General features: G+C 39.3%; 6 protein-coding genes across 11 annotated transcripts; 3 read left to right on the forward strand and 3 right to left on the reverse strand.

Moving 5' to 3' along the window:
• Nucleotides 1-10152: 10152 nt before the first annotated feature.
• LOC122055764 (prohibitin-1, mitochondrial-like) lies at nt 10153-15531 on the forward strand. The gene is made up of 6 exons (XM_042617369.1): nt 10153-10237; nt 10324-10522; nt 13352-13468; nt 14413-14583; nt 14673-14885; nt 15034-15531. The coding sequence occupies exons 2-6, from the start codon at nt 10346-10348 to the stop codon at nt 15232-15234; spliced, it is 879 nt and encodes a 292-aa protein (XP_042473303.1). The 5' UTR covers nt 10153-10237; nt 10324-10345; the 3' UTR covers nt 15235-15531.
• A 3665-nt stretch (nt 15532-19196) lies between these two features.
• On the forward strand, nt 19197-23491 carry LOC122055765 (receptor protein-tyrosine kinase CEPR2-like). 2 transcript variants are annotated; one of them, XM_042617371.1, is made up of 3 exons: nt 19197-19561; nt 20049-22643; nt 23142-23491. In XM_042617371.1, exons 2-3 carry the CDS (start codon nt 20099-20101, stop codon nt 23489-23491), a joined length of 2895 nt encoding a protein of 964 aa, XP_042473305.1. In that variant the 5' UTR covers nt 19197-19561; nt 20049-20098. The 2 variants fall into 2 exon arrangements, with proteins under 2 accessions (XP_042473305.1, XP_042473304.1); XM_042617370.1 differs by having other exon boundaries at nt 19199-19561; nt 20040-22643.
• LOC122055766 (4,5-DOPA dioxygenase extradiol-like) lies at nt 21772-27397 on the reverse strand. Of its 5 annotated transcripts, none has more exons than XM_042617373.1 (5): nt 27126-27397; nt 26642-27012; nt 26335-26508; nt 21961-22024; nt 21806-21868 (listed from the first exon to the last, which is right to left on the reverse strand). In XM_042617373.1, exons 1-4 carry the CDS (start codon nt 27351-27353, stop codon nt 22009-22011), a joined length of 789 nt encoding a protein of 262 aa, XP_042473307.1. In that variant the 5' UTR covers nt 27354-27397; the 3' UTR covers nt 21806-21868; nt 21961-22008. The 5 variants fall into 5 exon arrangements, with proteins under 5 accessions (XP_042473309.1, XP_042473307.1, XP_042473308.1 ...); XM_042617374.1 differs by having other exon boundaries at nt 21808-21852; XM_042617375.1 differs by lacking the exon at nt 21961-22024 and having other exon boundaries at nt 21772-21852.
• Nucleotides 27398-31793: 4396 nt separating this feature from the next.
• LOC121968054 (50S ribosomal protein L7/L12-like) lies at nt 31794-33291 on the reverse strand. Its single transcript, XM_042518574.1, has 2 exons — nt 33140-33291; nt 31794-32698 (listed from the first exon to the last, which is right to left on the reverse strand). The coding sequence occupies exon 2, from the start codon at nt 32676-32678 to the stop codon at nt 32100-32102; it is 579 nt and encodes a 192-aa protein (XP_042374508.1). The 5' UTR covers nt 32679-32698; nt 33140-33291; the 3' UTR covers nt 31794-32099.
• A 3310-nt stretch (nt 33292-36601) lies between these two features.
• Nucleotides 36602-40064, reverse strand: LOC121968055. The gene is made up of 4 exons (XM_042518575.1): nt 39887-40064; nt 37889-38061; nt 37277-37377; nt 36602-37194 (listed from the first exon to the last, which is right to left on the reverse strand). The coding sequence occupies exons 2-4, from the start codon at nt 37984-37986 to the stop codon at nt 36698-36700; spliced, it is 696 nt and encodes a 231-aa protein (XP_042374509.1). The 5' UTR covers nt 37987-38061; nt 39887-40064; the 3' UTR covers nt 36602-36697.
• Nucleotides 40065-40253: 189 nt separating this feature from the next.
• Nucleotides 40254-42936, forward strand: LOC122055767 (glycolipid transfer protein 3-like). Its single transcript, XM_042617378.1, has 6 exons — nt 40254-40754; nt 40894-40949; nt 41939-42069; nt 42169-42304; nt 42393-42536; nt 42638-42936. Exons 1-6 carry the CDS (start codon nt 40361-40363, stop codon nt 42671-42673), a joined length of 897 nt encoding a protein of 298 aa, XP_042473312.1. The 5' UTR covers nt 40254-40360; the 3' UTR covers nt 42674-42936.
• The last annotated feature ends 18012 nt before the right edge of the window (nt 42937-60948 follow it).

The following is a 60948-nucleotide window of genomic DNA, read 5'->3' on the forward strand; positions in this document are numbered from 1 at the left end:
TGGTTTAGTGCACATTAGATACAAGTGAGATGTTAGGATGATGAACAAGACTCAAGATGTTGATTTAGTGCATCTATTTGAGTTTTGATGTCATCAAAACGCATAGCTATGTGTACTCCAAGCATGGGGGAAACTAATATACAAGTCATGTGCATTGAGTCCAAAGAACATGGTTGGAAATTGATTTTGAAATTTATTTTAAATATACTTTGAAAAACCTTGGTGAAGGCTATCTTTTGATAGTAATTATCATTGAAAAGTTAGACACAAACTAGAAGAAACATTGAAGTTTCAAAAGTTTTCAAGTTTGTGTCAATCTTTGAAAATAGAAAATATTTTCTTAGAAAACTATTTTTCCATGATAGTATATGACCTAAATAATGTCTATAAAATTTTCATAATTTCTAAAATTTTGTAAAATTTTTAGAGCATTTCTAAATTTCAACTGAAATTTATTTTCAGGAAATCAGAGCTTCAATCAATTAACCGATCAATTGAAGCGTCTCAATCGATCAGCCGATCGATTGAGATGGGGTTTCTCGCGAATAGAAGCTCACGGAATTGATCAGTCAATCAATTCAAAGCTGCTGAATCGATCAGTCGATCGATTCAAGCAATTTCTCCATGAATAAATGCTCATGAAATCGATCAGTGGATTGATTGAAACGAATTCAATCGATTGAGTCTCAACCCCAATCAATTGAAAAGGCTGATTTCATCACTTTAAGTCATTTTTAGTCTCATTAACCATTCATAACCCCTTGGAATATATTTATATACATTTAAGGGTGATTTTCTTGTTGAAACAAGAATGGTTTGGTTAAAAGTAGACTAAGTTGAAGTTTAAGTTGAGGTTTACATTCAAATATTGATACTTGAACTTCAAAACTTCAAGTTTTGGGTTTCCTAAAAGTTTAGGGATTCTAAGTCATTGTTGGTGTAATGATAGAAATTTGGAGCATGTCTTTAGGGGGAGTCACTCTTTCAAGACATGAAAATTATTTTTCAAATAGCATGGAAGGTGGTTAAACTTCGTTAGAGTAAATGCTCAAGGTTGAGCATTGAAACTCAATGGAAGAGTGGATATCTTCATTGTTGAGTTATGAATGCTCTAGGATCAGCATTGTGAAGTGGATTAATGCTCAAGTGTAAGTATTGGATACAATGAAGGGTACGAGATCTTCATTGTTGGAATGATGAATGTTCTAGGATGAACATTATTAAGTGGTTAATGCTCAAGGGTGAGCACTGAAGATAATAAAGGGTATGAGACCTTCATTGTGGTGTTGTAAACAACATGAGATGTTGTGAACAACGTGTGAGTAACTCTTCAGGAGGAGAGTTTTTGATGTATGCCAAAGGGGGAGAATGCGGAGTTTAAGTTAGACCTTCATTACCTAAAGAGGGAGTTTGCCCTCTAGGAAAGGGAGAGAATGAAGGAAACCCTCATTCATGCTTTGGCATGAAGAAGAAGTTAAGGCTATGAGATTAGTCTAACTCAAAGGTATTGTCAAACATTAAAAAGGGAGAGATTGTCGGTGTAATATCCCTGGGTCAAGGTTGACCAAGTTGACTAAGCTTGATTCTTGATGTTTGGGTTTCGATGTTGACAATATATGGAGATTGCAGGTGTGATCGTCCGATTGGGGAGATTGTTGGAGCAATTTATTGGTGCGGGAAGCATCCGACAGTCGAATCTGTGTTTTGATTATGTCAAAGGGTCTAAAGTTAACTTGTTTTGTTATCTAACAAGTTTGATGAGATTGCAGGAAAGTCCTAAGTGTACTTAGGCAAAAGTCCTAACTGCGGTTAGGTAGGTGGAAAACCCTAGGGGTGGTAACCCTAGGTCTTAGGGGGTGGTAACCCTAGGTCTTAGGGGGTGGTAACCCTAGGAGGAAAGTTTTGACGGGTCGAGAGCTTCGGGCAAAATCCTAGGGGGTGGTAATCCTAGGTTGAATCCTGGTGTCGTGAACCGGGTGGAAGACTGGATGAGTCATGGAGCGGACGTCCAGCATGAAGATCAGAAGCTTCAGACGCTGAGCAAAAGTCTAGTTGGTTTGGAGGATCAACTGGCAACAGGTAAACTCTCTTGAGTGGAGTAGGTAAGGACGCGTTCCCTGGTGAGGGAACAGTATGCGTCGGTTCGACCTAGGGTTTCCGGTCGGAAATCCGAAGTCAGAATCGGACAGTCTTAACCTTATTGTATTATGTCTAACTCTGTCTTGCAGAATATATTTTGTATTTTGAACTAACACATCTTGCAGGGAACAAAAAAGATGTAAAGCCTCGGATGAACAGTACCCGAGGCGCCCTCCATGGAGCTTGGAGGCGCCTTGGGTACACTAACCGAACACCTCCGCGTAGCAGGGAAGAGGACGCCCTGGACGCAGGTGGAGGGCACCCTCTATGCGGTTGGAGGCGCCATCGGACGGATAAGCGGTGAAGAAGTCAGGGCTTATCCATGCTGCGGAAATGGTGGGGTTGAGGGTGCCCTCCATGGGCTTAGAGGCGCCCTCCACAGGCTTTATAAGCAGGTTCTGAGCAGCAGCTTAGAAACAACATAATTTGACAACCCTTCTTCCATTTGCTGCTCAAAGAACGATCCAGCGAAGCTGCAACAAGTCTCCGACAACAAGAAGCTTCAAGATTACTATTTTCATTGTCGGTATAATTTCATTACTGTTTAATATTGTAAATTTGAATTGTAACTTTCCGAGCTTATAATGATTGCCCAAAGTAAATGCTCAACGAGTGTGAGCCTTGGAGTAGGAGCCGCCACAGGCTCCGAATCAAGAAAAGAAACTTGTTAGCGATTGCGTTTGTTTCTTTTCTTTATTCCGCTGCATAATTTTGAGTTTTTCGAAATGAACGAAATAACTAGACCTGACCACGGTTCGAAACCGACGGTTCGACGGTTCCAGGCAGGTTGACCCTTAACCTTAACCGCCCAAGACGGTTACGGTTCATGGTTCGAAACCGCCGATTCACGGTTCGTCACGGTTTGCCACGATTCAAGATTATTATGTAAAAAAAAATAAAAAATAAAAAATAAAAAATATAAATTAAAATATTAAAAATTAAAAATTAAAATTTATTGGAAAAAGGGCTTGCACTTATTTAAGTTGCCTACGTATCCCTTTAGGGGAATCAAAGCCCACGTAGTTCTTTTACATTTTTATCCTTTTACATTTTTATCCTTTTATATTTTCACTCACTACCATTTCCTATTCCTGTCGTATTTGTTCCTTCAGTATCAAAATCTTCAACTTCGTCATCTGAAAGTTGCATTCCTTAGATTCTTTTCTCCGCACTGGTCCAATCGTCCAGTAATACTTGGGCTACCAATGAGTCGGGAGACAAAGTTGATCGTCGTTCATCTAATATGTTGCCACTGGCACTGAACGTCTGCTCCACAGCAACAGTTGACACTGGACAAGCTAAAATTTCTTTTGCGATCACGGAGAGAATGGGAAAGCTTTGAGCCTTCTGTGACCACCACTTTAAGATATCGAAGTTTTCGCTATCTGCTTCATTAAAATCAAAAGAAGTCGTAAAATAATTCTCAAGTTCCTGTGTGGAACTTGAGGATCCTCGTGGACGTTTTGTCTATTCTTTTAATAAGAGTTGTGCTTTTGTAAGTTTTAAATTACTACTAGTAGTTTGTTGTATTTTAGAAATATTAATTTGTGTTTCATATTTTGCATAATATTGATTATAAATATCATATAGATAAATTCTAACATTATATATAATATTAATTGGATCAGGGGAAGAAGAATCTTTAATTGGAATTAAAGCGTCATAATATAAAGTTAACATTTCTTGTAAAACTTCTAATTTAAATCTAGGATCTAAAGCAAATGTAATTAAATAAATTTCAGAAATTAAATAAAAATATTTTTCTCATTTAGTTTTCATAGTTAAGATGCAAGGAGATAAAGATTCATTATTAATATGTTCATTTAAAACTAATACTATATTAGAAAAATTTTCTAAAACTAATTGAGCAATGGAATAATAAACACTAGAAAGTTGTTCGGTTGCATCATTAAATACTTTTAAAATTTCACAAATACTACTACAAATATTCCATTATTGTGAAAATAAATATATATTAGTATTAGTGTTTTGTGTAAAAAATGAACATAATAATTCTTTATATTGAAATGAATCTTGTAATAATTGGTATGTTGAATTCCAACGTGTTGGTACATCACGTAGAAATTTTTTAGGTCTCATCCCATTAATTTTACAAAACCTAGCACATTGTTTCATTATAGATGGATGAGACCATAAATAAGAAATTGCAATTCTAATTGATTTAATATAACTTTCTAAAAATTTTAAAGCATCTTGAATACATAAATTTAAAACATGACATACACAACGAATATGAAAAAATCAACCTCCAATAATAGGTTGACAAACAAATTTTAGATCATCTATACAAGCGGTATTGGAACTAGCATTATCTAATGATATTGAAAATATTTTATGAGTTAAACCATATTCTTCTAAAAATAAACATAATAATTGTGTGATATTATGAACATTATGTGATTCATCAAAAACTCTATAAGCTAATAATCTTTTTTGGAGGTTACAAGAGTTATCGATCCAATGGCAAGTCACACCCATATACGAATGTGTTTGCCAATGATCACTCCAAATATCGGAACATAAAGAAACTTTATTATCTAATATACTAAATTCATCAATTAAATTCTTTTTTCCTTGTTTTACTAATTTTTTTAATTGTACGAGTAAATATAGTCCTAGGAACACGTTTAGCACATGGATTATGAGTTTCTTTACAAAAATCTTCAAATGTGCATTAAGATCCAAAACTAAAAGAAAGATGTTCTACGGAAACAAATTTAGCTAATGATTCTCTTAATTTATTATCCGAATATAAAAATAAATCGGAATCGGTACTACCGCTAGTTGAAGAAAATCTTGATAATTGTATTTGAGAACGGTCGAGTCCGTATTCCGTCGGGTGCTTCGTTTCTACATGTCGTTTCAACGACCCATAGTCGTCGCTGGCTTGGAATTTGTAGGAAGCATTGCAATGCTTAAATTTTGCACGCATTTCTCCCGACGGAAGAGTGACCTTCTCAAAATGTTTAGTGAAAATAGAACACTTTAGAGGAGGAAGTTCCCGAACCTTAGAAGTAATTGCATTGGTACTTCCTTGTGTTTCAGGTGTCAGATTCAGAAGATGCTCGATCTCATCATTGGTGGATTGAATGTTGGGGTCCTCCTCCCGCGGATTCATTATTTGCTTTCCCTTCTGAGCTCGAGATGATGCACCTCTGTGGCCTCCTTCCATTATAATTGAAAATTGGAAACGAAAGCATGTAGAATATAGAGATTAGAGAATACGAAAATGAGATTAAGAGTAGAGAAGATGTGTGTGAAAAATGATAAAATGAGCTCTCTATTTATAGAGTTTTGATAGTAATAGACACTAAATCATAGCCATTGATCAAAAAACGGTCAAATGATCCTAACCGTTGAAAAAAAATACCCAAAAAACTCTCCCAACGGCTACGAACCGCCGGTTAACCGGTGGTTCCAACGGCTATGAACCGCTGGTTAACCGGCGGTTCAAGCCGTTTAAGAAAAAAAATAATTATCGACTGAATCAACGGTTCAACCCGCCAGTTAACCGGCGGTTCACCGATTTTACAGTGAATGAACCGGAACCGGCCCGGCAAGGTTCAACCCGACGAACCGGGTCAACGGGCAACCAGCCCGTTGACCCGGTTACGGGCCCAGGCCGGATCCGAGCCAGACCCGGTGGGTCTAGAAATAGCCATGAGCGCTATTCACCCCCTCTAGCGCTTTCGATCCAATACAATTTCCCTCTGGTCAAGGTTTGACCAGTTTGATGTGAAGAAGCTAGGCAGTTGGAAATCCTGGTGAGTGAAGTCAGGTGAAAGACCCAGTGAGTGAAGCTAGATAGTTGAGAAATCCTAGTGAGTGAAGCCAAGTGAAAGACCTAGTGAGTAAAGCTAGGCAGGTGAAAGTCCTGGTGAGTGAAGATAGACAGTGGGAAAATCTTAGTGAGTGAAGCTAGGTAAAAATCCTGGTGAGTGAAGCCAGGTAGGTGAAAGTGTTGGTGAGCGAAGCCTGACCGGTGAAAGTTTTAGTGAGTGAAGCTAGGCAAATGGAAAGTCCTAGTGAGTGAAGCTACATAGACGGAAAGACTTGGTGAGTGAAGCTTCTAAGTAGGTCAAGGTTGACCGGACACCTAGTGTTGGGAAGTTCAAGTAGGTCAAAGGAGTGCCCGGATACTTGGCACAAGGAAATCAAGATGGGCCAAGGGTGACCGGACATCTAGTGGAAGGAAGTTCAAGTGGGTCATGGAGGACCAGACACTTGGCACGAGACGGTAAGTCCAAGTAACTTAAAGGAGTGACCGGATACTTGGCACAAGGAAATTCAGATGGGTCAAGAGTGACCAGATATCATGTGGAAGGAAGTCTAAGTGGGTCATGGAGCACTTGACACTTAGCACGAGATGGTAAGTCCAAGTGAGTCATGGAGGACCGGACACTTGGCGTGAGACGGCAAGTCCAAGTGGGTCAAGGTTAACCGGTCACTTGGCACGAGGAGTTCCAACAGGTCACAGTTGACCGGATGTTGGATTTGGGAACCCTTGGGCTTGAGTTAAGCAAGTCAAGGGTGGTCAATCAATCGATTGAATGGAAACCCAATCGATCAACCTATCGATTTGGATAGTACTGCGATAAATAGCAGCCTAATCGATCGGTCGATAGATTGGGAGTTTTTATCGCGAGCACAGAATGCAGCCCAATCGATCGGTCGATCAATTGGGCACCACCAATTAATCGGTCAATCAATTGGGGCTGAAATTCTCGCGCGATGCGAGGAAAGCCGAATCGATCGGGCGATCGATTCAAGACTTTTCCAGCGAGAGCACAGAGGCGCTCTAAATTGATCAATCGATCGATTCAAGCCTCCCTAATTGATTGACCAATCGATTGGGATATGACCGTTGTGCAGGATGCAGGTTTTGGACGGCTGAGATCGCTGAGATCTGGCGTGGCAATTGATTGGGAAGAGGATCAATCGATTGGGAGCCCTAGAAGCGCAGATATAGAGGCGACGACGAGTTCAAATGCCGCATCTTCTTCAACCAGCGCTCACATGATTTCCCTCTCTACTGTTCGCCGGACTTTGAGCGTGGAAGACAAGTGCTGTTGCACTTTCCAACTAGTCCAGAGGTATCTTGTTGTGTGAGTTTGTACGAGGTTTCTCCATCTTCGATAGTTACCGAGAATGAGTGTTTTTCATACTGGAGAGTTCGTCGTGTGTGGATTCTTGGATTAGTCACCTCTTCTTGAGGTGGATATTAAGTAAATCCTTGTGTTGGCATTGTAAGTGTTGCTTCGAAGTCCTATCCGTTGCATATCATCATAACGAAGCAAGCAAATGAAGCGCGACGAGCCATTCACGCCCCTTTAGCTACAAATCGACCCTAACACTTTTATCATAAGGCTCGAGCTGGGCTCGTTTTGAAATTACTAAGCTTGCAAATAGTTCAAGCTCGGCTCGTTATTAGCTCGATTATCATAGTTAATAAGCCTAACTCATTAAGCGAGCTCGATCTCGTTTTCGGACTCATTTTAGAGCTTATTTTTGGACTCGTTTTGTAGGCTTGTTAAATGACCTCGAAAACTCATTTGAATAAATATTCAACAAATCTAACAATTAAAATAATATAAACTCAACACATCATTGAACATTCCAAACTACTACATTAAACTTCCAAACTCAACACACCATTGAACATGTTCGCGAGTCCTTTAATCGAGCTGAGCTCGAGCTCGAGTTCACGAGCTTATAAACAAACATGTTCTCGAGCCCTTTAAATGAGTCGAGCTTGAGCCCGAGTTCACGAGCCTATAAACGAACATGTTCTCAAGCCCTTTAAATGAGCTGAGCTCGAGCCTGAGCTCAAGAACTTATAAACAAACATGTTCGTGAGCTCACAAGCCGAATATCTTTAAGCTCGAGCTTGGCTCGATAAAACTGTCGAACTCGAAATCGAGTTCGAGCTTGGCTCGATAAGCTAAACGAACAAACTCGAACGAGTTTTTTACTGAATCGAGCTCCAAATAGCTTGCGAACCGTTTGGTTCATTTACATCCCTAGTTAGATCCGTGGGACCTGACAACTGGCTGGAAGACCTGGTGGGTCAAAGACAAGTCAAGCGACCGCAGTTGGTAAGTAAAAGGTAAGCAATTGGAAAAGAGATCTAGTGAGGACATGTTCCAGGTTGAGGGAACAGTAGGCGTCGATTCAGCTTAGGTCCATTTAGGAAACCTAAGCTGAGAATAGATCCTGGTCTCGGGGAGAAAAGATCAAATTACTACTACTATCTTATTGTGCTAACTTTATTTTATAGGATAAGTATATTTTGGTTGTCTGGACTAACTCTTGTTTACAGGAAAGAGAAGACTAAAAAAGAGTGGTCCGGGCGCCCGGATTCCGAGCTCCTGGAGTTGGTCTAGGCGCTCGGACCAGTTTCGACCAAGAGGGTGCTTGGCCAGGCATCTGGGTGGTCCGGGCGCCCGAAGTTGGTCCAGTCGCCCTAACCAGAAATTTCTTTCAGAAGCTAAATTGGAACACGATGACTGGTCGAACCCATATCAACGATTCAGGCGCCTAGAGGGAGTCCGGGCGCCCGGACGTAGATAAACTTCGAGGATGAAGTTTTGATGAGAGCTCGCCATGTCAGCATAGTCCAGGGGCCCGGGAGGGGGTCCAGGTGCCCGGATGGGCCTATAAAAGCAGCCTTTGACCAGTAGCTTCGTAACAATATTTGTTACAAGTTTTGTTCTTGCGCATTGCTCTGAGAAGGCTCCGACGAACCTAAAAAGCTGCTATGACAATCAACGATTACAGAATTTTGTTCTTTCTTATTGTCAGTAATATTTTATTTCCCAATTCTTGTAATCAAATCTTTATAACTCATTTTTGAATTGATAGTGATTGTCCAACGAAAGCACTCAACAAGTGCGGACCTTGGAGTAGAAGTCATCAAAGAGTTCGAACTAAGTAAAAATTACTTATGTTAGCGTTTGTACTTTCGTGTTTCTTTTTTATTGTGTACTCTCGATTTTTGAAAAAGCGACGAATACTATTCACCTTCCTCTAATGTCTTTTTGATCCGACACTAACTACTAATCAATAATTACTAAATGTCTAAATATGTATTCAATATTAATATTTTTCTTAATGTAGATCCATATAAAGAAAAGAAATAGACTAGATACTAGAAGGTTGAACAATTTAATCTATATTCAATTCAATGTCAAGATCATACACAAAAAGAGAAGACAAGAAGAAAAATGAGTTGATATGTTACTTGTCAGTGAAGCAACTATGACATAAGGATGAATTATTGATGGTAGAGATGAAGATGATGAGATAAATATTGAAGATGTAAGAGAACTTTATGAAGAAGAATTTGTATCGGATGAAGAAAAGGAAGATGTTATAGATTTTGAGTTTGAATCCGATATACAGAAGTGTTATAGAAAGACATAGATGAATTAGATGAAGAATTAGAAATATAAAATTATATGAATTATTTTGTATTACTATTTTCATTTGTATGTTGAAATTAAAAAAATTAATATTTGAAAATTTAATTAATATTTTATTTCTGGTCAGTTTATTATAGCAAAAGGTGAATACGTTCACCCTAGCGCCCCCGCTAATTCATCTCAAGGTCAACACGGAGGAGGTAAATCATGGACGACTACCAGCCTTTGAAATAGTGACTAGCACATAAGGGAGGTATTTACCTCAGCTTTACTGAAATTCAAATCTCAGATCTTATTATATTAACACTTCATACGTTAACTACCAGACTCATCCGAAGAGATATTTCTAATCAATTTATGTATTTGAAGTTGGAGGTGAAAAAAAATTTCCATCTAGCCAGCCCCCTAGGCACAGCAGATGATCGCTTGCTTATCGCCTAGTACTTTTATTTTAGAACGGGATTAGAATGGCAAAATAAAGTCAAAAAATACAGAGATAAATAAATTTTCCTAAAAAATTAATAAAAAAATAAAATGAGTGGTTAAGTCAAAAATATGCAAAATGACTCGGGTCACTATATAAGTCGAGTACACACTACCCAAGCTCCAAACCCCAAACCTCTTCTTCATCGCCCAAATCGCCGCCACCGCTTCTGGTCCTCTCAAACTCGCCGTTTCCGGTCAGATCCTCATCTTTTGACTTGATCTGTAAGTTTTGATGTGTTTCTTTTGGTGGTTTCAGGATTCGGCAAGGAGAGGATACCATGAACTTTAGGAAAGTAAAGGTCCCTAACGTTCCCGGAGCAGGGGCATACGGGACTCTAGTGAAGATCGCTGTCATCGGCACTACCGTCGTCTATGCTGCTGTCAATAGCCTCTACAATGTCGAGGGCGGTCACCGGGCGATCGTCTTCAATCGCATCCAAGGCATCAAGGATAAGGTATTGTTAGATATCTCGAAGGATATCCATCTTCTGATCCGGTGACTTCCTTTATCTGATTTCGTTTACATTGTCTGGTATTCAGTTTGTTTCGTGGTTGGATCCTTGTGAGAGACTCACTAGTTAGTTTTTTTTTACTTTATTCGTTTTTGTTTCTCGTGCATTTCTTACAGGCAAACGTGCATTAGGGTTTCTGTATATACGCAATACTTTCAAAAAGTGTTCGTCTATCTTTCTACATCAATGAGCAACGTCAAAGTGGGTTTGATTTAAGATCTGCAGACACAACACAGAATGAAGATAGAAGCGCTAACAAAGCTATCCTTTTGAATATCCCATTTAGCAGCTAGTGTTTATTGAGAACATAAGTACAGAATAGTAGTGTACATGTATGTCCGTATGAGATGCAACTGCAACCGATTTCTTGATATTATTTTATGCAATCTGTATGACTGATATAATATTTTTAGTCTGTGACACTTCTTTGGCATCGATTTGCATCGACAACGTAAAAAAAACATGAAATATTAATAGTAGTATATTATTCTGCAGTGCTACTTTTGCATCAAATAATTAATATATCGGAATATTTTTGCATCAAGTTTGAAATATTAACCAATGCAACAGAGTTTTTTTTCCCATTTACTATCCCTTTTTTCTCAAAATTATACTATCTTCTTCCAATTCATTTAGCTATTCAACTATATGTTTGCTATTTTATTCCTTATTAATATACACGCTTGCTGTGGGCAAAATGTTGTTTTTAACAATCCTTTAATTTGTTTTTTTTTTTTTTGCTTCTTAGGTCAGAAAATATCTCACATGTTAAACTTGAAAGTTCATGTTTGTCATAAGTTTTGTGAAACTGTTTGTATAAATACTTAACAGGAATTTTGTCAAGATTAGACAATTCTTTAGAGAAAATAACTTATTTGTCATGTTTTGATTGTTCATAGAAATTAGCAAATTTGCATTTTGATGTTTATTGATTTGGTGGTCTATAATAGATACTATTGTTGGTCCCTTTGGCGACCGGCTAGAGGAGGGTGAATAGCCTGCACAATAAAAACAAAAAAAACCTTTCTCGAACTTTTATAGTTTTAATAAATCTAACACTTGCATAAAAAAATAAGAGACTAATTAAAAAAAAGAAGAGGCTATGATTTTTACTTGGTTACAACTGGGAAGGTTGTTAATCAAGACTTTGAAGCACTAATCAAATTCTCCTTTAGGCGTAGGCGGAGAAGCCTCTTACAACAGTTGAAGCACTCAATTACAAAGCTAAATCGAAAAAGAAATGATTACAAGTGTTCTCTTTTAGCTTTTAGGACCAGGGCTGCATTTATAAACTTGGTCGGAGCGTCTGGAAGGGTTCCAGGCACCTGAGAGGGATAAACTTTTATCTCCGTCGCAACGGAACGCGTCATATCGTGTTCCGGATAAAAACCTGCTCCGAGCGTCTGGAAGGGTTCTGGACGCCCGAACCAAAGTTAACCTTATGTTAACTTGTTTGGTCCGGGTTTCAACTCCGGTTCCGCTCGCTTGGGTCATGGTCTTCCGCTCCGGCTTTGGCTCCGCTTAGGTGATCTCGGCCATCCGGAATAGAGCTCACCCGAACCTAACTTCCGGCCTTCGAGCAGTCTTCCGCTCCGACTTCTCCTCCCTCGAAAACGCCGTGTGCCTCCTTCTCGTCCGCCACTCTCCTGCAACACCTCGTACCTCGGACGCATCGAGCCTGTCAGCTCTCTCCCGTGCTGTCATTTTCGCTAGCTGCGTCTTTCGCTCGACTTCCTGTGCTCTTAAGTTCCTACACACTTAGACACAGGGGTTACATACCAACAGGACCTAATTTTACTTCGTTGATCACATTAAAACCATCACGGGGTACTTACAACTATGACACAAATTGATGAAGCATGGCTCACTACATGTGGGTTAAAAACTAGGATGGTCCAATTTATATTCTTTTTATGTATATAGAATTATTCATGTATGAATAATCTATGAATTTCATTTTTCTGTTTGATTTAACTTTATTCGTCTCTCATATAATTTGGGACTAAACATGACCCAACATCAACTGTTTTTTAAAACTGTTTTTGTTGTAGATTTTACTCTATGCCCATTTTTTTAAAAAAAATTATATAATTTTTAATATAAGACATTGTGATCTCAGGTGATCAATGGGTCAAATCAAGTTGAATAAAAAATCAAATGGCCAAATTGCTCAAGTTTTTTCAATCTAAAAAATATTAATGAAGTATTCAGTATTTTTTGTCTTAGGACAGAAGATATTGTTTTTCCCATGTTCATTTCATTTTTTTCCCTTTATGACTGGAAAGTATGAATCATCAACAGATGCACAATTGATTCACCTTAAAATCATATTCAGGAAATGAAAGGGAGCTTCACAGAGTCTGAGTGACTTTCATAGGAGTATATGATTTGTTTATAAGCTTTTATCTCTTGCTCACTAGCAGACCTCCTGGATATGTAGATCATCTATGCTAATCTATTTGAAGTTGGGTGTAGTAATTAGGTTTAAGAGGAGTCCAAATCACTTAACCAGAGAACTTTCAGGAAATTGAACTTGCCCCATAGTGAATGTAAATGCTGTAAATGGCTCAAAACCTCAGAAAAGTGTCCTAAGATTTTTTGATCATTTCCTGTAATGCTGGTGTTTTCTACTATTTTATATATTGCTTTAAATGTTATTTAACACGAAGCTTATCTGTAGTTAGTTTTGTTCTATAGTTTGCACATCTTCAATATAATCTTCATCATATGTTTGTAGTTTGTAATGCAAAACAATGACGATCTTGTATACAGGTCTACCCTGAAGGAACACATTTGATGATTCCATGGTTTGAAAGGCCTATCATCTACGATGTTCGTGCTCGTCCTAATCTAGTAGAGAGTACTTCTGGAAGTCGCGACCTTCAAATGGTACTCCTTTTCCAGCAATGTTACTATCTACAATGTTTTTTATGTCTTCCCTTGTGAGTTGTGGTGAAAATACTCACTTTGCTCTGCCTTTATCCATTGTATTTAATTTTCATTGTTAGTCATGATACGCCTACCAGGTTGGTAGTTTTTTTTAAATTTTTTTTTTGTTTAATAGATGATATTCTTTCTCTTTATAATCTGAATTTGAATCTATGAGGGAAGGAAATTCCAACAGAAACAAAATAGTAGAAAGGTTTCCCCAAGCAGTTCTCTCCCTCTGTTTCCTTTGGTAGGAGCAGAGAGAAGGAAGGAAAAGAACAAGGAAAGCTTTCCCTAGTTTTGCCCAAATGTGTTTTCTCTTGATTTGGGTGGAAAAGACACAATCCACAGGCCATGGAGCTCAAATCTAATTCCCAAATTTTTTTTGTTTCGAAGTTCTTTTTAATTTTGTTTTCTTAATGTTATTTTTGTTTAAATGCTATTTTTGATGCATGTTTTCTCAATGTTATTTTTGTTCCAAAGCTATTTTTGGTTTATGTTCTCTTAATGATTTTTAAAAACCAAACTTTGAATTAAGTTTTCCTTCTGCTTTTGTTCCAAGTTAGGAAACACCTAGGGAAAGAAAGAGGATAGAGGAAACAAAATTATTTCTCTGAAGCCATTATGTATATCAAACTTTTTTACATCCATTTATGATTTTTGAAACAACTTTTCTTTTTAGTTGTCTGCAGATCATGTTATTTTAAACCTTGTATAGGAGATCTATAGTTGGTCAAATATTCTGGCTTTCTGTTGTTTGTTGTACAATTTTGTAATATACATGTAAACCAGCTGGCTTTCATTGAACACTTGTAGTCATCAACCGAGTGCCATGGTATTCTCCATCTAGATTTGATTATTTGCCACCCTATTAGTTTTTAACTGTTTGAAGCTTGTTTGGTCAGGTTAAAATCGGCCTGAGGGTTCTTACTAGACCTCTACCTGACCAGCTTCCGACCATCTACCGAACTCTCGGAGAGAACTTCAATGAAAGGGTCCTTCCTTCAATTATTCATGAAACACTGAAGGCTGTGGTTGCACAATACAATGCTAGCCAACTGATCACACAAAGAGAGGTTTAATCATTGTTCTTTACTTTTGATTCAATGCTTGTAGGTTTATTTCTCTTCCGTGTGATCTTAATGGGTATCTGGTTGTACTATAGGCGGTCAGTCGAGAAATACGAAAGATTTTGACTGAAAGGGCCAGAAACTTCAACATTGCTTTGGATGATGTGTCAATCACGAGCTTGAGCTTTGGCAAGGAATTCACTAGTGCAATTGAAGCTAAGCAAGTTGCTGCGCAGGAAGCAGAGCGAGCGAAATTCATCGTTGAAAAGGCTGAGCAAGATAAAAAAAGTGCTATTATCAGAGCCCAGGTGTCCAATATCATATACTAAATTGAGCACATAGAATGTTTATTTGCAGACTCACTTCCCCCCAATTTATTTTCCGTATTTTGCCTCTAAGATAAATGGAGATTTTAATGATTTACTTGGATCATTTTGTCTTTTGTTTTTCCAACAGGGTGAGGCTACGAGTGCCCAGCTTATTGGCCAAGCGATTGCAAACAATCCTGCATTTCTTGCTCTAAGACAGATCGAGGCTGCACGGGAAATAGCTCACACAATTTCAAATTCAGCAAACCGAGTCTTCTTGCAATCAGACGAATTGCTGCTAAACCTTCATGATCTGAACTTTGAAGGCTCAGACAAGACGAAGAAGTAAAATGTGATTTTCTGGATTTAGTCCATCTTGAACTATAGGCGGTTGTCTCTTGAAGTGATCAATTTGCTTTTTTCATAATTCTCAAAATTTGGCATTCTCGTTTGATGAGGATTCCAATTTTTTAACTTTGAGAAATATTCAGTTTGTATCAGGTTGGGGTCCATAGATCCTCTCCTAGATATATCCTCTAGAACTTATGCAAGACGTTTAATGATGCACTTTTAGTTTGACTATGCTTCTTCCTCTGAGATGTAAGTTTGATTAGTTATCAATGGTGATTGAATCAGCTTAGCTGTACCTTTTGTATTCGTTCTATTTGATTGCTTGACAGAAGGGGGTGGCTCAAAATCCATGAAGATTAATGAGTAGATTTTGTTTGAAATTATTTTGGATTTAATTTGATTTGGAAGGAAAATTGGAATGTGTTTAAAATTGGCATTTGAAGGTTGCAGTGCCAATTTCTCATATACAATTGTGAGCCTTTGATTTGTACATGGTTGTTCTTTTACAGAAGCAGGGACCCGGGGACTGAATTCTACTAACTCCTTTTGCTTGATTCCCTCTGGATTGCAATTAGGGTTTTACTATATTCAATCAACAAACCTGCTCATTGGTTCTGCTTTGTTGACTGCTATATAGTTGAGGATGATCCAAAACCTCAATGGGGATAATCGACGATTCCTCTCTACACCTCAGCAGCAATCAAAACTGTGGTAAGGTATCTACTTCTCCTTCATCTCCATTGGTTTTCGTGAGGATTCGAGTTAAATGCATTCTTGCATTTTCTGGTAGGATTTATTTTAACATACCTGATTTGTCTCTTTACTTACTAGCTAATAGTGCAAAGGATAATTGAAGAGTTTAGCATTGTTCAGCGACATATAGGACTTGCTCAGGTTAAACTTGAGCGCTACGATCAGGATTCTGAGAATGAGCATGAAAAAGTTACTAAAGTTCAAGTGACACTTGAGAACAATATATTTATCATTACAATCTATCACTTCATTTCCAGTTGTTATTTGAAATTCTAGCAATTATTGAACACCTATGCTTTTGTGTGCAGTTCGCAGGTAGGTAGCAGTGTGACCAAGGGAGCCAAAGAAGCCAGTCAAGCCATGTTTACCATTATATGAGTTGAAGAAACTCCATCGATGACAGTGGAAGTTGAAACTACATCTAGCAAGTTGTGTGGTGATGAATTGGAAGCTTACACTTCACTACGGTACAAAATACTCTTCCAACTTATAGCAGTTGCTAAAGAACTTTTGATCTTCAAATAGTTTCCTTTTGCACTTTGCCAAATCCAATTAACATTATATTTGTGCTCTATCTCAAACATCTGTCATCTCAAGCACTCATCTTCCTCAAGTTTTGTGTTTTATAACTTCTTTGAAAGATCACTGTGAGCCAATTGTTTGGCGGTGTCATGTTTCACTGCTCAGATTTAAATCAGTGGTGCTAAGTTTCTAAACTACTCAATCCACACATCTCATGATTTTGTTTCTCTTCACTATTCCATGAACCTGGTGCCTTATTTACAACTTGTCGGAGTGGTCGTTTTAAAGTGTCCTGTCATGTTTAGCATTAATCACATTTTTCTCCTATCTTTTATTGGATGCATTTATGAAGTGGGGCTCAAATCAACCTTGATTGTTCATTGTGATGTGATTGCCCCCCTTCGGTAATGATAGAGTTATATATTATTATTATATTACGGTGGAATAATAGTCTATCAAGTTCATTAATTTAGGCTTGATCATGTAGTTAAGCTTTAGATTGATTGTTATCGATGAGAGTGGAGGATAATACAAGGCCAAAGCAATTTAATATGAATGGGACAAAATAATTAAAAGGAAAGTAACAACGTGATAAATAATTTAATAAATAAACCACATCGAGGAAAAAATATTTAAAAATAGTGTCATTAAAAAAAACACTTATCATCTCAATAAGATATAAAAAATTTAAAAAATATCATACTGCCCTGGCATGATACGGAAGAGGTGGGACTAGTTCTTTGAATAATGACGGTTTAAATTTCACGCAAAGTACATTATATTTAGGAGTTTGAATAATTGATGATGCTGGATCGTGGATAAAGATTCATCTGTATTTTCTGATTTACACTAATGGTTTGTGAAAAAAAATTATAAGGTCAAATTGATCACTTAAAAATTAGTTGAATAATAAAAATTAAATATTTAAATTATCAAAGAAATTAATAATATCATCTTGTCCTTACATTGGCCGACTCAAAGTATAGGTCATTAAGGTCTATGCCTAGGACCACTATTATATTGGGTCCATCAGATTATATATATATATATATATATATATATAATTTAAAAATATATATTTAAATATAATTTTTTAAATATTTAAAATTATGACTAAATTAAATTTAGTCGAAATTTATTTTAATTGATAATTTTAATTTTTTACTAGTCAAATTATATTGAGTCAATAATTTTAAATTTTTAGATTTAATCAATAATTAATAATTTTTTATTTTTAATAGATTAAAGTTTAGATGGTTTTTATTTTTTTACTCTGGTTAAATTTAATTGATAATTTTAATTTCTTACCATTAAAATTAGATTTGGTTAATAATTTATTTCTATTTTTGTTAAAATTTAATTAGTAATTTTTAACTTTTTACTGATAAAATTTAATTTACTAATCAAAATTAAATTTTATTAATAAATTAAAAATATTTATAAGTTATATTTAATTGATATTTTTTAATAAAAATTTAATATTACACTATTATTATTTTTTCTATCTACTCCTTCGTTATCCATTTTTTAAAAATTTTATTTTTTTCAATTTTTTAATAATTTGCCGTTGATGTTTATTAGTTAATTAATTTTGGTTAAATAAATTTTCTTAATAATTTATCAAAGTTAAAATTAATAAAAAAATAATTTAATTTATGAAGCTCCTCCAATACAAAATTTCAAGAAAGATTTTATTTTATGTAATGATTATATCTAGTACTCGAATATATTTTTATACATATAATAATTTTATTGTTGTGTCAAGACTTTCTTTTCTCAAATTAAAATTGATTGATATTTTTTTTAAATAACAATTAAAATGCATGTTAATAATATTATAATAATTTATTACTCATTTTCAAATTAGTTAATATAAATATTTTTTATTTTTAAAATTTTACTAATAAAGAAGTGAAGTTTGACCCAAGAAAATATTATTAATACAAGGCATAGTTTGTCACTACTTCCAATTATATAAATTATATTGGTAATATATGAAAATATTTTTTAAATTTTACTAATAAAATTAAATGTCATCCGGGAGATGGTTGAGTTGGCTAATGCACAATGGGCAAGGGGTTGAATCTCAATAAAGCCAAGAAAAATGCTCTTCCACTCAACTATTTCCTGATTTACTTCCTCATAGATGATCCTAAGATTGATGTGTTAAGCTGCTAAGGTGGCAACTTCTATTTTTTACTATAAGACAACTTCTATTTTTTACTATAATTAATAAAATTAAACGTCTCTAATAATATTTATTTTTGAAAAATATTAACATCTTATTTTTTTTTCTACCTAACGCCTCAAGAAGGGTTGAGACTCCACTGCACGTGTAAGAGAATTAAGATTCCAATTTTAAATTAGACAAACATTTGGAGATCGACTGTGTATATAAATGGTGTTCTGAATTTAATAGATAAATCAATAAGAAGGTAAGATTATCAAACCTTTGAGAATGATTAAATTTTTTATATTATATGAACAATTATGTCAGTAAATTTTGTGAATTTGTTACTAAAAAAATATTAAATTTTTTAAAATTAACTTATTTTTATAAACAAGCAGCTTATCACATTATTTTTTTTTTTTAAATCTGGCATTTGGCGGTATATCGGTCATTTTAAAACTGCGTGGAAACGTCGAGGGTCCCACTTGGTTTCAACCTGTTTTTGCTTACGCATGTCATCGCCATTTAATTTTCACGGCCGGAGTTTCCATCTGCCACTCGCCCACCGTCCGTTGCGAGCTGGAAGCCATCGCCCATGGCGTCCGCCGTAACCCTACCGACATCCTTGACGAGACCAAGTGACGGCAGACTCAACAGCAGCATGGGGCACTGGATCCGTAGGCGAAGCCATTAATGGAGCACAAGCGGACACATCAATCACACCACCAGTCGGCGTCATCCCTTGCTCGGAAGGATCCCCACGTATATGCCCTCAAATGCCGGCCCCACTCCGCTGCTCTCTCTTCATGTTCTCCTTCACGGTCGCAGCAGCCATTCTGACAAATCCTAAAGCTTCTCGTCTCACTGATCTTCTTCCCTGGTAACAAATCCTCGCCCTTTTCTTTCTTTAGATCTTCTCCTTTTTTTTTTTTTTTTTTTTGCACTTTTTCTTTGCTTGTTGTATTTTCCGTTTCCTTCGTGGATGATTTCATTTCTGATTCAGTTAATTTTTTTAAAAAATCTTCGATTTAACAGAAAACAATTTTTAAGAAAAAAAAACAAAGAATGATTTAGGGAGAAGGGAAGGAATTCTGTGCCCAAATGTGTCATTATTTATTTTGTGAGATGGAAAAGAGATTAAAATGAATTAGAAGCAATAAATTCCTTGCGCTTTGGATCATTTCTTCCTTCCAGTTCTGCAATTTATGTAATGAGTAGCACTCAATGTCTCAATCTCTTAGTTCCACAAGCTAAATTCAAATATAATAATAATCTCTAATCTTCTGTTAAATTATTCAGGAGATAAAAATCATATTAGATATATTAACTTTTCTAACTAGTCGTCAGTTTTTGTGTAGAATTTTCAGGTGCGGGACTTGTATTTCTTACAGAAATTCTCATCTCATCAACATTCTCAATGCTGAAATCCTCCCTTCACACCCTTTTCTTCACTGCTCTTATTTTCCTTTTTGTTGCTCGGATCTCTTATTCTTATTCGATAACATTCGAGACCACTGTGCTTCTTGAAATAAAAAATCAGTTGGAAGATCCTCTGGGTGTTCTTGAGAGCTGGAATTCCTCCCAATCTCCCTGCGAGTTTGCTGGTGTACACTGTGACATTGATTCTGGCCAAGTAGTTGGCATCTCCCTCCGAAACATCTCTTTATCAGGCAAGCTTTCGCCATCAATCTCTCTTTTGCTCAACCTAACCACTCTTGATCTTGGAGGAAACAATCTCTCAGGCACTGTCCCTTCTACTTTAGCCAATTGTTCAAACCTCAGCTTTCTCAATCTCTCTACAAATAATTTCGGTGGCTATATGCCTGATCTTTCATCTCTGCAGAACCTACAAGTTCTTGATGTGTCAGCTAATGGCTTCACCGGAAAGTTCCCTTCATGGGTCGGCAAAATGCCAGACTTAGTTCAGCTTGGCCTGGCGGAGAACAACTTTGATGCTGGACAGATACCGGAAAATATTGGCTACTTGAAGAACTTAACATGGCTTTTCTTGAGTCAATGCAATCTTCAAGGGGAAATTCCAGCCTCTATCTATGAATTGACATCACTAGGAACATTGGATTTCTCCCGCAACCAGATCTCAGGGAATATATCACCAGCTATCTCCAATTTAAGCAATATTTTCAAGATCGAGCTCTACCAGAACAATTTAACCGGAGAAATCCCACCTGAGCTTGCCAATCTCACTCTGCTACGCGAATTTGACATCTCACGTAATCGGTTTACAGGGGAGTTTCCTCCTGCGATGGGTAACCTGAAGAAGTTAACAGTCTTCCATGTATACACAAATGGTTTCTGGGGTGAACTCCCTCGAGGATTTGGAGACTTGGAGTTTCTTGTGTCATTCTCTATCTACAAGAATAACTTTTCTGGAGACTTTCCAGTCAACCTTGGACAGTTTGCTCCTCTCAACAAAATAGATATTTCAGAGAACAACTTCTCTGGTAACTTCCCGAGGTTTTTGTGCCAAAACAAGAAGTTGGAATACTTGCTTGCTCTTAACAATAATTTCTCAGGTGAGTTTCCTGGATCATATGCTGAGTGCAAAACTTTGTTGAGGTTCAGAATCAGTCAAAACATCTTCACAGGGACAGTTCCAGATGGACTGTGGGGACTGCCGTCTGCCATGATCATCGATATAGCTGACAATAACTTCATCGGAGGGATACCTCCTGACATAGGCATGACAGCTAATTTAACTCAGTTGTATGTGCAGAATAACAAGTTTTCTGGGCAACTTCCAGCAGAGTTTGGAAATCTTTCCCAGCTACAAAAGCTATTTGCTTTTAATAATTCATTTTCTGGTGAGTTACCCTCTCAATTAGGAAATCTGAAGCAATTGTCATCTCTGCATTTGGAAGGCAATGCATTTACAGGAAGAATACCATCAGAACTTGGACAGTGTGATAGCTTGGTAGATCTCAATCTTGCACAAAACTCGCTAAGTGGCAACATTCCAGAAGCACTAGCTTTGCTCTCTTCGCTGAATTCACTTAATCTTTCGAAAAACTTTATCACAGGCCCAATCCCTAGTGGTTTACTAACCCTGAAGCTGAGTTCTCTTGATTTATCAGATAACCAGCTATCAGGAAGAATTCCATCTGATCTTCTTCTGATTGCTGGAGATGAAGCATTTGTCAGGAATCAGGGTCTCTGCATAGACAAGACTCTGGAAGATGAGAGGTATAAGAATCTGAGCATTTGTAGTATGAGCCAAAGCCAAAAGGGTAAAATGAGCAAGCGAATAGTTGTCATGCTCACCGTATTATTGGTGATGGTTGTTCTTCTTCCTGGCTTAGCCTTTGCGAGCTACCAAAGCTTCAAACTTGAAGAGAAGCACAGAATAAGAGATATGGAAGAAGGAAAAGAAAAGGGTTCAGAATGGATGCTCGAATCATTCCACACTACAGAATTAGACCCAGAAGAGATAGCAAACTTGGATGAAGAAAATTTGATTGCATGTGGAGGTACAGGTAAAGTTTATCGCCTAGATTTGAACAAGAACCGAGGTTCTGTTGCTGTGAAGAAACTATGGAAGACGGTTGGTGCAAAAATTTTGACAGCTGAAATGGATATCATGGGGCTGATCAGGCACAGGAACATACTGAAACTGTATGCCTGCTTGACTGGAAAGGGTTCAAATTACTTGATCTTCGAGTATATGACAAATGGAAATCTCTACCAGGCTCTGCACAGGCAGATCAAAGGTGGGCAGTCAGAGTTGGATTGGAGCAAGCGGTACAAGATTGCACTGGGGGCAGCCAAGGGTATCATGTATCTTCACCACGACTATTCTCCAGCGATTATTCACAGAGACATAAAATCATCAAACATACTTCTAAACGAAGAATATGAAGCAAAGATTGCAGATTTTGGGATCGCCAAGTTTGCCGAAGGCTCATATTCAAGTTGCTTCGCTGGTACGCATGGCTATATAGCTCCAGGTATGTGTTCAAAGCATATGCTTAGCCATTTTTCCTCCCTTTTTTTCTTGCTCTCTTTATTTGAACTCAGTCATTAGCAGTCCTTTTCCACATGAAATCGTGAAATTGTCACACACCCACCACCCACACACACAAAGGATTTAGGTGGTCCGTCAGTACCGAGCATGATTTTGGTTTCTTTAGTTCATTCTACTGCTAGTCTGCTACTACTACTAGATAGCTACTGTACTGTGGTTTGTGATTATTCCAAATGAAGTTTTTACTAGATCTACTACTGAGATTGAGTTTGTTTCATTCAGAACATTATTCGTTATATTTTTCCTCTTAAAGGATATATTTGATTGAAAAAACAAAGACAGTTATTGTAGTCAGCATGTTACATAGTATAGAAAGCACACAATAACAATGGGTAGTGGATACTTTCAGTAATCAGTTTCATTGCACATATTTTTCTTCAGATATAAATCCACATCTGAAATTGCATCTTTTTACCCTTAGAACTAGCATATTCTCCTAAGGCAACCAAGAAGAGCGACATATATAGCTTTGGAGTAGTTCTGTTGGAATTGATCACCGGCCACAGTCCTAATGATCCTCACTTTGGAGGAGAAGACATCGTCTCCTGGGTCTCCTTCCATATTGATAATCAAAATCTCGCTGAAATCTATGATCCCAGGATGTCAATTTTTGCAGAAGAGGGTATGGGGAAGGTGCTCAAAATTGCGATTCTCTGCACCAACAAGCTACCATCTCCTCGCCCTACAATGAGAGAGGTGGTTAACATGCTTATCAATGCAGATCCTAGCTCAGCCGCCGCAGGTGCAAAGGACTCCAGCAAGAACTGCTAGCCTTTTATTCGGCAGTCCTTGTGTTTTTGCTTAGATCTTCAATGACATCTATGGCAATGTGAGAAAAGGATCTCGTCAGGTAGCCTTAAGTTTAGCTTAATGAAAATAAAATAAAATTATGGGACTGGATTTGAAGTCTATGATAGTTAGGTCCCATTTCAGTTCCATGTAGAACTTCTGAAATTTTCTTAATTGTTATTCTATATAAATAAATGTAATGAACTTAGATGTTCAAGAACTTCATGTACCCTAATTGTCTTATCATATCATACCATTCTGAAAGTATTTAAAGCAGGAATTTAGTTAGCCAATTAAATTTGCTATAAAGGAACTAATACTAATTAATGTTGAAATTATTGGGAAATTGGGGCGATCGTGCCCAAGTAGTTAGGTTCGACCAAGATGTTTTAACGTGTGACAAAAGGGTTTAAGTTTGGTTTATCTGTGTTATTGATTTCTATGCATTAAGTTTGTAGACAATTGGCAAGTTGTACATAGAGTTCAATAAATGATGTTATCGAGCATCTAACGGACCAAAAATCCTAGAGATGAGGCTTTTGAGCATTGAAAGTCTTGAAAGCTATGCTTTTGGGTAAACAAAGAAAGTATTGTCTGTAAGTGCGGCCTTTAGCTATGTGGAAGACCTGCCTGATACCATAAAGTCTTGGGCAAAAGTTGGTGAAGTCCTGAAAGATAGTAAGCAAAGTGAGAATTATGTGATATTGTAATTTTGGTGCTCATGTGTGATCTTGTAGAAAATTGCAGGCTAGGAATGTGGCTCTGGTGTTGACTAGAAGAAGACTTCGCGGTGGCTCTGATGTTGACCAGAAGAAGACTTGTTGTCCTGCAAAACCGGAAGCATTAGTGCCGGATCGGGAAGGGGTCTCCGGCGTTGGCCTTCTGACGCTCAAGTCAACTCGGTCGAATGGAATAGTAGCAGTGAACAGTAACAAAAAGTATGTAGAACAATGAAACATCGCATACCTCCGTCTGTGGATGGAGACCCCCTTATATAGTGTCATTGTAGTGTCTGTGCACACATCCCAAAGTGCATGCACATTTTCCCAGTGTCCAAGGAAAAGATAAATCAAAAAAATATCCCTAACACCTTTCCTTAAACGGGCACGCAAATCTCTGATGTGATAGGCTAGAAGTTTCCAAAGTACAATTTGTATGTTGAACATGCTCTATTGTCAGAGGCACAAACTTCTAAAAAAGTACAATGAGATATGTTGGCGGGTCCCACTATATGTTGACCGGAGGTTGCTCGGCAGGGACATCCCAGTTCAATCGTAGTGAACAGAGCTATCAGCCTTTCCTTCACTTGGCTTTCCTATTGTCGGAGGGCTACCTTTTGAGTTTTGTTTGACTGGACATGTCGTCCGATCAGCAAGGACGGTGGGTCGGGCGATTTACTGTTTGTCTCTTAACTCCAATCGCAAGTTTTCAGAGGATGGTTGTTCGAACAGTTTGATCAACATTGGAGGCACGTTCGGCCAACTTAACTTGAATATCTGTTCGGACAACTTCGCCTAATCTATGGTCCTTGGCCTTTGACTGTTTTGATTTTGCCTTCCACGTCAGCCGCTCTTCCAATATGATCCATCTTTGGTGGGGCCCCTCTTCATCATCGTATCAATGTGTTTTTGGCAACATCATCCAAGGGAGCCTTAACGTAAAACCATGAGTTTCTAGTTGTTATCAATGACCAAAATTGATCTCATAGGGCAGATTGATTCAAACGGTTGTTGTTTTAGTCGAGTGGAATGTTAAGTCATTGCTGAATCAACCACAAACTCATTGCCTGAGAGAAAAATGATCCCTATTGGGTTTGAGTCAACTATGCAAGAAGTGTAGTCGATTAAATAAGATTTGAGTCAAGTAGGCATCTGGGTTGAGTCGTTTGAACTATTGATAAATAACAAGCAACTGTTAATTTTCCAAAATCTAGACAGTCAATTGAACTTTTTAACTTCGCTCAAAAATTATCTAGCTTCTTTTACAATCTAGTAATATCTTCTACTTGCACTTAAATTTCTACATCGTGTAAGAAGATACATATCTTGCATGAGGTTTTTCTATCTCATCCAAAAAAAGTTTTCAGAGCAAGTTTGCAGGCGCAATCCACCCAATAGATCGACCAAATAAAAGTAAGATTGGAGGTTCAAATCATGTAAAAAATCCCTAATTAGTATTGAATTCTTTTATTTGTGTTATTATTTTCCTATATTTCCTCTAACATGAATTAAAGCACAAACACGAGAACAACACCCTAACTTGTAATTGAGATTTTTGTTTTCTCTTGCAATTGTACAAGCCTAAATAAACTCATTAGCTGCTCATCAACAATCCATACTTACATTAATCTATAGTATGAACTATAACTATAAAGCATCGTTGAGCTTCATATAAACCCTAAACCCCATAACTCATCCTTGCCTTCCCCTCTGCTATGGAACCAATCTCATATACTTTAAAAGAAAAGGAAAGAAATTAAAATAAAAACCTATCCGGCCACTTTTAAAGTGCACATGAGGTTCAGTCGTTGCAATCAAAGAAATTAACTGCACAACGATGTTTAAGATAATCACATATTTAAGATGATCTAGGATAATCACACATTTTTAAGCAACTGATTGTTTAGAAACAGATTACAACATCAACAATGCAAACAGGAAGAAACAGAAGTAGTACTACAACACACACACATGAAACATGGCAAAGGTGTAAGATGCATTAGGGAACATGCATGTGACCCTAGAACACACAACAGAAGAAAAATGCCTTTCATGTAAGATAATTATGAAATACATGTGATTTCAGGTCATTTGGGAGCAACAAACCTGTATGAGGCATAAGAAAGATTAGAATTTGACCAGCTATGATGAATCAAGTCAGCCTTTGCCCTTTCCCCTGCAGCTCCTAGGGCCACATGCAATGGATAGAAGTGGTCCGGCCATGGCTGTGCCATTCTAGCATTAGGTGCCTTCTCCATGTAATTGTTCACCTCATTGTATCTACCAAAACCAAAAGGAACAAACATGGAGATCTCTGTAACTAAGAATAGTTAAGATCATGGGCAAATTTGAAACTCGTACATTTTTTGTGATGAAAAACTCATTCCGTATTTTCTTCGAACACCTTACCTACCTACCACTGAGAAGCGCCTCCTTGAGCCAGGTATCGAAGTCGGACGCCCATTGCGCAACAGGGCCATTCTCCCTGCTTAGCATTCTCAAGTTGTGAGTGGCGCTGCCGGAGCCGATTATGAGCACGCCTTCATCCCTAAGAGGAGCCAATGCCTTGCCCATGTTGAAGTGGTGTGTGACATCCATCTGTGTCTGGACTGAGAGCTGACAAACGGGAATGTCGGCCTCGGGATACATCAGCATCAGTGGTATCCATGCGCCATGGTCGAGCCCACGTGCATTGTCTTCTTTGACATGCTCAAAACCAGCATTCTGGAGCAGCTCCTTCACTCTCCTTGCCAGGTGGGGAGCGCCTGGCGCAGGGTACTTGAACTGCCACAACATCGTATCGGTTATCCGATCGCCAGAGGAAGGCCTTGCAATCCGCACGCATCCAACAAACAAGAGATCGAGAGAGAGAGAGAGAGAGAGGAGCAAGGGAAGACCTCGTAGAGGCGTTTGGGGAAGTTGTAGAAGTCATGGATGGTGTCGCTAGATCCGTCGATGGCGTTCACGGTGGGCGAAGCAGTCTCCCAGTGTCCGGAGACGACGAGGATAGCCGTGGGCGCCGCCGGAAGCACCTTTGACCTCCAAGACTCGAAGAAATGCCTCGCCGGCAAGCTTTCGTCGACCGAGAGCATCGGCGATCCGTGGGACAAGAAGAAAGTATCCATCCTATAGAGAAAAGGGATGAAAGAAAGGGGATCGGATGTCGATTATAATATTAAAAAATAAAATATTTCATTGCTACCTTTTCTATTTGTTCCTCCTTAATATCATTCAATCGTCAATATTTACCCCAAATGGTACATAAGGTAGTGTTAGTTTTACCGTCTGTTTGAGAGGAGGTGAGTAAAAGGGAGGAAAAGGTAAATATGAATAAAATAAATTTTTATTTTTGTTTGGGAGAGAGTGAGCTATAAAGGGGAAGGGGAGAGAAGGGTAAAACCTCCCCTTGCATGTTCGGGAATAAGCGAAATTCCTTACACTCCAAATTGGGGTGTAAGGAAGGGTAAGGAGAAATTATTATAATTATATCCTTATTTATTTTTTCACATACAGATTTATTAAAAACATAAGAGGATATTTTTGTAAATTTGTATATTTAACCTTCATTCCATCCCTTTCCTCTCACATAAACTTTCCCTCCCTTCCAAACAAGGGTAAGATAAATATATTACTTTCCTTTCCTTTCCCTCCCTTCCCCTTCCAACCCCTTCCATTAATGAACCTTACCTCACCCCATCCAAACAGAGGCTTATAGGCATTCGATGAATTAACATATGAAGTTTTTTTTTTTTTATAGATGGTGGATTTTGAAATGTTAGATTAATGGATCGTTTGTTGTAAGTGCTATGATCGATAAAAAAAATTCATGAGACTAGATCGATCATCTATTATGTATCAACTAAAAAACATCAATATTAACTGTATGAGCGATAGAAAATTTATGTGAGATTCAGTCGATCATCTTAGAATTTATCGACATAAGTTGTATACTTTATACCAATTAAACAAATATAAATATTTACCCCAAAACTTGGTGTGTGGTAAGAAATAGTGTGCATTTCTCAACCAATTATATTTAATTGATGATTAAATTATTAGTGAAGTTGGACCGTCATTTAGGAGTCATCATACTTTCTAAATTTACTTAATAGATAGAATATAAGATCGGATTATCTATTTCAAAATTAATCGAGTTGTAAGTAAGATGGTAAGATCTGGATATTTATATAAAAAATTCATCAATATTTAAAATATGCTATCGTAATATTTGTGCTTGAATTACTAGTGAGACTGTGATAGGTAGAATACGGGATTGAAGTGTCTACTTATTAATCTGATCGGATTGTAAAATTTAAATATCAGATATAGAAAAGTCATCAATATTTCAGAATTGAGTATTTAAGATTTAGGATTAATAAAAAAATATCAATATTCTCTTTTTCCTACATTGATGTTTTCCATGTCACTTGTCATTTCTTCGTACTTATTTTCTCTTTTTTTAACAGTCCAAAGCATAATGCAACTCGTATCGAGTTGAGATTCTCTATCCCTAAAATGATGTATCCTCATGTTTCTCCATCGATCGGACGGTCATGATAACCTCATGATGTACACTACATCCTTGAGATATGATTTAACTTGTCCGATCGACGAAGGAACATAAGAACACATCATTTTAGGGACAGAGAATCTCAACTCACTCGTTGCAAGAATAGTACGTCTTAATCGCTTATAACTAATTATTTTTAGAGGTGTTTGAAGAAATTTTCTATGCACAGATAAATAGAAGCTCATGCAAATGGTAAATAATTTTAGGCCCATTTTTTATTAGAAAAAATATTTTCTATATTGTACCATAACTAATATTTAAATTTTGAAAATTTTAATTATTTATTGAATGATTTAACGATAAATTAGAAAAACAAATCCTAAATGAAACTTCAACTTTCCATGTCATCGCCATCTTCAAAAACAAAAAACTTTATTTCCACTTTCTGCATACAATTTTGTTTGCTTCAAATTCCTTATGCAAATATTGTTATCTAATTATACCTCATATTTTTCAAATATAAAAAGTCCAAAAATGAGTCTAATTCCTCTTAAATTCAGTACTTTAAATTAGAATTGAGTATATTTTCTATCAAATTGAGTACGATTTTTTTCTTGCTTAATATAATTTCTCCTAAATTCAATACTATTTAAAAAAAATCTAATATATTTTTTATCGAACACTATTTAAAGAGAATTTAGTATATTTTCCATCTAATTGAGGTGGAAAAAGAATGTTTAATTTAATAGAAAATATACCAGATTCTAATTTAATGTGTTGAATTTAAAAGAAATTGTACTCATTTTTGGACTTTGTATATCTAAAAAATATGAGAGACAATTACATAAATGGGTATCCATTATATTTGGTTAGGGAGTAAAAAATTAAGTATGATTTTTTTCTCACTTAATATAATTTCTCTTAAATTCAACATCATTTAAAAAAAATCTAATATATTTTTCATCCAATTGAATATTATTTAAAGGAAATCTATTATAATTTTTATCCAATTGAAATAGTAAAAGAGTACATTCTAATTTAATGTACTGAATTTAAAAAATATATATATTTATTTTTAGATTTTTTATATAAAAAATAAAAAGAATAATTAAATAAATTAATATTCGTTATATTTACTTATAGAGTGAAAATAAAAATCTTTAGTAACAGAGACTACATGCAAAATTTTATTTATCTTCGAGAAATCTTTCTGCTTTCAAGTTAAATTAGGTAGGATCTCTAATTCTACAGCAAAGAAATTCATCTGGATCAAATCTCTAATTTTTATAATATAAAATTAACGCTTTGATATTAAATTGATGAATTTAATATTAAATTGATAGGAATCGTTTTCTATCTAGTAGGGAAATAAAGAAAAGGTCAACTTCGAGGGTTGACCATTCACTTCAATAATAGAATCAATCTCCAATAACTAAATAATTTAATTAATTAATTGAATCATTTTATTATTTTATAAAAGATTACATAATATCTCTTGATATAGATATATAAGAATGTCTTGTCATCATAAATTTAATAATAATTCTAATGACTTATTATAGTAGAAAAGAAAAATTAAATAACAAATCAAAAGAAATAAAAAAAAGATAATAACCTATTCTAAAGAGAAAATTAATTATAGTGACTTATTCTAAAAATATAATATGTAGAAAGGATTGTTTCAATATTTTTATTTATTTGGAAAAAAACATAGATGATCCGATGGGCACATGGTAATTTGACGGTAAATTATAAATCGACTCTATAATTTATTTTTTTTATATATAACCTAAAGTGAGCATAATCATTTATGTTGTCCGAAAGTTAAGAAGACGATTAATTGGGAACGTAGTTCTGGTGTTGACTGGAAAAAAACTCCGCGTTATCCTAGAAAATCAGAAGCGTTAGTGTCGGGTCAAGAAAGAGCTCACCTGAATTGACCCTCCGACACTCAAGTCAATCCTTGATTCAGTCGAGAAGAATAGTAGAAATGAACAGTAGCAGAGAGCGTGTAGAATAATGAAGCATCACATACCTCTGTCTGTAGGTGGAGACCCCCTTTTATAGTATACTGTAGTGTATGTGCATGCATCCTAAATCATGTTCACGCTTTCTAAACTTCCTAAGAAAAAACAAGTCGAAAAATATCTCTGACATCTTTTTTTTAATTGAGCACATAAATTTTGATATGACAAACTAAAAGCTTCTAAAGTACGATTTACCTGCAGGACATTCTCCGTTGTCGGCGACACAAGCTTTCAAAAGAGTACGAAAAATGTATATGTGGGTTCCACTCTCGGCCACCTAGGAGTCATTCAGTCTATAGACGTCACCAATTTGATCGTCCTGAAATAGAAAGACATTCTTGCAATTTTTGTAATGTTAGAAAAGCTCGAACATATATGTTTTTTTAAAATCTTTTATATGAACAAATAGAAAAAGTTGGTGCATTTTTTAAAAAAAAAATTGTAAATCCATTTCCTCTTTTGTCTAAAATAAAAACACGTCGTTTGATGATGAAGAAATATCTTAATAACAAAATAAAATTTTTAAAGGAACATTTTAATATTTTTGAAAGTGACTTGAAGTCATCTTCAAGAAACACATCAATAATAACAATCAGGAAAGCAACAAGGATGAGGACAGGATGAAGATTGAAGAGGACCTCAAATGCTTTCTTCCCCGAAAACATCAAGGATGACAAAGACGCGACAAAGACAGGATGACGATGACGCAACGAAGACGACAGCGAGAACATTTCTATGCAAGGCTATATCACATATAGCTTCCTTCCGGAAAATACTTGGAACTTAATAAGATTATTACAATAGGTACTTCTATGTGAGACTATATCACTTGTACCTTCTGCAAGAAATTTTGAAACAAATGGATGTGCCAAACAAGCGGGGTTTTCGGTTGAAAAGTCACTGGCAAGTTGCTATGAAATCTCACAAACAACTTTGGATGACAGATAACCGTTTGTCATCGACTTCTAAACCCCGCAGCCAAAGCCGAAACAGATGTGTCAAGTAGCACAGAAAGAGCACAATTCATGTAGCACCAAGGACCACTGTATTTGCCAATACTCGATACAGTTGGTTTATTATGTGTTGACAGAAAAGATTACATGATCAAAGTATTTGGAAACAAAATTAACATCCAACAACCCTTTTCGTTTTCGGGTTACTCATCTAAACTTCTCTTATCAGATGGTAATGGACCAGCATTTGCCCTAGTTTTTTAGTACAAGATAAAAAGCTCAATAGAGAATGAATGAACTCGAGCGTCGAGCATAAAACATAGACACGAAAAGATTTAAGTCATCGTTCCACTGAACAAGGCTTCTAAAGGTTCGACTACTTCACTCCATAACAGCAACACCACCAGCAGCTTTTATCTTCTCTATGATGTCGTTGGCCTCCTCCTTCGTGACGCCTTGCTTCAATATGGCAGGTGCCTTCTCCACCAAATCTTTAGCCTCCTTTAGACCAAGATTGGTAAATGCCCTGACCTCCTTGATCACCTTAATCTTTGAAGCGGCATCAAACTTCTCCAATTTAACATCAAATGCTGTTTTTTCTTCTTTCTTCTCTTCGGCTTTTTTGGCACCAGCTCCCGAGTGAGCTCCAAAGCTGAAACCCTGAGAAGATATGGAATGAAGCGCAGGTTGATTTAGCCGCAGATGGAGGGTAGGTCCAATCTGTTTAAGTTCCTCCGGAGGAAGGGCAGCAATTCGATCAGCAAGCTGCAAAACTTTCTCAGATGGAGGAGCCTTTGGACCAAAAGGTTCGTAGACTGCTGGATACTTGTAGCGTTTTGGTTTAGAATTGGTCTCTCCGGCAGCAACATCACTGAAGAGGCGATCCCAAGATGATAATGCAGCTCGTTTAGACAAATTTGAAGAGTAACGGAGACATTTCACCCCCGTGATCAGCCTCATCGTAACGTTGGTATCAAAACCTTGCAGAAAGTTCATGTTTTTAAGACTCAAATAATACTACTACTTGATCTATGAAAACAGGTGAGCATTCTCCAAGTAGACAAAGAAACACATCGAATGAAATTTCTAAGAAACATTGGTCATCAAAGAATAAATGAGGCATTTCCCACCTGTAATCAACCTTATGATGATCCTTTTTATCAAAATTTTGCAGAAAGTTGAGGTTTTTAAGACTCTCGATTACTACTACTTGATCTATGCAAACAGTTTAGTATTCTCCATATATTGGTTTGAAATTGATATCAAATGAACTTTCGAAGTAACATCATCATTCAAATTACACCCAAAGAAAACTAAGAAACATCGCGAGAGCATGTCGATGTCGTCCAGCGAACAAGTTGTGGTATATTACCAACTAAAAATCGAATGGACGAAATCGACACAGATATGTAGTTACTTACTCAATGAGACGGCCGGGGAGGATTGTAGATGCCGGGATCCAACTGAGATCGACGAGATTAAGCGGGCGGATGGAGGAAGGGGAGGGAAGGAGGCGACTCCTGATTTGGGAGGGTTTTTAGGGTTTGATAGAAGAGGAACACAAGTTCGTACATTAAACCGTCGGATCGGTTACCTAAAAACCTAATAAGAATAATATTTACTTCAGCAATTTATCAAAGGGCGCACGTGAAAATCTAAATTTACCAAAAAATATACACTATTTTGATATTTATCAAAGAGCGCACTTTTTAAAAGCATTTCCTATTTTACCCTTTTGATAATTTGATTTTTTCTACTGTTTTTCTTTTCTTCACTATATTTCTCTCTCTTCTATCGACAGAAGATAGGAATAACATTAGTCAATTTTTAATCACATTTTAATACATTTGAAGAAGCCAAAATAAATAAAGGACACCATATTTGGACTCCTTGCAATTTTAGAAATCCATAAGAATTGAAATGGGTGCAATCGGAGCTTTCTAGGTCGATCAGTGGATTTCGGTCAAAACCCACTGATGGACCTAGAGAGCTCCGATTGCACTCATTTCAGTTTCTATGAATTTCTAAAATTGCAAGGAGTTCAAATATGATGTACATTATTTATTTTAACTTTTTATAGATGTTAACAAGCAAAATCAAAGAATCGGCATAAAAGCCCACGTTGGGTCTGATATGGAATCATATTAGGCCCAATGTGGGCCTGATATCATTCCATATCAGGCCCAACGTGGACCTAATATCATTCCATATCAGGCCCATGTTGGGCCTGATTTGAGTCCATATCAGGCCCAATGTGAGTTTTTTTATCGATTCTTTAATTTTACTTGTTAACATCTATAAAAGCCAAAATAAATAATGGACACCATATTTGAACTCCTTGCAATTTTAGAAATCCATAGAAACTGAAATGGGTGCAATCGGAGCTCTCTAGGTCCATAAGTGGATTTTGACCGAAACCCACTAATCGACCTAGAAAGCTCCGATTACACTCATTTCAGTTCCTGTGGATTTCTAAAATTGCAAGGAGTCCAAATATGGTGTTCATTATTATTTTTGGCATTCCTAGTGGTGAAGCAGAGGTTTTAAAAAACCCTAAATCTATCTTTATTTCTTTTTTTCCTTTTTTTTGTTTAGACCTGATATGAAGAGATATCATGCCCACGTTGGGCCTGATATCTCCCCATATCAGGCCCAATGTGGGCTTGATATGGGAGATATCAGGCCTATTAACAACAAAAAAAAATAAAAAAAATAAAAAAAATAAAAAATAAAGAATAAAGAGAGATTTAGGGTTTTCAAAACCTCTAGTCCACCACTAGGAGTGCCAAAAATAATAATGGACACCATATTTAGACTCCTTGCAATTTTAGAAATCCACAGGAACTGAAATGAGTGCAATCGGAGCTTTCTAGGTCGATCAGTGGGTTTCGGTCAAAACCCACTGATGGACCGAGAGAGCTCCGATTGCACTCATTTCAGTTTCTATGGATTTCTAAAATTGCAATGAGTTCAAATATGGTGTCCATTATTTATTTTGGCTTTTTATAGATGTTAACAAGCAAAATCAAAGAATCAGCAAAAAAAACCCACATTGGGCCTGAATGGACTCAAATCAGGCCCAACGTGGGCATGATATGGAATGATATCAGGCCCAACATGGGCTTTTATGCCGATTTTTTGATTTTGCTTGTTAACATCTATAAAAAGTCAAAATAAATAATGGACACCATATTTGAACTCCTTGCAATTTTAGAAATCCATAGAAACTGAAATGGGTGCAATCGGAGCTCTCTAGGTTCATCAGTGGATTTTGACCGAAACCCACTGATCGACCTAGAAAGCTCCGATTGCACTCATTTCAGTTCCTGTGGATTTCTAAAATTGCAAGGAGTCCAAATATCATTCCTAGTGGTGGACCAGAGGTTTTGAAAAACTCTAAATCTCTTTTTTTTTTTGTTTAGGCCTGATATGAAGAGATATCATGCCCGCGTTGGGCCTGATATCTCTTCATATCAGGCCCAATGTGGGCCTAATATCTCCCTATATCAGACCCAATGTGGGCCTGATATGGGAGATATCAGGCCTAGTAACAACAAAAAATAAAAAAATAAAAAAAAATAAAGAGAGATTTAGGATTTTTTAAAACCTCTGGTTCACCACTAGGAATGCCAAAAATAATAATGGACACCATATTTGGACTCCTTGCAATTTTAGAAATCCACAGGAACTGAAATGTGTGCAATCGGAGCTTTCTAGGTCGATCAGTGGGTTTCGGTCAAAACCCACTGATGGACTTAGAGAGCTCCGATTGCACCCATTTCAATTTCTATGGATTTCTAAAATTGCAAGGAGTTCAAATATGGTGTCCATTATTTATTTTGACTTTTTATAGATATTAACAAGTAAAATTAAAGAATCGGCAAAAAAACCCACATTGGGCCTGATATGGACTCAAATCAGGCCCAACGTGGGCCTGATATGGAATGATATCAGACCCACGTTGGACCTGATATGATTCCATATCAGGCCTAACGTGGACTTTTATGTCGATTCTTTGATTTTGCTTGTTAACATCTATAAAAAGTCAAAATAAATAATGTGCATCATATTTGAACTCCTTGAAATTTTAGAAATCCATAGAAACTGAAATGAGTGCAATCGGAGCTCTCTAGGTCCATCAGTGGGTTTTGACCGAAATCCACTGATCGACCTATAAAGCTCCAATTGCACCCATTTCAGTTCCTGTGGATTTATAAAATTACAAGGAGCCTAAATATGGTGTCCATTATTTATTTTGACTTCTTCAAATGTATTAAAATGTGATTAAAAATTGACTAATGTTATTCCTATCTTCTGTCGATAGAAAAGAAAGAGAAGAGAGAGAAATATAGTGAAGAAAAGAAAAACAGTAAAAAAAGTCAAATTATCAGGAGGGTAAAATAGGAAATGTTTTTAAAAAAGTGCGCTCTTTGATAAATACCAAAGTAGTGTACGCTTTTTGGTAAATTTAGATTTCCACATGCCCTTTGGTAAATTACCGTGTTTACTTAGTAATAGCAATTGCAACCTGTAACTCGATTGTTAAGATTTTATGATTCTGATCAGAACGTCAGCAGTTCGAATTCTAGCTCACTATACTTTAATTACTTAAGATTTTTTTTTATGTTTAAATGATTTTATATTAAATTTATAAATATATATAATTATTCTTTATCAAATGCAGAACAATATTTAATTATATCTTTATCAAAGTAACCGAAAACAATTAAACAAGTCAAGTTTTTGTTTTGCTCCAAGATGACTTAAAAATTTGTATTATTATTAATTATTACTGCAGTATAGACATGATAAATCACATTCCACATGAACAAGTTTATTCTAACGATATAGAAAATCAACGTCATAGGTTTATCATATAAAACATTAATCCATTTATTAAGGCTCATTTATTTTTTCATAAACAAATATTTTTATTTTACTTGGTGTAATATTTTTTTTATAACTATATATTCATATAATTACTCCCACAGCCTCCTCTTATGAATCCTCTTCCCATTGCCTTTCTGTACAAACCTTGATGTATGAGTGACCTTAACGTCATGCAGCACATCTCCATGCCTGTGAAGCCTCCTTGGTTCCTCGCCATTGACGCGTACAGAGTGCTGACTAATCCCGACTCTCACCCGGTGACTCCTCGCCCTCAAAGATCTCTCCAGTTGAATCCTTCGTCGTTCCCTTGATCTCCGAGAAAGAGATCTGGCAAATCTAACTGACCTTGGTGTATGCACGTATGATATGCTCTCGTCTGATCCAACTCCGCTCGAACTCAGTTCGTAAACTTCCATCCTCCTCCGACGATCTTCTTTGGCATTCTTCAACTTAAACCACACAAACATGCAGCCATACTCACAAGACGAGTAGCAAGACATTAAGCATTGCCAGAGCATCCTGCAACCTCCCTTGCAAACGCATTGCCAACATCCGATTTTGTAGAGCACGTAGACAAACAGCAGCACTGGATCGGGGTCGCATGGGTGAGAAGGATAGCATTGGGGGATATAATTTTATCGCAAAATAGTGTAGGCACAAGCACTTACCAGCATAAAGGAGAGCAAGAACTGCAACCATCTTCACAAGATTGGCAACACAGAAATTTTCGATGTAGCACAAAAGATCCCATGTCGGTTCGCATACTGAGCTGATATCAGTTTTTGGAAATCAGATAAAGAAATAGCACGAGAAAAAATATACTACATCCTACTGAAAGTGTTAATAACCTTCTAAAAACATTTACAAAAAAAAATCTTTGATGATCAAAAGTGTATTTTTGATGATCAAACAAAAGCAAATTTGAATATTAAAAAGTAATCTGTGAAGAATTTGGACCAACACTTTGGCATCCATTCCCAACTTAAGAAACAAAAGTTTAGCATTATGTTAGAGAGGAAAAGAATTCAAGTCATAGCATAATATCTTGTTCAAAACCTACTTATTGGCTTTGCCATGAGGAAGCTAAATATGGGAATAGCAAGGCATACGATACTAGCGATGAGGTACCGATGATTTAGGATTTTCAATACTTAGTAACGTAAATAAACAAATTCTGGTTAGGATGTCAATTGAGTGTTAAGGGAGGGTGAAAAACAAGTGAAAGTTGAATATTGTGTTAAATATAGCAAATGGCACCAGTAGCTAGCACTTTTTGTTACCTGCACGATTTGCCAGAGAGAAAATCTAATGGAGCTCCAAATATGTCGCCAATGACATTGATAAACCCAGATGTTACTGAACTGACAACATTCCCCATTGATTCAACTTCACTTGCATTTAACACTGTTTTGTCCAAAGATCACTGTCCTATTGATTTCCTTGCTAAATTTCCCTGCAAGGCATGAAATTGGAGATAAATCCCGAGCAAGGCATAGACGTAACACAAATAGCATTCATTTAGGTTAGTAGTGTTGGGGATTCAGTCAGACTGGGGAAGAGGGAGACCAAAACAAACCAATGAACCTAGCCGAAGCCAGGTTGGGCATCCAAGCCATGGCACATTGGTCAGACAATGTCCACAGTCTTACCTAAGCATACAAGACCTCTGTTAAACAACCAACTCGATACCTGATGCCCAAAGGTGGAATAATAGGGGCACCTCTTCTAGACAAAGACATCTGCAACCTTAAGCATACTTCATTGACCAAGCACTGATAATCAACTAACATGTCACCATCAACGTGATCCATCATATTTGCAAATAATGTACTCATTGCATCACATTTTAATGCCCTGGATAGAAGAAAGCTCTAGTGATTCATGCCTCAGCATAGCCTACGACTAACATAGAGGACAACCCAACCTTACTAATAAAAGCCTATAAGAGCCTGGTAATACACATGTTCAAGGGATCAAACACTGAAGGTATAAAACTGATGTCATTTTGATGCATGCACTTTCTGGATCTCCTCAACTCATATTGACTTGAGCATAGGGTCTGTGCTAGGAATCTCCAACGTTGGGATTTTTTGCAGGAGTCGATGACAACATTCAGATGCACATGCCTAACCCTGCTCCTTCTGAATATATATATCCATCTTGGCTTGCCAACTTAAGTCAGCCCCTCTGAGGCTGAGGACATTTCCTAATCGATCAATGGAAGAAACAGTTTAAGAAGTAATTGGGAGAGAAGGGGATTTGTATCAGTTAAGTTTAGAACCCTAGTATTGAACTTTCCCCCTTTTCCTCCCTTTCAGATGTTGAGCCGGAGGAGGTTTAACTGGTGCTTCACAGTTTTGATTTTAAGATTTCCATTTCAACATTGAGTTTGACAGAATATTTGGATCATTCATCAATTAATGAACCAATATTTGGACCAGGCTTCCGTTTCTCACCTCCACTTCTGCTCAAATCTTAGTGGAGTCAACAAGATCAATCAGATAGCAAGTGCTTCCTCCCGTTCAAGAAATCTAGGGTTTCAACCATGGCTTCCACGAATCCTGTTGATCCGAAGTCCAGCAATAATGAATCCAAAGGATCAACATACAGTACTGCCGATATGATGGCATTCTTACAAAACCTTCTGGTGCAGATGCAGATCAGGTTCCAGGTGATGTCTAAGGACATAGTTGAACAGATAGATGAGATGGGAAGCAAGATTGATGAACTGGAAAAGAGCATTAGTGGCCTCAAAACTGAGATGGACACGGAACCCAAAGTGAAGTCGAATCCGGAGCCACAATGACAGATTGATGACATTGTCTGAATCAGGTCTACAGAAACACACTGCACCTGTCTTACTGAATCATCTTTGTGAGTTCATGGGAGGGATGTTTTTTTGTGTGTGCGAATCTAATTTCAGGTGTTTTCAAGATGACCTCCATGCCAGAACTAGAGAAAAGCTTGTCGATCAATAGTTCTATTCATCCACTGGTCGACGTAACCTTTAAGAATAGGGTTTCCTCAAATACCATCAGGCATCCACTTAATAATTCATATGCTCCATTGTCAGAATTTTTCGCACTGATAGAAAATTACTTACAAAAAGAGTGTAATTTGATATCAGATGAACTTCCTAAGTAACATCACCATTACAACCACACCCAAAGAAACCCAAGACACATCACGAGGGCATACATCATCCAGCAAACAAGTTCTTGCATATTACCAACCAAAAATCGAATAGATGAAATCGATACAGATATGGATTCACTTACTCAATGAGACGGCCGGAGAGGATCGGAGATGCGGCGATCCAACCGAGATGGACGAGATTAAGCAGGCGGATCGATCGAGGAAGGGGAGGCAAGGAGGCGACTTCAGATCCGGGGGCGGGTCTAGGGTTCGAACGAAGGGGAGGAAGAACACACGCACACAACGACTACTCACGATGAAACGATATTTCAATATACGAGTTAGTTTCCTTTTTCAGTTCGGACAGTTACTTTAAAATAAAATTAATCATGTCATGAACGGATCTTAAAGCAGGCGTTTTGTCTTTTAGGCGTTGTCGATTTGTTACACTTTTCCGCGTTTGGTAAACAAACCTTTTATTTCTATCCTCCACACTAAACAGTCGCTGTGCAAGGAAAAAATAGCCAGAGAGGCCCAAAGGCATCTGTTACATCAGGAGCTCTCGTCGTATTCCCTGCGACGGAACTGCCCAAGTTGAGCGAGCTGCAATTATCAGCATGAGATTAAACAAGGTTATTCCAATGGCGAGCGTCAGCGGCAGTCTCCAATCTGGCAATCTCCATCCACTGGCACGCCTCGTTGACCTCCCTAATTCTCTTCGCCTGTCCTTGCCCACCCGCAGGAGATCCGACATGGCCAGGAAGAGGCGGTGCCCACGCGACCAACTGGGCCCAGACCAGACCATGAAGAGGATGAAGCCGGCGAGGAAGAGCAAAGGCGAGGAGGTGGAGGTGGAGGTGGAGGAGGAGGAGGACAAGAGCCGTGGCCGGAGACAAGGGTGGTCGGATGTTAGGATGGCACTGGAAGAGCTCTCCCTGTTCAAGCTCGAGGAGAGCAAGGTCTCCGCCATGCCTCTTCTCGCTGCCTCCAATCTGCTCCTGCATCTCCTCGGTCTGCTGCGTCTCTTTTCTAGTTAATGTGTTTGAATCTTGGAGAGGAAAAAGGGGGATCTGATAAAGAAATTTTGGTGAAAGAGTTTTTTTTCCCCCCTCGTTTTTAGAATTTTTCTTCTGTTTCTTTGATTCTGCAGATAAGATTGGTCCTACGATGCTGGTGCTGAGGCTGGATATACAGAGGAATGTTCAGGTGATGAAACTTCATTTTCAGGCGTTTTAGTATTAATTATTTGCATCTTGCAGCTGAAGTTTTTGCTTCTGAATCCATAGTTTCTGCTTGGTTCTTCAGTTTTTGCTTCACAAAATGAACTTGTCTAAATAATCAAGTTAATTCCCCAAACCTGTGAAGATTTCAGGGTAAAATTGCATGAACCTTTATGGTATATGGAGAAATGTTGAGGTATTGAAACTTTTCAGGCATTTTTAATATTTTTTTTCTTGCAGCTGAAATGTTTGTTTATCAGTTCATAGTTTGTATTTGATTCTTGAACTTTTTCTTCACAAGGTGAACTTGTGTCAACAATCTATTTAATTTTCCCAACTTGTAAAGATTTAGGGTAAATTACTTGAATCTTCATGAATTAAGGTGATTTTTTCATGTTTATGGTGATTACTTAAAAAAGGAAGCATTTATTTTAATATATTTTTGCCTATTAGCCAAGTTGGTTCAACATGATCTGATTCCCTTTAACAAATTTGAGTTATGGTTTCGACCATGAAGTTCAACCATGGACCATAAATTTAAGAGAAGTGATGATTTTGATATTTTGAGTGAAAGTGGATGAACCTATCAATATATTATTTCTAATACATATGTGTAAATAGCTGACGCCATTGCCAGCCCCCCTCAGGCTGGTCGTTACAAGCATTCATCCTTCTTAGATCACAATGATATGTCAATCTCTAACGGTGTTCCAGTAATGCTTCGATTAGGTGATGAACGAGTTCAATGGAATGTTTAATCCTTACGTTTATTTCTGATGAACTTTGATAGACCAACTATTCCGATGGTTGTTTGTGAGATGAATCTGGAATACTAATCCTCACGAAGTTGTTAGTCTCCCCATACTTTGTTATATGTTTATACGTTGAAACTATTATTCTAAGATACATCACTATTTTGTATCAAAAAATAGATAGATCATAAATTTTACTGAAATCATCAAAAATTTTGTTCAGAGAGTGGAAGAGGTATTCATGTTGGATCCAAACATGAATACAAGTTTAATCGAGATAGTGAAGAAAGAAGTAGGTGAGGGCACTTCAAGAAAAGCTGGAAGCTGTTCAAAAGCTATTCTTTGGCTCACCAGGTACAGCCACAGAAATGGATTCAATTTTTGTGAACAAAAAAAGAGATTAAGCTCAAATAAGTATCTAACTAGTATTTCTTTTTCTTGATGATTAATTAGGTCTATAGTTTTCGGTTTAACTTTGTTCCAAAAGTTGGACAAGAACCCTGAATTAAAACTTGAGCAAGTAGTGGAAGAAGCATACAGTGAGGTTTTGAAGCCATGTCATGGTTGGATCTCGTCTGCTGCTTACAAGGTAGCTATTTATCCTGTGTCGGTTGATATGTAAGGTCAATGATTCCTTTGCCTCAGGATGCTGCTAACTGGAGTTTGAAAATTGACAGATAGCTTTAAAACTGGTTCCAGAGAGGGAAACCTTAATCAGATTGCTCATGGGTCAAGAGCAGGATTATGAAGCTCTGAAACAAGACATCAAGAGCTATGTGTCAGTGATTCAGCCACTTTTGGATGAAATATGTGCCCTCTTGGTCAGTGAAATCCTTCTGAAAATCACTTCATTTTCTGTAAATTGTGTTGTTCACATAGTTGGATTGATCACAGTAATGTGTTTTGTGATGAATTGCTGCAGAGGACTTATCATTTGGATAAACTGAAGTCTACATGATGACCTGCCATTCTCTCTGCACTCCTTGTAGATAATGTGAAAGGAAAATTGTACAGACACTGCTTTACTGCATGTTTACTCTGTTTTGTCTCTTGTTTTTGTTGAATAAGAGGGACAAGATAGAATGGGCTTGTTTAAGAGGTTGGGGAGTTCATGGAAAGAAGAAAGAGATAATATATTTTGGATGTTTGTGTATGTAAAGTTTTTCATCTGTGTAAAATATTTTGTGGAGAATTTTTTATAGGAAAAAATTTGTATGTAAAGGTCTCTTCTTTCTATTATTCTCTTATAGTTTTCGGTCAGAAGGTGGACTTAAACCCTATAATTATGTAGTAGGAGAAAATCTTATTTAAATAGTTTACTCCTTGTGTAATATTAGTAGAGATGAAGATATTAAAATGGATAAGCATACATATAAGGTCGTATAAAAAAAAACGTTAGGGAAAAAAATCAGTTGGAGTAAAAACTCTCAGAAAATACAAATATACATACTGACATAGTCTACTCCAGATATAATTTAAAAAAAAAAATAATTTAAATCTACATTTCAAATTTTGGCCTTGACAGAACATCTGGACCATTGATAGGCATGGTGCAACCAACGATCATAATTATTATGGAATTACTATTTCAATTTAAACCTGTCAGTGATGGTCAAGTCATCATGACAGACGACAATTTCTTTCCTATCGGAATGGAGGAATATAAATATATATATATATATATATATATATATATATATATAAAGAGTAAAAATTTAAAAAGTTAATATATTTAATCATATCATCACGGTATTGTGACTATCTACTTTATTTCTGCACTTCATTATTACTGTACTTTTCTTTTACTATTTACTATTAACTATTACTATTTACTGTCAAGTTATTTTTATTTACTGTTAATCTATTTCTGTTACTGTTTACTGTTAATCTACTTCTGTTACTATTTACTGTTAATCTACTTCTTTTTTAACTTTCGTAAAAAAAAAATTTGGTATCAGAGCCTCAAGACCCTTTAGGATTCTATAATTTATGAACAAACTACAATTTAGAAACACTCATTACAAAGAAGTTATTGAGTTTTCCCAACAATTTGCTAAAAGTAAAGAAACTGGTTACAGTAACGTCTCACTAGTAAATCAAGTCGACCAAGTACTAGTACAACAATATAACACCATACTAGCACTACTTACTTCTTTACATTATAGGCTTACGGTATTGGAAACTCAACTACTTACTCTCGAAAATCATATCTATAAAGATACTCACACAAGTAATCTAAAAGAAACTCTTGAAAGTATTAACAAAGACCTTAGTAAATTGTCTTTAGGAAAAACAGTTACCCGACAACAACCTACTACTTATAAATTTCTTACTTATAAGACTCAAGATATCATTTCAAATGGATCTACGAACAAAGAAACAAACTGAAAGTTTTTCTGGATTATCACAAACTTTAAGACAACCAAATAAAAACTTATCCATAATACCCAGGAGGTCCTCAACAAATATTGCTACTTATCAATTAGAAGAACTTATAGACATAGAACATAATTTAGACACTTTTTCTAACGAACAATTAAATACCTTAAACCCAAAAAAAAAAAATATAATCAAGGACTATTATCCTTCTCTACAACACTTTATAGACATCACAGAACACAACCACTTCATCTACCAGATGGAGGTGAAGAAAGATTTACACTCATGATAGAAGAATCGGCAAGAACACTTTTACAAAGAAAACATCACTACATACATCTAGGACTAATAGTGTTTGGACTAAGAGAACTTACTAGAAAAAGTATAGGAGCTAAAGTATTTTTAGTCCTTTATGACTCAAGATTTTCTGACAATGATAAGGCAATTATTGGACTCATTGAAGTAGATATAAATAGCAATTTAGGAATTACCTATTTCTGTCCAAACTTCAATATGACAATCCCGGACTTTATAGAACATATTAAAATTTCAGTACAAGCCAGAGGGTATGGAGACTTTCAAAGACATAATATTCAAATAGACATAATCTTTCTAGGAAAAACCATGACAAATATTAACAATAGTTTTAAAGTTCAAATTACTAATGTTATTGAAACCCTTACGACAAAAGACATTTATTTCCTCAAACCTAAGGACTTCTCATCAACATTACTTGCAGGATTGGATTGGACTCTTAATTTAGAATTAAACAATAAACTACAAACCTTACAACCAACAGAATCCATTATTTATAAAGATAGACATGGAAGCTCTATAGTAAGATTTCATAACTATAAACCTTCAACATCACAAGAAGAAGATAATGAAGAAACTCAAACTAATATGAATTTAATGAACATTGAATATAGCATACTGGACACTCCTATAAGCAATAATGCGGAAAGTAATTATTTATTTTATGACGATCTAAATGAATATGTTTACATTCCATTTGAAATAACCATCTATTTCACTAAAGAAGATTTAAAAGAATTAGAAACTTTTGACCTTTTACACCATAAATTAGAGCCTGACTGGATGTTATATTTCAACGAAGAGCATAACATAATTGCTAAAAAATAAGATTATTTCTCAACAGTAAATCTAATTAATCCAGCCGAATCTAGTAGCACTAGTAACTTCAGACCACAACCGCTACAAGTACGATACCCTGAAAGCTCTATGAGAACTATGGATTATGGGGAAGGACATCCCCCAAGAACAAAGATTACCCCATATACTAATAATAATCCTTTATTAAGAACAATAGGAAAAAGAAGACCACCTAAAATTACTTACTTTGGCAAGAATTCGGTCTTGTTAAATATTGGAGAATGCGATGATCCTCAACTTTATGATACTTATCTAGAACAATGGATAGTCTCTGTTAAAAGAGATTATCAAGCTAGACATGAACTAGACATAGAAACAGGAGAAGCCATGATAAGAGTAGGAGAAAATTACCTAGGTGATGTTGCCAGAGCAGCATAGAGCCTCATGGGAAGCCTATAAAACTATATATCCCGAGGAAGTAGCCAGGATGACATCACAAGGAAATAACATACTCAATTTTTGTTATACAATTCATAGGTTGTTTACTGCCAGAGATGCTAATACTGGATTAAATATAAGACAAAGAGAAGCTATGAGAGACTTAGAACAATTACAACTCTTTAGTTGGAACTGGATTAAACCTTTTTGTAATGACTTTCTAGCATTAACAGCAGTCTCGGGAAACTATTGTAACCCGGAACTAGGGGAAAGACTTTTTAGCAAACTTCCAGGAGACTTAGGAAAGGAAATACATAAAGCCTGGACAGACATGAATGTAGCACCACAATACGATAACATTGGAGTAAGAATTCAACACATTATTTCCATACTTAAAGAAAAATGTACCTATATCCATATACAAAAGCAATTAAAAAATCAACAATATGAATTTTGTAGCCAGATATATACCCCTCAACAATATGGCCTCACCCAACCTAGACCAAGACTAAATCATTCATCAAGAACACCCAGAAAATTGGTAATAAGGCCAAAGTCAATAAAACCTAAAATGACTTATTATCTTAGAAAAAGTAGAGAAAAGAAACCTTACTTAAATAAAGAAAAACATGTACGGAAGTTCAAACCAAAGAAGACATATGTCAATACTATCACATGTTTTGCCTGTAATGAACCAGGTCATTTATCCTCTGCCTGCCCAAATAAAAAGAGTTTATATACCCGAGAAGCAAAACTAGTTACCTGTACAAATCTAGATCTAATAGAAGTACAATCAGACGTTTCTGATACATCCTCCATCTACTCTATTGTTTCTGTAGATGACATAGAAGAAGTTGTTCCTTCTTCTGATTACAGTCTTGTAAACTCTTTCTTGCAACCCTCGCATCAGCAGTATAACCTATATCGTGAAAATTACATACCCTATGATACATTAGACAATCTAGATGAATTATGGGAAGACTCTCCACTTCCAGATACAAATCTAATGTTTAAACAACTTAACAATAAGACTACAGAAGAACTTAACTGCCTACATGAGTGGATACTCAAAACAGGAACTGATAACATTCCTTGTTTCTTTTGTAGTTATTATCCATCTTTAGATAAAAGAGGAACCTACAAAATATGTAAAAAACAAGCCTGTAATCTTTGTCTTCAACAACTGTTCTCTATTATGATACCCATAAGCCAGCTCTCTAAATGAGGCATTAGAAATTTTTTATTAGAAACAAGAGTTTCTGTATTAGAAACACGTATTAATAAATTAGAAACAGAAATTGAGATCCTAGATAAATAAATAAAAGAAAACCTTCCTACACATTCTTCTTCTCAAGCTACCCTTGATAAAGGTAAAGGTTTACAACTTACACCAGCAGATATAATAGATCGAGATCTAGTTTTTAAAAAAGCCTCTAGTATATGTAATACATGAAAAACTCTAGACATTAGAGTCAAATGTCTGGTAAATATCCATGGTCATGAATTCACACTACATGTCTTTTTAGATAGTGGAGCTACCAACTCCACCATAGATGAAAATACACTTCTTTCTGTCTTACCAAAAACTTTTATAAAAACAGCATCACAACCATTACTAAGTACACAATTTGATGACCAACAGTTAGCTTGCACGCAATTTGTTACTAACACTCATCTAAGGTTTTATGACAACTGTGGTAAATACGTCACACCACTCTCACTTCCGAAGCTATGGATTAAACTACTATTACATCCTAATATTCATTTAATCCTAGGTTTAAATTTTCTGGTAGCATCAGATAGAGCTTATCTTCTAACTAAGGATTATGCTCTTTTCTTTTCCTCACCCATAATATCCCCAATAGTATCAGATTATCCCTCCATTGTCCATCCCTTGACTACAAAATCCCACATAGAACTCCTACCTTCAGACAACACATCTTGTCAATGTTCTCCTAAAAATGCTTGTAAACAACCTAGTAAGAAGACACAACCGGATAACCAGACCTGTGCCCTAGCTTTTTCTGACTACCAAGACTCGGAAAACTAGCCTCACTTGGCTGGTCAAGCCCTATAACTAATGACACTTGGATCCCACATGATCTTATACTCTCACAACAGTTACTTCAATTAATAAACACACATAAACCTGATTTAGACTCTCTCATTTCTAGATTAGAAAAATTAGAAATAATTCGAGAAAATCCTACTAAATATTGGGACAGAGATAAAGTATACTGCAAACTATCAATCATTAATCCAGACCTTACAATTAAGGCCCAAGACTTAAAATATACAAATTGGGAAACTGAAGAATGCAAAATGCATATTAACCAACTCTTAACTTTAAGAGTCATTCAAAGGTCTACATCTAGGCACCGAAGTCCAGCTTTTATAGTTAATAAAGGATCAGAACAAAAACGTGGTCAATCTAGAATGATATTTAATTACAAAAGACTAAATGATAATTGTCAAGAAGACGGTTATAAAATCCCCGACAAAGACCAACTCTTAAATAAAATCCAAAACTCAAAATGGTACTCAAAATTTGACATGAAATCAGGATTTTGGCAAGTTAAAATGCATCCTGAGTCTATTGAATGGACAGCCTTTTCCTGTCCCGAAGGACATTTTGAGTGGCTTGTTATGCCTTTTGGCCTCAAGGTCGTTCCTCAAATATTCCAAAGGAAAATGGATGACATTTTTTGAGATTTTTCTCTCTTCACTTGTGTGTATATAGATGATATTTTAGTTTTCTCTAAGACTAAACAAGAACATTATGCTCATCTTCATATTATATTTAACTTATTTGAGAAACATGGTCTGATTATTTCTTGAAAGAAAATGACAATAGCTACTACTCATATTGATTTCTTAGGAGCAGAGATAGGACAGGGACAAATAGCCCTTCAACCTCATATCTCTACTAAAATCCTTGCTTTTCCAGATAAGATGGAAGACACTAAAACTCTAAGAGCCTTTTTAGGACTCCTAAATTATGTTAGACCTTATTTAAAAAATATAGGAAAAATCAGCGGCCCCTTATACAACAAAACCTCCTTAACATGACAAAAACACTTTAATCAACAAAATATAGCACTTGTAAAACAGATTAAAGAATTAGTAAAAACAATTCCCATGTTAACACTCCCACTTGATGCTGACTACTTAGTCATCAAAACAGATGGATGTGAAACAGGATGGGGAGGAATTTTATTTAGAAAAACATCCAAGTATGACCCTAAAACTACAGAAACCTTATGCAAATATGCCTCTGGAAAATTTCAAGAAAAAGGACATCTTACCTCGTTAGATTTTGAAATATTAGCAGTTATTTATTGTCTAGAATCCTTTCGATTATTCATTTGTAATAAGCAAGAAATCACCATTCGAACCGACTGCGAAGCTATAGTCAAGTATAGTCAACAAACTAAAGGATTAAGAAAATGATTAAATACTAAGAGATGGCTAAAATTCACATATACTATTATTAATAAAGGTTTACGTATTCACTGGGAACATATAAAAGGAATTAACAATTCTTTAGCTGATACTTTATCTCGTTTACTCCACTAACAATTTTTGTTTAGGTAATGGATCGACCAAGGAAAGTACGCACCTCGTTTGCTACTAAAACATTAAGATTTGGAACACAAGAACTACAACAGTTTACACAGCAAGAAGATCAGTTTCGCTCTTTATTCAGAGGCAAACTAGATCACATTCAACACTGTTTGATAGATAACATTTGGCACATTCCTACCATCCCAGGTAGCTCAGGACACAAGATAGCAGTCATAAATGCTTTAACAAACTATTTTCTAACAACCATACTGATCCTGTCCGAATCGCTGAACCAGCGGACGCTGGCACGTGGTGCTCTCCTAGTTGATGATGTGGCTCCCCTGCTGACCGTGTAGAGCTCCGGCGAACCTGCAAAGAAGTCGGGCCGGGAAGGGGTTCCCGGCGACGACCCTCCGACGCTCAAGTCAGGCAAGCAAGCAGCAAAAAAGTGGTTTCGAATATGAGAGTCACTCTACCTCCGGCGAAGTCTGTGAGCTCTTATATAGAGCTGGAGGAAGCTCATGCACACCAATCGAGGTGTACACGTGTACTATGGCCATACCCGGGTATGGCGTGTCAGGTGACCTTGCTTGACGTCATACTGCTACAGTTCGACCACCTTTCTGATGGGACATGAGGACATTCTATCCTAGGCCTTCGTACATAACATGTCCTTCGACCATACTTCCTGTCAGAGGATGTTCCCTTGCTTCATGTTTATGGTGAACGTCCTGCCGATCGGCCATCTCATTCTGCCCAGCCAGACTTAAATGCTAGTCTGCTCGGGAGAATCTTAGTCGTGTGCTCGGCTACGCCTATTCAGTCTGATTGATTTATGCATTGGCCGAGCGGACCTCCATGTCGGCTCGGTGTCCTTGTTTATCATGAGCGTCGGAAACCCGACCCCTCGTCGGGTCTATGCTTCTGCTTATGCCCTTGGGCCGTTCTGCCCCTACTGCCCGGTCGGTCGCCCTTCCCCAATCGGCCTCTGGCCTTGGTCTTCACATGGTGTTGACTTCTCTACGAAAATAAAAGGGGGGGCCCACCTTATCACCAGATCACTTGCCTCCCCGTCAAGTCTAGTCGAGGGAGGCGCTTAAGTCCGACTGACTGGACTGCCGGTCTAACCGAATAATGATCGCTGAGCCGACCCATGGAATGCTCTTCTGCTCGGCCATTCCTTTTTGTGCCGCCCGTTCGGCAATACCCCATGGGCAGGCGGTTAATGCTGCCTCTTTCGATATCCTGCAAATATTTTTTTTTTTTACTGAGCACGCTTTCCTTAAATGCGCCTGACACGTGGCGGATTAGCAGTCGTTAGTGTACGGCGGTGGCGTTACCGTCGATGGGACAGCCGCCGCTTGAAATGGACGGCCTGATGGCCACCTTGTTCTTTGCGACCTAGATCCAACGGTGGAGGTCGTTCGACCCCAACCCTATAAAGCCGGACCTTCTCCTCTTCGCCACATTCCTCTTCCTTCGTTCTTCGGCTTTCCACTATTCTCTTTGCTCCGGCGATCCTTATTCTCCGCCTGTTTGGTGCGCTCGCCATCTTCTTCCTTTCCTCGATCTTTCTTGTACCCGTAAGCCTTCCTTTTCAGCTCCCCACCTCCTGCATTGCTTTCTTTTTCATTTTGTCGGCATTTTCTTTTAGTTTTTCTGTCAATATCTCTTCTGTTTCGACCATGGCGAGTACTTCTACGCCTACAGTCGGCGCTCCTAGTCTCTGGTATACGACTATGGAGAGCCGATTCGATGAAGAAGACGCATTGCGTCTAATTCGGGCGTATGAAATTCCGGCCGACCATGAGATAGTTGTAGCTACTCCTTCCGATCGGCCTAATGATCCGCCACCCGGCACCATTTGCTTCTTCCGTGATCAATTTTTGGCAGGGCTGCGCTTTCCTCCACATTCGTTCATCCTCAAAATATGCAACCACTTTCGCCTCCCGCTCGGCCAATTAGTCCCGAACTCAATTAGGTTGCTGAGCGGGGTGATAGTCATTTTCAAATTGAACAATATCCCCTTGGACCCCCAAATCTTCCACTATTTCTTCTACCCAAAACAATCCGAGTGGGGGACCTTCATATTTCAATCTAGGTCGGGTTTCGTCCTATTTACCAACATGCCGAGCTCCAATAAGCATTGGAAGGAGCATTTCTTTTTTATGCGTCTCCCCGAGCGGTCGGCCTTCCGAACGAAGTGGCAGACGGCGGTGCCGAATCAACTGGGTCTTGGCAAATTCAAGAGCCATCCGGCGTATCTTCATGCGGCCAACCAGCTGGTCGGCCAACGTTACGACATCGACAAGTTGCTCCTTCCTGGAGTAATGTATATATTCGGCTTGTCTCCCATCCAAGCCGATCTGCCTTGCAGCATGAGTAAGCGATTATTATCCCCTTTTTCTTTTGTTCTAACTGATTTATTCTTTGTTTCTGCAGCTGAAGTTATGTGGCATGCTAAGGCAACCGAAAAGCTCAAGCTGAAAGCCGCCAATATTGAGGCGGTGAAGGACAAGGAAGCGGCCGAACGAGGGCTAGTCCTGACCGGCCCTACAACTGAAGGGAGCGAGGGAACTCCAGTTGCTCCCGAGGCTTCGGCCGCCCGCGTCTTCACTGACGAGGTCGCGGCCAATATCACAACATCTGCCCAGGCCGAGTAGGAAGGCCGATCGACTGACGAGGCACCTTTGGCGACTCGAAAGCGCCGGCGTCTGGAGCAAGCTCCTCAACCGATCTCATCAGATGGGCAGCCTTCCGAGCGGAGTGATGCAGCTCACGCGGTCTCTGAGGCAGTCTCTTCAGAGCACACTCCAACGCAGGTTGGATTACCCCCGACCGTTTCTGAGACGCAGCCTTCCACCTCCCGGCCTCTGCGTCGCCTCAAGCGACTAGGCGAGCGTCCTACCCTGACCGGCGAGCCTTCTGGCTAGGCCGCCGCGTCTCAGGAGGATCCGAGCGGCCCGAGGGTGATCAAAACAGTTCTCCGATTTCCTTCGGAGGAGTATCTATCGGCCGTTGATCGGCCCGCAGTCCCTGAACAACAAATAACCCTCACCGGCCCGCTCGCCAAAGTTTGGGAGGACGCGCGCATACGCGTCGCACTCATGTCCCCCAGTCAGCTAGGGGACAGTAACCTGCAGCAGGCGACCGGGGTATGCCTTTTTGCTTTACTGATACTTTTTATTTTAGCTTTTAACTTAACTGCCTTTGTTCGCAGATTTAGGTAGAGCAGATCGCAGTCAGCAATCGACTGGCTGAGCTGGAGGACGAAATGAAAAAACTCAAACTTTCGGAGGCAAACCAAGAGCAATCCACGGCTGCTCTGGAGAAAAGCAAAAAGCTTTTGGAAGCCGAACGGAAACGAGCTTCCGATCTGGCGAGCGAGGTCGCTCGGCTTGAAGCTGTGGTCAAACAACGGGATAAAGAGATCAAGACGGCGACCTCTCGGAAGCACAAGGTCATCGACGACATGGACCTAATGAAGGTGGAGATCAGAGGGCTAAAGCAACACGTCAAGGATCTGGATGCCCTTCTGGCCACCGAGAGGGAGAGCCGCTCGGCCGATCTGCTCAAATTTGAAGGAGACTTGAAGGATCTCCATGCCGCCAATGATGCTTCCCGAGCCGCGCTCAAAGGGTATCAGGATGGGGAGTCGGCCCGCTCTGACGAAGTGAGGAAGGCATTTGTCCGCTCGGACGACTTCGGAGAGAAATTCACCGACAAGATTTCCCTCACTTTCGAAGAGGCGATCAAGGCGGCGGTGGATTACTTAAAGGCTAAAGGTCACCTTCCCGCTGAGCTGACCATCCCCCCAGAGGATCTGGCTACCGTGATGGGCGTCATTCCTGATGCTCTTTTTGATTTTGACGCGTGAGGAGTGCTTTTTTATCAACTTTTTCGTATCCTCGCCGTTCGGCAAAAATATTTTTTGTCATCAACTTTTGTCTGTTCGTCGCTGGGTATAAATGAAATTTGTTTTTGCCAAGTATTCCCTGCGAGTTATCCGTTCGGTTCGATATGCTAACTCGGATTAGAGCCGACTATTTGCAAGTATTTTTCGCCAAGAGCTTGTGCGCTTACCGTTCGGCGTGCGAACCTCGTTCATTCCCTCGCTCTCTATTCATTAATCATACTTTACCTCCTTACTTGGAAGGCCTTGCTGATGAGCGTGCCGCTCAGCCGTATATTGACCTCACAGAGCAAGCTGTTGTCGATCTGCTCTTACCATTGGCCAATGCCACGCTGCATGCTATCCGACCGGGAGGTTTATAGACGCCGGCTCGTCTCTCGATATTTAACGTCGGAGCTCGATGGTCTTCCGCTCGGAGGGTTTATAGACGCCGGTTCGTCTCTCGATATTTAACGTCGGAGCTCGACGGTCTTCCGCTCGGAGGGTTTATAGACGCCGACTCGTCTCTCGATATTTAACGTCGGAGCTCGACGGTCTTCTAAGCCTAATTTGGACGATGTCTACCTGGCCGAACAGCGCAGGGGTTTCGGCATCGAACCTTTGGCTTGTATAATATACCTCCGGTCCGGGGCCTTCGTTTTTGAGCGCTTGGCTCGGATAATTTACCTCCGGCCGAATGGCACGGGGCCTTCGTTTTTGCTGACGATGCCTTATACTTGCTTTAGTCTTGCGATTTTTCATTTCTGCATTTCAAGTATACAGCTGAAAAAAGTATACAGGATGATTTACATTGGCGCATCTTTCACCCCGCCCGGTAAGGCTGGAGGTGGTTCGCGCTCCACGGCCTCTCTAGTTGTCGCCCGTCTTCATCTTCCAGATAGTAGGCACCTGAGCGGAGCTTTTCGATGACTTTGAAGGGGCCCGCCCAGGGAGCCTCCAATTTGCCGACGTTGCCGACCGGCTTTACTTTCTTCCAGACAAGGTCGCCAACCTGGAAGGCTCTAGGGATCACGCGACGGTTGTAGTTCTGCTTCATTCTTTGCTGGTACGCCATCAGCCGGACGGACGCCTTGGCTCGCTCTTCGTCGACCAAATCCAGCTCCATGTTCCTCCGCTCAGCGTTATCAGAATCATAATTCTGGATTCGGACGGACTCAACGCTGACTTCAACTGGGATGACTGCCTCGCCACCGTACACCAAATGGAATGGTGTGACGCCCGTTCCTTCCTTTGGGGCCGTGCGGATAGCCCATAAGACGCCCGATACTTCATCCACCCAGCTTCCTCCCAAATGGTCGAGCCGAGCGCGCAAAATGCGAAGAATTTCCCGGTTGGCTACTTCGGCTTGACCATTGCTTTGGGGATATGCCACGGACGTGAAGTGTTGCTCAATGCCATAGCTTTTACACCAATCTTCGAGCAACTTCCCTGTGAATTGCCGCCCATTGTCAGCGACAAGTCGGCGAGGGATGCCGAACCGACAGATGATGTGTTGCCAGATGAATTTTTTGACCATCTGCTCGGTGATCTTGGTTAGCGGCTCGGCCTCCACCCACTTGGAAAAGTAATCTACTGCCACTAGTAAAAATTTCCGCTGCCCGGTCGCCATAGGAAACGGACCCACGATATTCATTCCCCACTGGTCGAACGGACAGGATACAGTAGCATCTTTCATCTCTTCCGCCGGTCGGTGGGAGAAGTTGTGGTACTTCTGGCAAGACAGACACGTCGAAACGGTCCGAGCGGCGTCTGCTTGTAAGGTTGGCCAGAAGTATCCGGCCAGCAGGATCTTCTTAGCTAATGATCGTCCGCCCGGATGCCCTCCGCATGATCCTTGGTGCACTTCTTGAAGGATGTACGCCGCGTCTTCTGAACTTACGCATTTCAAAAGTGGGCGGGAGAAAGCCTTCTTGTACAGTTGATCGCCGATGAGTGTGAACCGGCCGACTCTCCTCCTTAGCAACTGGGCTTCATCCTGATCGGACGATGTAGCTCCCGAGCGGAGAAACTCCATGATGGGTGTCCTCCAGTCGCTTGGAAACGCGAGGCCCTCCATCCGATCGACGTGCGCCACCAAAGATACTTGTTCAATTGGCTGTTGGATGGCGACCGGCGTTATTGAGCTCGCGAGTTTGGCTAACTCATCGGCCGCTTGATTCTCTGCTCGGGGTATCTTTTGGATAATAACCTCTCTGAAGTCGGCTTTGAGTTTTTCAAAGGCTTCTGCGTAGAGTTTGAGCCGAGCATTGTTAATTTCAAAGGTGCTAGAAAGCTGCTGAGCGGCCAATTGCGAATCCGAATGGAGTGTTACCCGACCGGCTCCAACATGCCGGGCGGCCTGTAAGCCGGCTATAAGGGCTTCATACTCTGCCTCATTATTCGTGGCTCTATAATCAAGCTGGACGGATAGATGCATCTTCTCTTCTTGGGGAGATAGCAATAATACACCAATACCGCTCCCGAGCCGAGTGGACGATCCGTCTACAAATATCTTCCACATGGCTTCGGGCTCTGACCTTTGTACTTCGGTGACAAAATCCGCCAAGGACTGCGCTTTTATCGCCGAACGGGGCTGATACTGAATGTCGAATTCGTTTAACTCTGTAGTCCATTTGATGAGCCGTCCGGATGCTTCTGGATTCAACAGAACTCTTCCCAGTGGACTATTCGTCCGGACGATGATGGTATGAGCCAAGAAATATGGGCGAAGGCGCCGAGCGGCGAGGACCAGAGCGAAAGCCAACTTCTCGAGCCCGGTGTAGCGAGATTCAGCATCTTTTAAAATATGGCTCAGAAAATATACAGGTTCTTCTCCACTCGCTATCACTAGTGCCGAGCCGACTGCTTGCTCGGTTGAAGACAAGTAGATACAAAGCGGCTCACCCGCAGCGGGCTTGGCTAGTACCGGGAGAGAGTTCAAATATGTCTTCAAATCTTCGAACGCCCGATCGCATTCTCCGTCCCAATGAAACTTGGTGGCTTTGCGCAAGATTTTGAAAAATGGAAGGCTCCGGTCGGCTGTCTTGGAGATGAATCTGGACAAAGCAGTTATCCGACCGGTCAAGCGCTGCACTTCCCTTAGATTTCTTGGAGGCGGCATATTTTGTAACGCTTTCACCTTGCTGGGATTTGCTTCGATACCCCGCTCGGTAACTATGTAACCCAAGAAACGTCCTCCTTTTGCTCCGAACATACACTTCTAGGGATTTAGTTTAACGCCGTACCTCCTCAGCGTTCGGAAAGTCTCCTCCATGTCTTCGAAGAGATCGGCCGCTCGGACGGACTTGATGAGAATGTCGTCCACGTATACTTCCAGGTTTCGCCCGATCTGTTGCTTGAACACTTTGTTCATCAGACGCTGATATGTGGCTCCTGTGTTTTTCAATCAGAACGGCATCACATTATAACAATATGTGCCGTCGGCGGTGACGAAGCTAACCTTTTCTTGGTCTTCACGGGCGAGCGGCACTTGATGATAGCCTTGGTAAGCGTCGAGCATACATATCAGCTCGTAGCCAGCTGTGGAGTCCACCAATTGATCGATTCGAGGCAGAGGATAAAAGTCTTTCGGGCAAGCTTTGTTGAGATCCCGAAAATCTATGCACACTCTCCACTTGTTGCCCGGCTTGGATACTAATACTACGTTCGCCAGCCAGCTCGGGAACTGTACCTCGGGTATATGGTCGGCCTCCATAAGTTTCTCAACCTCCGCCCGGATGATGGCATTCTGTTCAGCGCTGAAATCCCTTTTTCTTTGCTTCACTGGCCGAGCGTCCGGTCGGACATGTAGCTCGTGCTGCGCTATGCTCGGCGAAATTTCGGGTAGCTCGTGCGTCGACCAGACGAAGACATCACAGTTTCTTTGGAGGCTTTTGATCACTTCCTGTTTCCGGATTTCCTCCAGATCGATCGCAACGAACGTTGTGGCCTCCGATCGAGTCGGGTGAATCTGCACTTCCTCTTTTTCTTCATAAACTAAAGAGGGAGGTTTTTCAGTTATAGCGTTCACCTTGATCCGGGGCGTCTTCCGAGCGGAATTGGCTTCGGCTCGGACCATCTCGATGTAGCATCGCCGAGCTGCTAATTGATCTCCTCGTACTTCTCCCACTTTGCCCTCGACGGGGAACTTGATCTTCTTGTGGAAGGTGGAGACGGCCGCGCGGAACTCGCTGAGCGCCAGTCGTCCCAAAATGACGTTGTATGACGAGGGAGAGTCGACCACCACGAAGTTTGTTGTCCGCGTCCTCCTGAGCGGCTCTTCTCCCAAAGAGATAGCCAGCCGGATCTGTCCGACCGGCTGAACTTCGTTCCCCGTAAACCCGTAGAGGGGGGTCGTCATGGGCAGCAGCTCGGCTCGATCAATTTGTAGTTGGTCGAAGGCTTTTTTGAATATGATATTGACCGAGCTCCCTGTGTCAATAAAAATGCGGTGAATAGTGTAATTGGCTATTACCGCTTTGATGAGGAGAGCGTCGTCATGCGGCACTTCGACTCCTTCCAAGTCTCTGGGCCCGAAGCTTATCTCGGGTCCGCTCGCCCTTTCCTGACTACAGCCGACTGCATGGATTTGGAGCTGCCTGACGCTAGCCTTCCTTGCTCGGTTAGAGTCGCCTCCGGTCGGACCACCAGCTATGATGTTGATTTCACCTCGGGAGGTGTTGTTTCTATTCTCTTCTTCCCGAGCGGACGGTCTGGACCGCTCCCTGGACATCCGAGGATTGTCTTCACGTCTGAGAGTATGCTGTCGTTCAGGAGTCCGTCTTTGTCGGCGATCAGATCTAGTCCGATCGGCTCCGTGAGTTCTCTGTCGCCTGTCGAACGATGGTGATCGACGGCCACTACTCCGGGGAACGGGATGGGCGATCAGGGGAAGACTGCGACAATCTTTGGTATTGTGCGTGTCCGTCCAGTGGAATGAGCAGAACATGGGGGTCCACTTCTTTTTTGGCTTAGGTCGCTCGGCTGCAACTTCTTGGACATGGGACCTAGCATGGGGGGAGCGGATGGCTTCGGACCTTGGTCCTCTGGGTGACTGATGGGCAACGTGCGGTTTCCGTTCGGTAGGAGGAGCTCACTCGGTTGGAGTTTCTTTTTTCCGGGCCGCTTGGGCTTCCTCCACGTTGATGTATTCGTTGGCCCGGTGCAGCATATGATCGTAGTCTCGGGGCGGCTTCCGAACGAGCGAGCGGAAGAAGTCCCCGTCCACGAGGCCTTACGTAAATGCGTTCATTATTGTCTCTGAGGTGGCTGTTGGAATGTCCATGGCCACCTGGTTGAACAGCTGGATATAAGCTCTGAGCGGCTCTCTTGGCTCTTGCTTGATGGCGAACAAGCTGACACTCGTCTTCTGATAACGCCGACTGTTTGCAAAATGATGGAGGAAGGCCGTTCGGAAGTCCTTGAAGCTTGTGATGGACCCGTTCGGCAGCCTCCGTAACCACCGTTGAGCCGATCCAGAGAGGGTGGTTAGAAAAACTCGACACTTCACCCCATCCGTATATTGGTGAAGGGTAGCAGTGTTGTCGAATTTACCCAAATGATCATCCGGATCGGTGGTCCTATCGTATTCGCCAATCGCGGGGGGCACATAGTGCTTTGGCAGAGGATCCTTCAAGATGGCTTCTGAGAATTGACGATTGACCCGCTCGGGCGAGGCGTCCGATCGGGGGGCTTTGCCTTTTCTGTTATCCCGCATTGGCACCTCATCTGACGAAGAGTCTCTATCCCGATTAGCTGACGCGGCTTCAGGAGGAGTGCGGAAGAGAGCTCGATGGAATGGAATTGTGGCTGGGGGTGCTTCCGCTCGGCCACCAGATGCTGATGTGGCTTGTTACTCAGGCCGCTCAGCTGGTGCCTTCTGTTTTTGTTCCACAAGCTTAGCGGCCCTCGACTCGATTAGAGCATCGAGTTCTTCCGTGGAAAGCGTCACCGTGTGCTGTCGTCCAGCTTCGTCCATTGCTTCCGATCGGATGCAGGAGCGTTCCCACAGACGGCGCCAATTTGTTCCTGTCTGAATCGCTGAACCAGCGGACGCTGGGCACGTAGTGCTCTCCTAGTTGATGACGTGGCTCCCCTGCTGACCGTGTAGAGCTCCGGCGAACCTGCAAAGAAGTCGGGCCGGGAAGGGGTTCCCGGCGACAACCCTCCGACGCTCAAGTCAGGCAAGCAAGCAGCAAAAAAGTGGTTTCGAATATGAGAGTCACTCTACCTCCGGCGAAGTCTGTGAGCTCTTATATAGAGCTGGAGGAAGCTCATGCACACCAATCGAGGTGTACACGTGTACTATGGCCATACCCGGGTATGGCGTGTCAGGTGACCTTGCTTGACGCCATACTGCTACAGTTCGACCACCTTTCTGATGGGACATGAGGACATTCTGTCCTAGGCCTTCGTACATAACATGTCCTTCGACCATACTTCCTGTCAGAGGATGTTTCCTTGCTTCATGTTTATGGTGAACGTCCTGCCGATCGGCCATCCCATTCTGCCCAGCCAGACTTAAATGCTAGTCTGCTCGGGAGAATCTTAGTCGTGTGCTCGGCTACGCCTATTCAGTCTGATTGATTTATGCATTGGCCGAGCGGACCTCCATGTCGGCTCGGCGTCCTTGTTTATCATGAGCGTCGGAAACCCGACCCCTCGTCGGGTCTATGCTTCTGCTTATGCCCTTGGGCCGTTCCGCCCTTACTGCCCGGTCGGTCGCCCTTCCCCAATCGGCCTCTGGCCTTGGTCTTCACATGGTGTTGACTTCTCTACGAAAATAAAAGGGGGGCCCCACCTTATCACCAGATCACATACAAAAGCCAGCAGGCAAGAAATTCTCTTGTTATGTAGTCTTTTCTGGGCCACAAGCTGGGGTATATGCTACTTGGGAGGAAACAAATATGGCCATACAAGGCTTAGAACATCCTTTCTTCAAAGGGTATTATTCACTTGAAGAAGCTTTTAATGCTGCCAGAACTCAACTTGGTGCTAATTTCTTTATTAGCACTTTATTAAAAACAACAAATATGGTGCCAACTAACTCACAATCAGAAGAGCCTCCTACATATGCACAAATTACTGAGGGAACTCATGGGTCTCCTTCCTCTTCCACAACATTAGAAGAAAAGAAACCACAACGGGCCAACTATCTAACACTGGCCCAGTTAAAAGAACAAGCTACTACAACTTTTGCTCAAAGAACATCTGCAGCCCATATGTTGGGCCTGCCCAACACCATACCCGAGGATATCAACTCCTACGTTCGGAACCTAGCAGAACAATATACACTACAGACATTTTTTGAATTATGTGAAGCACTAAAGGCCTTCCACAAAAATCCCCCTCCTGGGATAACTATTACCTATGAAGCAGAATTTGGCCCAAAACTTAAATGTCAGAAAATTGGGCCAACCTGTGAAGACTCTGCTAAATACAGATGTCCATGCCAGTTGCTATATTCCTTCCGAAAAGCCAACTTAGACTATGAAAGGTATAAAGCAATTTCATACAAAGGAAGACTTATCACTCCTTTTCTTCTGATGGATTATAGACTACTATACAAAGTTTGGGTACATGATCCAGATTCTGTTAAAGATTTTCCTAAAAAGCTTGGTACTATTATTTCTCTGGCCCTCGAAGAAGAGGAAACGTTTGTTGTATGTACTTTTGACAGCTCTCCACCGGAATGACTTAACCTTAATATTGAACCAGTCAAACATCTGGTTAAGCTGGATATCAATGAAGTCGGGGGTATCCAAACAGAACTTGAAGATTACCCATCTGACCCCGATCTCCATTGGGAAACTATCCCTACTATTGAAAATCAATTAAAGCATTGGAGA

Source organism: Zingiber officinale, chromosome 3B (assembly GCF_018446385.1).
Source record: "Zingiber officinale cultivar Zhangliang chromosome 3B, Zo_v1.1, whole genome shotgun sequence".
NCBI lineage: Eukaryota > Viridiplantae > Streptophyta > Magnoliopsida > Zingiberales > Zingiberaceae > Zingiber > Zingiber officinale.

Excerpts from the sequence above, each read along its gene's own strand:
- LOC122055766 (XM_042617372.1), bottom strand. The coding sequence starts at position 27,353 with ATGGATACTTTCTTCTTGTCCCACGGATCGCCGATGCTCTCGGTCGAC. Across the intron at positions 27,013-27,125 it reads TCCCCAAACGCCTCTACGAG|TTCAAGTACCCTGCGCCAGG; the intron begins GTCTTCCCTTGC and ends ATGTTGTGGCAG. Across the intron at positions 26,509-26,641 it reads GAGGCGCTTCTCAGTGGTAG|ATACAATGAGGTGAACAATT; the intron begins GTAGGTAAGGTG and ends TGGTTTTGGTAG.
- LOC122055764 (XM_042617369.1), top strand. The coding sequence starts at position 10,346 with ATGAACTTTAGGAAAGTAAAGGTCCCTAACGTTCCCGGAGCAGGGGCA. Across the intron at positions 13,469-14,412 it reads GAAGTCGCGACCTTCAAATG|GTTAAAATCGGCCTGAGGGT; the intron begins GTACTCCTTTTC and ends TTGTTTGGTCAG. Across the intron at positions 14,886-15,033 it reads GTGCTATTATCAGAGCCCAG|GGTGAGGCTACGAGTGCCCA; the intron begins GTGTCCAATATC and ends TTTTTCCAACAG.
- LOC122055765 (XM_042617371.1), top strand. The coding sequence starts at position 20,099 with ATGCTGAAATCCTCCCTTCACACCCTTTTCTTCACTGCTCTTATTTTC. Across the intron at positions 22,644-23,141 it reads GCATGGCTATATAGCTCCAG|AACTAGCATATTCTCCTAAG; the intron begins GTATGTGTTCAA and ends TTTTACCCTTAG.
- LOC121968055 (XM_042518575.1), bottom strand. The coding sequence starts at position 37,986 with ATGGGGAATGTTGTCAGTTCAGTAACATCTGGGTTTATCAATGTCATT. Across the intron at positions 37,378-37,888 it reads CTCTCTGGCAAATCGTGCAG|CTCAGTATGCGAACCGACAT; the intron begins GTAACAAAAAGT and ends AACTGATATCAG. Across the intron at positions 37,195-37,276 it reads TCTTGCTCTCCTTTATGCTG|TGCTGCTGTTTGTCTACGTG; the intron begins GTAAGTGCTTGT and ends ACCCCGATCCAG.
- LOC121968054 (XM_042518574.1), bottom strand. The coding sequence starts at position 32,678 with ATGAGGCTGATCACGGGGGTGAAATGTCTCCGTTACTCTTCAAATTTG.
- LOC122055767 (XM_042617378.1), top strand. The coding sequence starts at position 40,361 with ATGAGATTAAACAAGGTTATTCCAATGGCGAGCGTCAGCGGCAGTCTC. Across the intron at positions 42,070-42,168 it reads GCTATTCTTTGGCTCACCAG|GTCTATAGTTTTCGGTTTAA; the intron begins GTACAGCCACAG and ends ATGATTAATTAG. Across the intron at positions 42,537-42,637 it reads ATGAAATATGTGCCCTCTTG|AGGACTTATCATTTGGATAA; the intron begins GTCAGTGAAATC and ends GAATTGCTGCAG.